General features: G+C 39.2%; 3 protein-coding genes across 5 annotated transcripts; all 3 read right to left on the minus strand.

The window, feature by feature from the left end:
- Positions 1-1,313: 1,313 nt before the first annotated feature.
- LOC132433497 (natural killer cells antigen CD94-like) lies at positions 1,314-26,372 on the minus strand. Of its 2 annotated transcripts, none has more exons than XM_060024295.1 (10): positions 25,788-26,372; positions 11,004-11,134; positions 10,495-10,614; positions 8,317-8,415; positions 7,178-7,297; positions 5,990-6,061; positions 5,696-5,847; positions 4,056-4,162; positions 1,549-1,705; positions 1,314-1,453 (listed from the first exon to the last, which is right to left on the minus strand). In XM_060024295.1, exons 2-9 carry the CDS (start codon positions 11,035-11,037, stop codon positions 1,564-1,566), a joined length of 846 nt encoding a protein of 281 aa, XP_059880278.1. In that variant the 5' UTR covers positions 11,038-11,134; positions 25,788-26,372; the 3' UTR covers positions 1,314-1,453; positions 1,549-1,563. The 2 variants fall into 2 exon arrangements, with proteins under 2 accessions (XP_059880278.1, XP_059880279.1); XM_060024296.1 differs by lacking the exon at positions 25,788-26,372 and adding an exon at positions 19,870-19,902.
- Positions 26,373-29,082: 2,710 nt separating this feature from the next.
- On the minus strand, positions 29,083-36,412 carry MAGOHB (mago homolog B, exon junction complex subunit). 2 transcript variants are annotated; one of them, XM_060024297.1, is made up of 5 exons: positions 36,265-36,412; positions 34,030-34,088; positions 33,245-33,355; positions 30,886-30,968; positions 29,083-29,439 (listed from the first exon to the last, which is right to left on the minus strand). In XM_060024297.1, the coding sequence occupies exons 1-5, from the start codon at positions 36,356-36,358 to the stop codon at positions 29,340-29,342; spliced, it is 447 nt and encodes a 148-aa protein (XP_059880280.1). In that variant the 5' UTR covers positions 36,359-36,412; the 3' UTR covers positions 29,083-29,339. The 2 variants fall into 2 exon arrangements, with proteins under 2 accessions (XP_059880280.1, XP_059880281.1); XM_060024298.1 differs by lacking the exon at positions 36,265-36,412 and adding an exon at positions 35,657-35,946.
- A 4,810-nt stretch (positions 36,413-41,222) lies between these two features.
- STYK1 (serine/threonine/tyrosine kinase 1) lies at positions 41,223-60,098 on the minus strand. The gene is made up of 9 exons (XM_060026100.1): positions 60,035-60,098; positions 59,490-59,624; positions 56,485-56,751; positions 55,582-55,763; positions 53,750-53,833; positions 48,929-49,137; positions 47,104-47,144; positions 46,344-46,440; positions 41,223-44,179 (listed from the first exon to the last, which is right to left on the minus strand). The coding sequence occupies exons 1-9, from the start codon at positions 60,096-60,098 to the stop codon at positions 43,975-43,977; spliced, it is 1,284 nt and encodes a 427-aa protein (XP_059882083.1). The 3' UTR covers positions 41,223-43,974.
- Positions 60,099-72,089: the final 11,991 nt, after the last annotated feature.

Raw genomic sequence — 72,089 nt, forward strand, 5'->3', positions numbered from 1 at the left:
CTCCTGGGCATATACCTGGAGAAAACCATAATTCAAAAAGATATATGCACCCCAGTGTTCATTTTAGCACTATTTACAATAGTCAGGACACGGAAGCAACCTAAATGTCCATCAACAGATGAATGGATAAAGAAGATGTGGTACATATGTATATATGTGTTACATATATACAATGGAATATTACTCAGCCATAAAAAAGAACAAAATAATGCCATTTGCAGCAACATGGATGGACCTAGCAATTGTCATACTGAGTGAAGAAAAACAGTATCATATGATATCACTTATATGCGGAATCTAAAAAAGAAAGGGTACAAATGAACTTATTTACAAAACAGAAGTAGAGTCATGGATGTAGAAAACAAACTTATGGTTACCAGGGGACAAGGTGGGGGTTGGAGGAGGAATAAATTGAGAGATTGGGATTGACATATACACACTACTACTATATATAAAATAGATAACTAATAAGAACCTGCTGTATAGCAAAGTGAGAACTACTCAGTACTCTGTAATGGGTAAAGAATCAAAAAAAAAAAAAAAGTGGATATATGTATATGTATAACTGATTCACTTTACTGTACACCTGAAACTAACACAACATTGTAAATCAACTATATGCTAATAAAAATTTTTTTAAATGACCCTCACTTACTTTAGGTTAAAGGAATTTTGACAAATCTATTTTCTAAAAATAGAAAGCAAAACAAAGAGCTAAATATTAAACAATTATTAAATATAAAAGAATTAAATATTAAAGATTTTAAAAAATATTAAAATTTTTTTAAAAATTAAATGTTTAAATATTAATTTAAATATTAAAGAATTAAATACAAATATTCAGTAGAATAAGTAGCTTTTTAAATATATTAATCTCTGATAAATCTTATTCCTATGTACAGAAATTTCAAGTTTGTAAAGTATAATTCTTTGGTTCTATAATGGAACGTTAATTAAGACAACTTACTTTTAAAACACATCACTTTCAACCAGAAAGAAAAGGGAGAAAAGAAATTAAAGATGTGAGTGAAATTGATATATTGAAAATCTGCTAGGAAGACTTCTGCAAGCAACTTGAGAAATAGATGACTACGTCAATTTGTTTTAATTAATTTTTTTAAATTTCTGCTTTTTGTTATTACTGATATTTCTTTGCATTTTTTACATTCTTTGTATATTATGTGGTAAACCATTTATCATTTATATTTCCCACTGTATTTGTTCTAAACGCTTATTTCCACAGGTCACAATTGTAAATGAGTAGATTTTGAAATATAAAAAAAAGACTCCCAAAGACTAAGTATTTATGACAAATGATGTGTTTTTTAATTCATTTATATAACTCTCAGAAAATCAAACAGGTTCTGAGTTTCTAAGTTTTCTGTGCTTCTCTGTTTTTTCTCCTTTAACTCTAGACTCTGGCTTCTTCTATCATGAAGTCATTTATCAGTTTCTGTCACAAAAAAAAAGAGTTATGAATAACATGAAGTGCCAATAGAAGAAAGGCAGGCAGGTCTTGAATATGGAATGTTATTGAGATGTGCAAACCTCATCAGTTTTTTTTTAACTTTCTTCTGAGTGTTTAGCACAGACAGGCTTCTCACACACACATGAAGAGGACATAGTGCAGGTATCCATGCCAACAGTGTTCACATTTGCATACACACAATTCCCCTGGAAATCCGTACTTGGCTTTGGTAGACTCCTGAGAAATTTAGAAAACACAAGTCACTGGCCACTCACTGTGTTCAAATTAAGTAGCATTACTTAAGAACGTGTTATGTGAAACCGATTATACCTGGCGCTGTAGGGAACTCAAGGGAGTAAAGGCACTCTCCCTCTTTGCAAAGAACTCATACATGTATATATACAAAAAGAGATAGACATTAAGTCATAAATAAGCTTCACAAAATGTGATAGTTGTTTACGAGTATTTATAAGTGGGAAAAGGTACACCTGTATAGAGAAGAAGAGAATGGTCCAGCTGGAAAATTATGGCAATAGCAGGAAAGACAGGACATATGATCTGGGGTACATAATTAAGTTTAAGTACAGATTAGCATGATAGAAACCACATGCATGTACAGCTACCATTGGAGGAGGGATATTTACTTATAAATACATTAGATATAAAAGCTAGCCAAAATTAGTAATGAAATTTAGAATATATATGTATATGTATATATGTGTGTGTGAGTGAGTGTGTGTGTGTGTTTATCCTTAAATAACCTGGATTTGAACTACGCAGTTCTACCTATATGCGGATTTTTTCAACGGTAAATACTACAGTACTACAGGTTGGTTTAACTGTGGTTGGTTTAACATGTAGTTTTGGAACTGCCTATAGAAGGGTAGACTATAAGTTCTAAGCAGATTTTCCACTACATGGAGGAGTTAGTGCCCCTAACACCCTTGCATTATTCGTGGGTTAACTGTATATGTAATATTTCAGGACACTTGCCTCTGCTCTGATAATGTTCATTTTACTTTAATTCACATTTTACTTTAATTTACCACTGATATAAATGCCAGAGGGTAGATGTTATCAAATATGCTGATTGAATTTAGTCCTTTACTAAAGGTCTAGATTATAAAGAGCATTTTAGATCCATGTTAACAAGACTATTTTTCATCAACTCTAGAGCAAAGCTGGTTGTTCAGTACTATCTTAAAAAAAAAAAAAAAGGCAAAGCTTATTTCGTGATTTATTAAATGCATAGTACATTTCTTTTAAAAATGCCAAAGGAACTAGAAAAAAAATTCTGAACTGTGTTGGGCATATTAAATCGCCAAAATATTTCATATGTTATTTCATTCATTCATTCAACATACCTACTGAATGTTCTATGTTCCAAACATTGTACAAGGTTTGAAGCAGAGGAAAACTTTCAATTTACAAAATTCCAGTAATTAAAATGATCAACAATAAAGTTAGAATAGACTAACAATTTGATGCAATAGTGCAGGCAAGGCTGGGAAAATATTCAAGAATATTTACACATAAAATATTTACACAAACTATGAAATACTTAAGGGACATGTAAAAAGGCTAAAATTATTTAAATATTAAATTTTAGCATATGATAAATGACATTAAAATCAGTGATGAAAGTAAAATGAATCATTTAAACAATACTGACAATTGATTACTTAATTGAAATACATAGAGAGACATATAATTATATCTACATTTGAACATACATGTTTCAGCTTTCTACCTTATGTCTTAAAATAAATTTCAAATGAACAAAGACAATCTCATTATACTTCAATGTTAACCATTTGTTCATATAATAAAAGCAAATAAACTTAAAAGGACAAATTATTAAAGGAAAACACTGGTAAGATATGTGTGCAAGAGAAGTCACAAACTTAATATATAAGGAATCATACCAAGAAATAAAAGGTAAATATTATAAAATGGTCAAAAGTATTATTAGAAGTTATAAGAAAAACAGCCTCACTAAACATAAGAATAATATAACCTAAAGGAACAAAATAAAAATAATCAGCTATCAAAATTATCAAACTTTAAAATATTATCTAAGATTGGCACACAGTGATGAAACAGCTTGAAAATATTTTTTCTGCCATAGCTGTCTAATGCAGTGTTTCTGAATAGCAATAGAAAAATATGTACTTAAAACCAAAAAAAAAATCCCAAATTATTTGGCTGAGGAAAGACAATTTTATCTATACTTCTTCCCAATAAAAATACCAGAGAGGTCCCCATATTCATACTAATGATATTCTTCCCCACATTATATTTCTTATCTGAAATTGTAATCATTCAGCTCATCTAATAATAAGGGTATATTTACACTAATTATGAAATATCTAAGTGACTTTATGATTTACAAAATTGCTGACAGTATAGTATGAAATAAAAACAAGAAATAAAGAGGTCTAAATTCAATCCCTCTTTGAGAAGAGAAATGATCTTCTCTATTTCCTCAAGCTCTTTAGGCCAAAGGATCTTCTCTATTTCCTCAAGCTCCTTAGGCCAAAGACATTGAAAAAGGAGTAAGGAATTGGATTTTATACCAGAAACTTACAGGCCAGGAGAAGGAAGGGAGCCATCCTCCCACTTCCATTGATTGTCCTCTTCATTATAAGACAGGCCAAGCCAAGTGTGATTTGCTGCAAGTAACTTCATGATGTACTACATGGAACCAAAATACACAAAGGTGTTAATACTAAGAGTGCGTTAGAGATAAAAATATAGAACTTGTGTCTAAAGAATCATAAAAATAAAAATAATGCAGTCTATATATGCCCACTGATAAATAAAACATTAAAAAATATTTCAGTTCTTCAGTGTCTGTGCATTTCTTAAACCAGGAATTAAACACCAAGAAGAAAAAAAAAAAAAGACAGAGCTAATAGAAAATTTTATTTTATTTTTTTTAGCTTAGTTCCAGTAATGATAAAGGTTTTTATTTCCCCAGTGTATTTTAGAAATATTTAAGTTGTAAAAAGAAAGGGCACAGCATTAACTGTATTGTAATTTCATCCGATTTTTTACACTTACCTATATTTTTTAAGTCTATTACACAAATGCATGCACTTGGTTTTAGAAGTCAAATGATGCTAAATATTGATATATACAAAATAGTAGTCATTTCCTCCCTCAATGAATGCCATTCTCCAGAGGCAATTAACTGTTCCTAACTCTTTATTAGTTCTATGACTTCCTATTTTATGAAGGCAGAATTTTTAGTCTCATGCCCTATCTTCTCACCTCCTGTATCCTTTTGATATAGTTATTTCACAGTTTTTACTAGGTAAAATTTACCATACTTTTACTAGGTAAATATTATTTTTTTCTGAACCGAATAGTAAGCGATGATTATAATAGAAAATTTTATATTTAAGAAGACACCACACCAAGATATGAATTACTTTCTTATTTTATCATTTATTTAATGTTGTGCCTATTCTTAGAGCTTGAGATATATCATTGAACAAAAATGAGAAAGATCCCTGCTTCTGGGGGATGTGGGCCAGATAGAAGTAAAAAACATAGGTGTAAATGATATGATACGTAAGAAGGTGACAAGTGCTATAAAAAGTTAAAGCAGGGTAAGAATGCCTAAAAGCACAGAGGAGGGTCTGGCGGTGGGGTGGGCACTGGTACACAGGTTGCAATTTTTTTTTTTTTTTTTTTTTTTTTAGTACACGGGCCTCTCACTGTTGTGGCCTCTCCCGTTGCGGAGCACAGGCTCCAGACGCGCAGGCTCAGCGGCCATGGCTCACGGGTCTAGCCGCTCCGCGGCATGTGGGATCTTCCCGGACCGGGGCACGAACCTGTGTCCCCTGCATCGGCAGGCGGACTCTCAACCACTGCGCCACCAGGGAAGCCCGACACAGGTTGCAATTTTAAGTAAGGTTGCCGGGGCAGGTCTCATTAAGAAGGTGACAACTGAATAAATAGTTGAAGGACATGAAGTAGTTCGCCGTGGTTGCATCTGAGAGAAGAGTTCTGCATGCAAACACAGTGTTTCTGCAGTGAATGCATGCATGGTGTGTTAGGAAAGAAAGGTGTGTTGATGTGGAGCACGCCAGGGAAAGATGAGTGGAAAACGAAGCAGGAGAATGCCCCTTACCCTGGTATCAGAGCTGCAGGTGAGCCCTTCCTTCTCCTGGTGGCTACTATACATTTATCCCAGAAGTAAAGAATGAACTACAATCTCACCATCAATCTACTCCTTTCTGTCTTTAAAAATGTAGCATTCAAAGAGATGCAAAGATCCGGACACTCTAACCAAGAAACAATTTGCACAGTTTGGTGGTAGCAGTGGTCTCTGTATTGTACCCAGTGACTCAGAGAAGGTCCACACCTGTCTCCTAGGAAAGAAAATATTTACAACTCAGAGCCCACAGAACCTCACAAACAAGGCCTCATGTCTTCACACATTCTCCCACTTCAAAGAATGAGGCTGTTATTAAAAATTACTATGTACTCGGAATTTTCTCACTTCCAAATTACCTTGTTCCACATTTAGTTCTTGTAGAGCCTCAGTGATATACTCATTCTGTTTTTGGAGCTGCTGTAAGATTTCTATATAAGACAACAAGACTTAACATTAGATAGGAATACACATGTCATCTGATTTTTTACTGTGCAAGAGTCATAATAATAATAATGATCAAGTGGCAAAACGTACAAATAATTTTAGTCCAATTCCCTTCCCTATTTAATTAGCTTCATCTCTGGCTGAAGTAATCAGCTGCTTAGAAACCATCCTTTTAAAATGCACAACTTAGTTATTATAGTCAGCAATACTGTATTATAAGCACAAAGTTGCTAAGAGATTAAAACTTAATTGTCAACACAAAAAGGAAATGATAGTTATGTAACATGATAAAGGTGTTAGCTAACACTATTGTAGTAATCATACTGCAATATATAAATGTATCAAACACACATGTTGTACCCCTCCAAATTACACAAGGTTATACGTCAATCATATCTCAGTAAAAAAAAAAAAAAACCCAGTTTTTTAACATGACGAATCACTAATGGACTTTCAGATGGTTCATTTAATTTTTCACTATAGGTTCAATACCTCAAGGGAAAAAAAAAAACCCCTACCATTTTAATGCAAGACCTTTGTAAAATATTTATTTATCACAACAGACTATTTTTATATTATAATTTAATTAGCATAAAAGCAGCTTCATGATTGCTCTATTATTGTAAGTGCCTCTCCTTAGGAGGCACTCAGAAACTATGAAAACACCACTGCTTTTCAGATATTTGAGTTCTTCCATTTTCATGCTCCCTCAACATCTTGCACATCTACTGCACACCTTGAAACTTTGGTTTATTTTTGGTCTATATATTTTCTCTAAGCCTCCCAAGGGCAGGGTTCATATTGTATTTATCCTTGATCACCAGCCAAGTGGCTGGCATCTGGTGTGCACTGAATAAATGTGAATGATTAACTGAATGAACGAATTAATTAATTAATACAAGAGGCTATATTTGGTAAATGTGAGACACTCAGTTTCAGAATATCCATGAAGAACTAAGAGGCAAGAAGCCATCAAAACCACCATGCTGCTCTATTAGCTCCCATTGCATTATGCAACCAACCATTTTATGGCTGCAACAAGAAAAACAATCTAGCATTCTAAACTATCTAAAGATAGTTTGTTCTAGATCTAACATTACCTTTATTTTGCTCAAGAGCTTTTAGGACCTGAAGAAGGTTTTCCTCTTTGTTTTGCAAAGACTCAGTCTGTTGGATAAGGCTCTTCATCTTGCTCTCTGATTCCTGAACACTTTGAAAGTCTGGAACAAGAATTCCAGATGAGTATAAAACACATGCTCAGTTATGAAACAGTAGGGTATTAGATTGTGAAGCTTAATTTCTATAGTAGATCTTTAATAAAGTTCCCCATAAATGTTTTCAAAAACTGCAAAAAGATATTTGGCTAAGTATGTTTTCATTTATCCACTATTATTTCTAAAGTCTATGCCTAAATCTAAAATATCATCCTAATTCCTTATAAGATTAAGTGTGTGTTTATATGAACAGGACAGTGGATCAACTGAATTAAAATAGATGACAACAGCAAAAACCAAGTCTCAAATGAATCTTTTGGCATCATGCCTTGATGTAATATGTAGAATTTCACTTCCTAATCAAATTTTAGAATTCTGAATTTCAAGCTAACTTTATCAATGAGAAACTACTATTTTTTTCCATATTCATAAGTCTTTATTATCTTTAAATAACCTTGGCTGCAAACATTTACAGACCAGAAATATTTACTGAAAATATCTGTAACTTCTTTCTAGCTTTTTTTTTTTTACATCTTTATCGGAGTATAATTGCTTTACAATGGAGAAACTACTATTTTAAAATAACCAGTTGTGAACAATTTTAATAATAATCCAAACATTCTGTTGATCTAATTTAGGATGCTGCAGGAATGGGCAGTTTGAACAAACTGAAAAATTCCTTTTTATTTTCAACATAAAAACAGTTACAAATTCATCGAGCTTAATATATAGTAACTTCTAACTTTCAAATTACTGATAATAATCATTACACTCAGTAAATTCTGCAGTAATTTCAACAATATAGCTTCCCTGGAAAAAAAAAAAACGTGGTTACTGAGAACTCACAAGGTTAAATTCATTCATATAGTAAAAAGTTGTGATACTTTCATGTCATTTTTTCCTGTTCTCCATTCAGTATGGCAATAAAACATTTACCAAAAACTATTCTCTGGGAATGGTTTAATGAAATATGATCATCTGACAAATAGTCTATTATTTCTTTTCTCCCAATAGGTCAGACTTACAGTGATAACCAAAGAATCCACACAACATCAAGAGCAGCAGGCTGAACACTCCCAGGATCACAGGGGTTATTCCACATAGAGAGAAGGAAAAACGAGAGGCTAAGAAACAGAGTGAGGGAAATCAGAGGTAATGTAAACTCCTGCTATTTGAAAGACTAATATCATTATTTTCCTTTTATTATTGTTAAAATGCCCACATTTTCTGAAAAATAATGCCCAGTGTGTGAATTACTATGAACTATTAGGCTGAATGACAGGGGGAAAAAACTATTTTGGAGGATGTGCAGAAAAGAATTAAAGTAGCAGACCTGACTTGTTATCCTGAAAGGCCCGCTTACAAGGCTGGCCTTGGCTGGCATCTGGAAAGCTACATTTCAGTAGGGTTTCCACAACCATTAATTGATAGGCACGGCTTACCATGTCTCCACTGTTTGTGCAAACAATATAGCTTGTGCTGAACCGTTGCTTTCCTTCAGGAAGTCTGTAATTTTGTTACATGCCAGCTGGAAGCTGCCTGTGTGATTAACCCCCAGTAAATACCCTGAACATTGATTCTCTAATGAGTTTCCCTGGTTGGCAACATGTGACACATAGTCCCAACTTGTTGCTGGGGAATTCGTGGGACCTGTGTGACTCTACTGGGAGAGCACCCTTGCAAGCCTGAGCTTGGTCTCCCCAACACTTCACTCCATGTGCCTTTTCCATTTGCTGATGATGCTTGTTAGCCATTCATTGTCGTAAATCTCAGCTAGGAGTACAACTGTATAGAGTCCTGCGAGTTCTCCTAGTGAGACATTAAACCTGAGTGTGTCTTTGGGGACTTCCAGCACAGGTGAAAATTTTACATACAGGCATTATTAAATATCCTTAAACCAGACACAAAATTTCAGTTCAGATTACATTATCCTCATTAATATGATCAGATGGAGAAATGCTTAACAATTTTAAATCTGTGTTATTATTAAGATAGAACTCTTTATTTGAACTTGATGTAGTAGTATGTTCCTTTCATAAAGAATTACAGTAAATCTTAGCGAATGTTTTAAAGGGATGATATTTGGTTTTAGGTCAAACAACATCTATAATGTATTCAATTTCACAAAAATAATATGCTACATCCCCACATTCTAGAAACTAAACTTTCAGAGATCATTGTTAATAGTCTTTTATTGGTAAGTTTATTTCCCTCCAAAATAAATGTATAAACTCCAGTGTAAAAAAGATATTTCTTTATATTTTGGAAGAATTGTATTTCTGAAACAAGGTTAAAAAATTGCTGTCAAGAGAATGGTTATATTCATGACTAATACCCAAATCATTTCTTTAACTTTCTGAATCATATAACTTGGTGGTTATCAACCAGAGGAAAGTTTGTTCCCCAGGGGACATTAATAAATATCTGGAGAAATTCTTGGCGTCATAACTGACAGGCGGGTGGTACTGACGTCTAGTGCATGGATGCCAAGAATGGTGCTAAACATCCTACAATCACTAAACAGTGTCCCACAGCAAAGAGTTACCTAGCCCAAAATGTCATTAGTGCCGAGCTTGGAAAACCCTGTTCTATTAAAACATGTTAAGTTTAATTATGATCAAAAGGAGGCATCATGTAATAGGGTTCTACCTTTCTTTGTTTTTTTTACAAATTTTCTGAGTTTTAAACCTTGAACAAGCTTAAGTCCCTCAGTTTCATGTAAGAAAACAAATCTAAATTTGGACCAATGGCTTCTTTCATCTTTAACTATGCTCTTTAATATATGAAAATTTCAAACCTGTCAGAAAATACACTTCCGTTTTACTTCTATATATGTTTTTTGTTGTTGTTGTTGTTTGCGGTACGCGGGCCTCTCACTGTTGCGGTCTCTCCTGTTGCGGAGCACAGGCTCCAGACGCGCAGGCTCAGCTGCCATGGCTCACGGGCCCAGCCGCTCCGCGGCACGTGGGATCCTCCCGGACCGGGGCACAAACCCGCATCCCCTGAATCGGCAGGCGGACTCTCAACCACTGCGCCACCAGGGAAGCCCTCTATATATGTTTTGAAAATGTTTTAATCTTTGTATTTTCTCTAAATTTTAAAATTTCCGAATAGTAACAAATAGAGAAACATAAAATGGAAGATGTATCTAAAGATAACAAAAAGAGACCGTAAATGAATAAAATCTGGTATATCTACTTTACCATCCACATTGGTGTGCTCAGGAATCGGGCGCCATTCATCCTCAGGTGGAGGAGGAGGAGGAAGGGCAAGAGGCTCTTCCACATCCACAATAGGGATTGTCTCTGTCTGCTCTGTGTTTTCTTTTAGCATAGAAAATATATAATTACTTTATAACCTTGTAAAGCAAGTGAGATTAGAACTTAAGAGATTCATTACCATTTTCAAAGATCACTGGAAATACAAATATAGTAGTAGTAAAATCAAAGATACTCAAAACACATTTCCACTGGACAGCCCATCCAGCTTTCCTAAAAGTATTTAAATTGGTTGATTACACTTTGGATCAAGTCAGGAAACAGATAATTATTTCTTTTAAATATATTTAAAGGCACTCTTTCAGGTATATGTGGGAAATATTAAAAATACAATGCCCCTAGTATAATCATAACCAGCACTTATGACAAACAAAAACAACAAAACTTTTATTTCCATTGAAATGGCACAGGACATTTAGATTTTAAAAAAATACCTGGAGGTTGATCACAGTCTGAAGCAGTTGACATTGTGGAGACTTTTGGATGATTTCTTTATCCCAAAGGTGAAGGAGAGCTTACAAAGTTGTTGGCGGATGAATGAAGAGATATTTCTTCCACTATCCTCCTACAGTTGATGACAAGTCCAGACCTCTCAGGTGGTACAGCTACTTACAGTTGTATGAAACTAACTCAATTTGGTAAAAACCACAGAGGAAATATGAATCTCTAACTGGATATTTTCTAATAGGTATACAAAAATAAAATCACGTCTACTTAACTAAACTATGTACAACAAGCCTTTAAATACCATCTGGTTTGTACAGGTAATAGTCCATCACTCCAGAAATAAATTAGGAAAAGCCACTGTCATAAATAATATAACTGAGTAGTCTAGAGTGAAAATTTTTATGAGAACTGAGTATGCAGTAAAGGAGACACAGGTATATGGAAACTAAGGTTCTAGACAACCAGAGGAATTTTTAAAAGGAATAATGCTGTAAATAACATATCTGTTCATCAAAGGTGGATTTAAATGACTGCTTATATAAAAAGGCATTTGAAGAGAGAAATCACATCATAAAACCTATATGTCCAGATAGTGACAGTTTGGCTTAAGGTTTTTTGGTACTACCTCCACCCTGACTTTGTTTCAGAGGAAAAACAAATTCTATTCATATAAATATGGTTGGGTAGCCACCGACAATCTACCTTTTGCTCTTTACTGCTCAAGTGAAAAAAGTTCAATATTTGTAGTGGGAATAAATAGATATTGTACACAAACAAAAATAGACCTAAGACTCTTATCAGGGCTATAACCTCATAGAAACTAATGTATGTGTGAGTCAGGCGAAACCACACAAGATGCCTCAGATACAGGCAGTGGTTATAAGTTTCCCACGGTCCTATGTCCAGTTCAGATCAAAAGGTCTTACAGATAATCCTAAAAATATATCACATTTTATCTTTTAATGTATGAAATACAAGGTTGGTTGACCAAGAAGAATATTATAACATTCCTGTTCATTCAAAGATCTCAGTAGGGGCTTCCCTGGTCGCGCAGTGGTTGAGAGTCCGCCTGCCGATTCAGGGGACACGGGTTCGTGCCCCGGTCCAGGAAGATCCCACATGCTGCAGAGTGGCTGGGCCCGTGAGCCATGGCCGCTGAGCCTGTGTGTCCGGAGCCTGTGCTCCACAACGGGAGAGGCCACAACAGTGAGAGCCCCGCATACCACACACAAAAAAAAGATCTCAGTAAACCAAGGGTAGAGATAGAAGAGATTTTATAAAAAATATTCTACACCGATTGTCCGCCTATATTGTAATTCATTTTTATTTTGTTTACTTTCTGACTCTAAATTGAAAAATCTGGTGTCACCTTCAAGATGGCGGAGGAGTAAGAGGTGGAGATCAACTTCCTCCCCACAAATACATCAGAAATACATCTACATGTGGAACAACTCCTACAGAACACCTACTGAATGCTGGCAGAAAACCTCAGACTTCCCAAAAGCCGTGTGGCTGACAGGGTCTTGGTGCTCCGGCCGGGTGTCAGGCCTGAGGTGGGAGAGGCGAGTTCAGGACATTGGTCCACCAGAGACCTCCCAGCTCCACATAATATCAATCAGCAAGAGCTCTTCCAGAGATCTCCATCTCAACACTAACACCCAGCTCCACTCAACAACCAGCAAGCTACAGTGCTGGGCACCCTGTGCCAAACAACTAACAAGACAGGAACACAACGCCACCCATTAGCAGAGAGGAGGCCTAAAATCATAATAAGGCCACAGACACCCCAAAACACACCACTGGACGCAGTCCTGCCCACCAGAAAGACAAGATCCAGCCTCATCCACCAGACCACAGGCACTAGTCCCCTCCACCAGGAAGCCTGCACAACCCACTGAACCAACCTTAGCCACTGGGGGCAAACACCAAAAGCAACGGGAACTACTAACCTGCAGCCTGCAAAAAGGAGATTCCAAACTCAGTAAGTTAAGCAAAATGAGAAGACAGAGAAACACACAGCAGATGAAGGAGCAAGGTAAAAGCCCACCAGACTAAACAAATGAAGAGGAAATAGGCAGTCTACCTGAAAAAGAATTCAGAGTAATGCTAGCAAAGATGATCCAAAATCTTGGAAATAGAATGGAGAAAATACAAGAAACGTTTAACAAGAACCTAGAAGAAATAAAGAGCAAACAAACAATGATGAAAGACACAATAAATGAAATTAAAAATTCTCTTGAAGGAATCAATAGCAGAATAACTGAGGCAGAAGAATGGATAAGTGATCTGGAAGATAAAATAGTGGAAATAACTACTAAAGAGCAGAATACACAAAAAAGAATGAAAAGAATTGAGGACAGTCTCAGAGACCTCTGGAACAACATTAAACGCACCAACATTTGAATTATAGGGGTCCCAGAAGAAGAAGAGAAAAAGAAAGGGACTTAGAAAATATTTGAAACGATTATATTTGAAAACTTCCCTAATATGGGAAAGGAAATAGTCAATCAAGTCCAGGAAGAGCAGAGAGTCCCATACAGGATAAATCCAAGGAAAAACACTCAAGACACATATTAATCAAACTATCAAAAATTAAATACCAAGAAAAAAATATTAAAAGTAGCAAGGGAAAAACAACAAACAACATACAAGGGAATACCCATAAGGTTAACAGCTGATCTTTCGGCAGAAACTCTGCGAGCCAGAAGGGAGTGGCAAGACATATTTAAAGTGATGAAAGGGAAACACCTACAAGCAAGAAGGTAATTTGTAAGGTGAAGCATAATCGTACTAAAGACTAAGAGAGCTATTTTGAATATGAAAGATTAAAGAATTAGTGAACTATTTAGAAATAATGGGGCATATATGTTTCATGATGAAAATAATTATTACATTATATCATTGGTTAAAAAAGAAAAATTGCTGTAAAGAGGTATAATATTGTAAAGAAAAATGATAAAGAAGTAGATCAGTGAACTGCCTTTTTGTTTAAGTGCAGAAAGTTAGTGATTAGGAAGAAATGGAAATGTTTGATGGACTTCCAAATGTGAGAAGTTAAGGCCTAAGCAAATGTTTTCAAGTTCTAATATTCCAATTACAGTGGTGTTGAGTGTTGAGCTTACCAGATGGTTGTTTCAGATGAAGTCTCTAGCAGTTTGAGAGAGCAAGACAAGAATAAGAAGGGACTATAACAAAGCCAGAATGAACATATAGCCAGAACATAAATAATATTCCTCTTTCTCAGGCTACATAGGGTTATTTTTTTATTACACTCATTCTGTTTGAAAATTTCCGTAACAACTTGTTTTTACATCAAAATAGGTTTTTCTTTTGTCATCATTTCTCCATACTAGAACTCAATGTAAAACTCTTGCAAATGTACCAGTCTAAAATGGGTTTTTTTGAAGGAATGAAATCCACAATTGAAATATATTTCTTTATTGTGTTTTTTACCATTATTGAATGGTGAAAACAGATAGAGCTATCAATCCTTTTCTACTGAGTTGAAACATATATATTCCAACTGCACTGTCACCGTTTATCCATTACACCATTGGAAATGCCACTTTAGACCACTAAGGGGGAAGCCAATATATTTCTACTCTTTATAATTAGAGTACAGACTGAAGGAGAAGGGAACCAAAAACCTCAAAACCTGAAGTTTATATAGAGAGAGTATATTTAGAGAATATAGAGTATACTTGTATTGGAATGAATTGAAAAAAACAGACTGTAAAACGTATATGTTCTGAAAAAAATGTTTCAAAGAATAAAGCAATTGAATTTAGATATATTTTAAAGGAACCAGGGATTGACTAGCTATTCATCTAATAAAACTTAACATCTGAAAACTTTATTTTTCAAAATCTCCTTCAGATAACTGGGGAGAATAATGAACTATTGGTACTCATGTATTAATATTTCCACTTAGCTAACACTAGCATAGTTTAGAAGATGGATTTAAATATCCCATTACATACAGTTTCTATTTAGAGCCCAAGCGAGTGTCTAATTTATATAGGGATTATATTTAGAATCATAGTATTTGGTGGTGGTCATAGTGGTGATGGTGGCCTTTTTGGTGCTCTTTTTCTTTTTTAAGTTCAGTGTTGAATTCTGTGCAAAATGGGCATGGCCCTTTAAATTATATTGCCCATTCATCTCCCTTGCTTAAAAACTGCCTTTCTCCGTAGACGATGCAAATTGTGAAGCCTGAAGTACAAATATGAACTGCTTTCTCACATGTTCATGAAGAGCTGGCAAATACTGAAGCTTCTTTGATAACAAGAGCCAATAACATATAGAGCCCAGAAGAGTCGTCTTGAGCTACAGCTCACACAACTGTGCCATTCGCCCACTGGGGTTCACCTCTTCCATTGGGACCAGATTCCAGCAGAAACTACCACACTGACACAGGTATCACCAACTATATCTATAGCTGTCGCTCTCAGCTTATCTCATCGTTACTAGTGCGTATACGGAGCACAAAGAATAGAGATTTTAAAAAGTAATCCAGTAAATTTAATCTTGTAGAAAAAGAACTAACCCATTCAGGTTTAAAACTCACTTTACAAGGTAAATTACCTCAGATTTTTTCATGGTTTACCATTGAATATAACTGATAGCACTGTTAGAAAATATTTCAGGATATCTCTCAGATTAACTGAGTTAATAAAGCAAATGGTCACATCGATGAAGCCAGGATATGAATAATAAAATAATTATTTAATCAGTAATTAATTGTTCTTGTCTGTATAATAGTGTGTTTCTCTATTTCACATCCAAAGCTAGAATTTTCTTATTTATGTGATATAGCTTCCATATTCATGAGATATTACAAACTTGGTAAAGACTTTTTAAAGGCATTATAAACCTATTTCTGCACAATCATGTTTTCTTATGAGAAGTTATCTTGTGGGAAACTATTAAATGTTATAAGTGAATATTATGAACACACGAAGGCCTATATATTTTCATCAGTATAAAAGACAACAACAGGGCATAATTCTCTGAGGAAATAAAATATATAAAAAGTGTTTTATTTGATGATACGCTGGCAAACTAGTGAACATAAGAATTTTAAAACTTTTTGTGTTATCAGAATTCTATTCTATATAAATTGCTTTGATTATAAAAATGATATTTGAAATACTTGAAATAAATTAACTTTTCAAAAAATTTGCAAGTAAAGTTAATATTTCAAGGAGAATTGGTTGCTTTTAGCCTATGCCTTCAAATATTATGGGCACAATGCTACACACCCCACAAGAGTACAACTAAACTAATTTGCATCCCAATTGTAGGTCTTTCATTTTTAACAACTTGTTGGAAGAGATTCTTCAGGAGATCACGGAAAGTAAACTATCTTTAATCATAAAAAAAAGAGTGAAGATAAATAGAAAAAAAATCAGGAGAACTCCTGAAAGAGAAATTTTAGAATAACCTACTATGTAACACTAGTTATCTTTACAATACAAAATGACTAATAAAAATTATCTTTTTATTTTTCTGGATAGGGACAGTTTTTTTTTTTTTTTTTTTTTTGGGACAGTTTTTAAGTGTAGTATAAACATTTCATAGATCATAGCACTGTTACCCTTTTAAAGTTAAATACCACATTTGGAGAACTCCAGGTAACAGGTGAAATGACATCTAAAGAGATGCTGGTAACTGATAATTTTAGGAATGGGAAAGAAAATAATCTGAGGCAAAAATCTTTCTTGGAAGAAAATTGCAGAAGTAAAATCATGCATCAGTATTTAAATGGTATGAAATAGTGATTTCAATAATACACAGAGAACTCGGAAAGACAGAACCTGAAAACTTAGTTTCAAAAAAACCTGTTGATGTCTGCATCTTAGAATTGTATCTCAAAAATGTTTAGAGATGAATGAAAAACACCCAGGATATGCAGAGTTGAAACACATCCCTTCCAAGAAGCAGATGCAGAAAGTGAGTATTTTTTTCTCCCAGTCCCTACTGAACTCTGATATTATTTTCTTTTCCTTGTTAAATAATTTTTCTAAAGAATGTCATTATAATTTAGCATATGGCACATTATGTCTCACTCTTTTTCAAGATTTTGTTACTTAAAAGATTTACCTGATGGACTTCACATGGTAAGAAGAAAACAAGTATATAGATCTCCTCGATTTGGAAAAAATCCTATTCTGTCAACTCCCTTCACACATACTGATAACTTACATGCTTTCCAAGAAACAGTGTGACTATGGCGTGGTAACCACGTCTCTCTTTTAATCTCCAGAGACAAAAGAGCAGCTAATTTACGCAGAAGCAAAAATATGCGCTACAAAGTCCAATCGGACAAAGATAACAAGAACTGAATCACCTGAAGGAAAAGGTAAACTTTATGTAGAGGACCTAGCTTACCTGTCCTCCAATTGCTCAGCTTACCACGGCCTCAAATAACTAAGTTAGCCTGCCCAGTTTCATGAGGTTGCTTAAACTATATCTTATAATCTAAACCAAAAAAATGGTATTGAAAGTGAAATGTCCATATTTAGTATATTCCAGATGATTAATGTAGTTTGGGTGCTATATACATAAATTCATAACTGAGCAAATCAAGCAGGAAAATTACTACTTTTCAATTTGGAAACAATTGTGAATCTCCTGATGTCTATATCCACTCATTTTATGAAGTTTCAAGAAACAATATTTGATTAACATTATTTGATACATGTTTGGAATTATAATTTCTTCTACTGTTGAAGAACTGTAGTGAGGCTCCAATGAGAAAATGATGGATATATATGCAAGCATATGATATTTACGGGATAATAAATATCTTCTGATTATGGGTCAATAAAATTGACTATACAGATATGTTTTACTTATTTATTTATTTATTTATGGCTGTGTTGGGTCTTCGTTTCTGTGTGAGAGCTTTCTCTAGTTGTGGTAAGTGGGGGCCACTCTTCATCGCGGTGCGCGGGCCTCTCACTATCGCGGCCTCTCTTGTTGCGCAGCACAGGCTCCAGACGCGCAGGCTCAGTAGCTGTGGCTCACGGGCCCAGTTGCTCCGCGGCATGTGGGATCTTTCCAGACCAGGGCTCGAACCCATGTCCGCTGCATCGGCAGGCAGATTCTCAACCACTGCGCCACCAGGGAAGCCCCAGATACGTTTTATTTAGAAGTATGTTTGCATCTCAAAAACCAAGTCCTCATATCTAGTATTCACTTTGTATTCATAAATCATGGAGATGAATCAGAGGATTATTTTGGTAAAGATAGAATAAGTGACTTCCCTCAGAGGTATATAGTAGCAGAATAGGGAGTAGAACCCTGGCATCTAACTCTCAGTCCGTTGGTGTTTCAAATTGTCCAGTATCCCTTTCGATTTATGATTTCAAGTTTGAAGACATTCAAGAGTTAGGGTCTTGAATTTACGGAACGTCCCCCTCTAAGCCCTGTAACTCAGTCTTTCCCCTGCTGGTCTCCTCAGCCTCTTTGTTTTCTGTCCGGGCAGGTCTTCAGTTCCATTTGCCTGCTTTCCCACTCTAGTGATTCTTGGAATCTTCTGTTTCTTTCTCCTTTTAACAACAGGAGTCTTGTGATTCACGGGTAAGTGGAAAAAGATCTGTGACCTGAACCAAATGTCTCCTCCCTTAAGAATTAACATTGCGCGGGCTCTCTCCAGTTGCAGCAAGCAGGAACCATTCCTCCTTGTGGTGCGCGGGCTTCTCACTGCGGTGGCCTCTCTCTTTGCAGAGCACGGGCTCCAGGCGACCAGGCTTCAGGAGTCGTGGCTCACAGGCTCCAGAGCGTAGGCCCAGCAGCTGTGGCGCATACGCCCAGTTGCTCTGCGGAATGTGGGATCCTCCTGGACCAGGGCTCGAACCTGTGTCCCCTGCATTGGCAGGCGGATTCTCAACCACTGCGCCACCTGGGAAGCCCCTGCAATGTTTTCTTGAGATTCTAGTCTGTCCTTTACTTTTAAAATCCTCATGAGGGAATTCCCTGGCGGTCCAGTGGTTAGGACTCCACGTTTCCACTGCTGGGGGCCCAGGTTCCATCCCCGGTCGGGGAACTAAGATCCAGCAAGCCTTTCGGTCTGGCCAAAAAAAAAAAAAAAGTCCTCATGAATTTCTCTTGACCAAATTTGAATGAAAACATTCTATTGGGACTTCCCTGGTGGCGCAGTGGTTGAGAGTCCACCTGCCGATGCAGGGGACACGGGTTCATGCCCCGGTCCGGGAAGATTCCACATGCCGCGGAGCGGCTGGGCCCGTAAGCCATGGCCGCTGAGCCTGCGCGTCCAGAGCCTGTGCTCCACAACGGGAGAGGCCACAACAGTGAGAGGCCCACGTACCGCAAAAAAAAAAAAAAAAAAAAAAAAGAATCCGCCTGCCAATGCAGGGAACACGGGTTCGAGCCCTGGTCTGGGAAGATCCCACATGCTGTGGAGCAACTAAGCCCGTGTGCCACAACTACTGAGCCTGCACTCTAGAGCCCACGAGCCACAACTACTGAAGCCCACGTGCCTAGAGCCCGTGCTCTGCAACAAGAGAAGCCACCACAATGAGAAGCCCTCGCACTGCAACGAAGAGTAGCCCCTGCTCACTGCAACTAGAGAAAGCCTGCGCACAGCAACGAAGACCCAACATAGCCAAAAATAAATAAATTTATTAAAAAAAAAATTCTATTACCTTCTCAAATTTAAAAGAATTAATTTCTCCATTCTCACAAAATTAAAAACAAAAAAGATATTAAAGACCATTATGGTTTCATATTACTGAGAACCTAGAATATAGATAGGAACTTTTTATTTCTAATGTCAGAAGTTTGACAATTCATCAGAGATGGGTGAATCTAGTTGCTTCAAACATCTACCTTTTCCGTCAGTCTTGCCAGGCTTTGGGTACTACCAGGCCTTGATCTATTTTGTGACTCCGAAGGTGACCGAAGAAATCTCAGGATGGAATAAGTCCCTTCTTGATCACTCATCTCTAAAGTAAAAAGAGGTGAGGTATGTGTTTTGCATTAAAACTTTGTAACAGAAAGATTTTTATCCAAAGAAAAATTAAAAGGTTAGTCTATAGCAACACACCAGGATTAAGATGTATGTGTGTGTCTGTGGACGTGTGTTTATTAACTCCTTCAAGTGCCTAAAGCATGTAGACTGAGACTGATTTATATAAGAAATGAAAACCTTTCAGTATTTTTGCTAAAGTCATTTGTACTCCTAGTAACTACAGCCATGATTATTAGAAAATAAGGAAAGAATTTTTTTAAATTTACCAATAGATTAGATAGGCTGGGTCCTATTCAGTTCAGCTCAAAATGTTCAACGTATATATATACACATGTTAGACAAAGTGATACCATCCCAAATTACTGAGACACTTTTAAAACTATTAATTCAAAAAACAAAAATTCTACTTTTGGGGATTCTGAAAAAATATAAATATCTTGGCTTAAAACATATATATATATATATATATGTATACATATATACATATATATGTGTATTCAGGACTACATATCAGTAGTAAAAAGTTCTTACAAGGGGGCCTCCCTGGTGGCGAGGTGGTTGAGAGTCCGCCTGCCGATGCAGGGGACGCGGGTTCATGCCCCGGTCCGGGAAGATCCCACATGCCACGGAGCGGCTGGGCCCGTGAGCCATGGCCATTGAGCCTGCGTGTCCGGAGCCTGTGCTCCGCAACGGGAGAGGCCACAACAGTGAGAGGCCCGCGTATCACAAAAAATAAGAAATAAAATCAATGTATAGTTTTTATCCATATAGATTATACCATAATGTATTTAGGCAATCCCATACTGCTGGACATTTAGGTTGTTTCCATTTTTTTGTGAATATTAAAAAAAATTTGTCCTGTACTTTCAAATATTTCCTTAGGAAAAAAATTTTTAACAAGAAATTATTGGGCCAAGGGATATATACATTAAAGAACTTTGATACATATTACCAAATGCCCTCCAGAAAAGTTGTTTCCATTTATACAACACTAGTGTGAAAGTGTTCACATTTGATATTTTTAAGAAATACTGGTGAATTATTCTTCTACTTGAGTTTCATCCACGAATCTTACCTCACGTGAAGACCTATAATCTTCCAGTGAAAAGAAATTCATTTCTATAAGTCTGTTTCTATGAGCCAGACCCTGTGGGGGAAGAGGAGTGAGGTAGGAAACATAAGGTGAAATTGATTATGCAGAGACAAACCCAGCCCTATTTCACCAGGTTCTAACCACATTCCTTGCTTATTCTTTTCTTCCCTTACCAACCTCCAGCCACAACTAACCATCACCCTTTAGAAGGCATCCCCATTCTTCACCTACCACATCTCCTCCAACTACTTTACAAACACAGTCTACGGAATGTTCTGACCACTAGGACCCCCCCACCACTAGGTTATGCTGCCTGTTGTCTGGCTGTCAGCTGACCCACTCCTATCCTCCGATGCAATTCTTAATCTCAGAATCACCATTGAGTCTGCCACTTGTCATCATGGGCAGGCAGTCAGCTGAATTACCTCCCAGAGACTAACTTAATTCAATCACACAAAGTTTCATGAGTGGAGTCTGGACACTTCAGGAACACTGACTGCTGTGCATTTTCTTCTCTCTTTACCGTCATCCTGGATTGACTTTGTCAATCTCAAAACAGAAAGATCCCGAGCCCTCAATCCCAATGCCAGAAAGGAACGAACGAAGTCTGCTGAGAGAACGTAGGGAGTAGGGGTGGGAGAAATAGTAATGGTTGTCAAAAGGTGGCAGAGAGAGATGCCATCATTTGCTGGAGGACTGCTGTGTGTATAACCATATTGAAACCTCCCAGCGCTGACAGCTACTTACTATCATCCCCCTCTTACAAATGAAGAAACTGATGTTAAGAAGGTAATTGACTTACCAAAGACCACATTATTGCTAATTCTTGACCCATGTTTAAAATCAGGCCAGATTGAATACATAGAGCACAGATGGGCGTTGGATTCAGAAGAGCCTGGATTTTCAACTAATCTCTTGCCACCAAGCATGAATTCTGGAACCGGGCAGATCTGGCTTGAAATACCAGCCCTCACTTCTACGTGTGACTTGAGGCAAGTCACTTCACTTTTTTAAACCTCAGATTCGACGAAAGTAAAATAATGCTTTTGCTTCCCAAGATTGTAGGGTATATAAAGCGCTAACCAGACCTAATGCTAACGTTCATTAAACGTTAAATACTATTATTTGAAGTCCAAGATTCAAATCCTTTCTAGCTGTAAAAATTTGAACTCGTCACTCCAAATCTTCAAGCCTGTTTCTTCACACGTTCAATAAGAATATCACTCACTTTACGTATCTGGAAGAATTCAATTAGATTAGCACTACAGGTAGGATTTCTTAGACTTCAAAAATAAGTAAGTATTCATTTTTTTCTCTTTCTTCGAGGGGTCTATAAATAGTGAAAGAGCCAGGACTGCAATACAGAAATGCTGACACACTGAGCCAGGAGTGCAGATGCTTAGAAGGAAGCGGGGCTGGGCGGGGGGACCGGGGGGTGAAGGCGGTGCATATTAACACAATGTAGGAGCTGGGAGACATGGCAGCATCCCACTGCCTCTATAGAAAAAGGCATTCCACGACCTCAGATCTGGTTATTTTATGTCTTACCACCCCATGGAGATATTGGTCATGTTGAGCTTTTTTTCTCTTTTGTTTTACATGCCCATAGCTGGTAAGAGGGTGGATAGCTCTCATGATGGAGGCTGAGACGAGGGCAGAACATATTTTCACACTTACATAGTCATCTGTTTCCTCTGTATAAACTCCATACCATGAGAACATCGGTCCCATTCGTTATTCTAACTGTAGCACATAGAAGAGATATGAGGCCTACATGTGCCCTTGATGAACAAGGTGGTTAAAGGTAAGAACTGACTACAAAATCTAGATTTTTCATAGTTTCGTAGAGAGACATCATGAGATTAATAATGGGAAAGCCAAACTGTGTAGCTGCTCCCTCTAAGCTCCAGTTTCTTTTTATTACGAAGCTCTGATTTCTGGGAAAGGCAAATCCCTTCTTAAATAAGAACTCAAACCAGCATCAGAAGATAACAGCAGTAACTTGAGACAGGACTAACTGAAACTCCTATAGCATTGCCATTTGGTCAAAGAAGCACAAAATGGAAGCACTAAACTTCATCTACCACACCCACTCCTTAAGAAAACAGAAAGATGAATAGTCTGAAGATGTTCTGAATGTTCCTGTACATTGTCTTCCGAATTCACTTTTGTGCAAAACACAGGTAACACATACACAACATGAATGCATAAAGCACCCACTTACTTCCTAGCTGCTTAAAGGCGTTCTGCATTTAGGAAACCACACCTTTTACCCGTCCCTTCCTGCTGATATTAACTTCGTCAGCTAGAGGCTTAGCACACAGCTCCTAGTCACACCTTCAAACCTCAATGGCTTATCATTTCACAGCAGCAGGCTGTTCTTCCTGTCCCAGCCTGAAGTGAAGGCTTCAAGAACTACCACCAGATCCCAGGGGAAGATGGTCTTTCTCTCTCTTATCGGGAGGAGTAACCTCACCTGGCCAGGTTCCCCCCTCCATGGCTATTTGTCCTAATGCCTAACCTTTATGCCACTGAGCCATATGAAATTTCCTGGCTCTTACAGTAAAAACTCAAAAGAACACGTTTGAGATTTCCCGTTTCCCTAATTAGCTACTTTGTCCTTCTTCTTTTTTTTTTTTAAAGAAGATTTTGGGGGTAGGAGTTTATTAATTTATTTTTTTGCTATGTTGGGTCTTCGTTTCTGAGAGAGGGGTTTCTCTAGTTGTGGCAAGCGGGGGCCACTCTTCATCGCGGTGCGCGGGCCTCTCACTATCGCGGCCTCTCTTGTTGCAGAGCACAGGCTCCAGACGCGCAAGCTCAGTAGTTGTGGTTCACGGGCCTAGTTGCTCCGCGGCATGTGGGATCCTCCCAGACCAGGGCTCGAACCCGTGTTCCCTGCATTAGCAGGCAGATTCTCAACCACTGCGCCACCAGGGAAGCCCTGTCCTCCTTCTCTTGACGATAAAATCTATTCTAATGGTCTAGAGAATTTCTCTATTGTCCCAGCTGGTCTCCAGCAGCCAATCAAACAGGAAGCATCCTTCCACCAACTTCTAACTAAATGAGAACACCTGAGGAAATAAGAAAGCATGAAAAAATAATGGCAAAAAAAAACAAATAAAAGGATTTTGGATAACTATTCAGACTCTGTGCCACTAAGGGATAAAGCCTGTTCACAGGTCGAAAGGGAAAATAGTTCTGTGAAGTACTGCCATAATGAAGAATTTCAGTTCTTCAGTGTTCTTGCCACTGTATCACACGGTTTGGACTCTAAGCTCATCCTCAAATCATTCATTTACCTTTGTTATTTTTATTAATTTTTTTGGATTTTCAATCTAGCTCATTGCCATATAATGCTAGGAAACCAATTATTAAAATAATCAAAAAACTTAAGGTCCACACAAAAACCTGAACACACATGTTTATAGCAGCTTTATTTAGGATGGCCAAAACTTGGAAGCAACTAAGATGTCCTTCAGTAGGTGAATGGATAAACAAACTGTGGTACATCTAGACAATGGAATAATATTCAGCCTTAAAAAGAAATGAGCTATCAAGGCATGAAAAGACATGGAGGAACCTTAAATGTGTATTACTGAGTGAAAGAAGGCAGTCTGAAAAGGCTACAGACTGTATGATTCCAACTATATGACTTTATGGAAAAGGCAAAACTATGGAGCCAGTAAATAGATTAGAAGTTGCCAGCTGTTGAGGATAGAGAGAAACGAATAGACAGAGGATTTTAAGGGTAGTGAAAATACACTCTATGACACCATAATAATGGATACATCATTATACATTTTTTCCAAACCTATAGAATGTACACGGCCAAGAGTGAAACCTAATAATGTAGGTTCATCAGTTGTAACGAATGTACCACTCTGGTGGGAGATGTTGATAATGGGGGAAGCTATGCATGTGGCGGGGGGGCAGGGAATATACAGGAAATCTCTGTACTTCCCTCTCAATTTTGCTGTGAACCTAAAACTGCTCTAAAAAAAGTTTTTTTAAAAAAAATCATATGGATCAGTCGTTGAACTTGCAGCACAACCCATGTTCACACGTCTCACACATTTCAAATGAAAACAAAGTAGTCTAACAATAGGATATATAAAATAATCTCATGTATATTCATTATTATTATTTTTTTTTTTTTTTTTGCGGTATGCCGGCCTCTCACTGTTGTGGGCTCTCCCGTTGCGGAGCACAGGCTCCAGACGCGCAGGCTCAGCGGCCATGGCTCACGGGCCCAGCCGCTCCGCGGCATGTGTGATCCTCCCGGACCGGGGCACGAACCCGTGTCCCCTGCATCGGCAGGCGGACTCTCAACCACTGCGCCACCAGGGAAGCCCCTATATTCATATTTTAAATGCCCACATGAATAGATTCAGCCTGGTATCAATGAAATATCTACTTGTACTTTTAACAGTAAGAAGAGGCACAAAACCTGGTTTTTTCTTTCATATAAGGCACTTTTTTTTTTTTTAAATCTCTGCCTCATATGTTACTACGGCTAAGAGGAAACATTAAAGATTATTTAGCACAACCCTTTACTTCAAAGACCAGAGGTTTAAACATTTGACATTAAGCAGCTCTTTCCACCATGCCCCGCTACCCTTGACCCTTAGAAAAAGTTCCAGATTTAGCGTTGGTTTCATGGCAGAGATACCACCATTTACCCACCTGGTAGTCCTCCCCTGAAGGTCAAATTCCACCAGAGGCTGGTCAGCTTTCAGCTTTCCATGGGTTATGTCCCTCAAAGGCTTTCTTGACCTCAAGCGAAGTTAAGATGGTGTTACTAGGGCAATACTACAGATTTCCACTCCCCAATTTATAATCTTAAATATCTATTTCTCTATCTACAATGATTATTGGGGCACAGTAGGAATAGGCACATGTAGGCACAATAAGAAAAGAGAAACATAATAATGCATAGTTTGTGTTACATTCATGTAAAAGAGGGGCATGGGGGAAACTGGGTGGGGGGCGTATGGGAATTCTTTGTGCTACCTTTTCAATTTTTTGTAAATCTATAATTTAAAAAATAAAGTATATTTTGTAAACAAATATATATAAATAAAATAGAACGGTACAGCCTGGCAGATCACCCCGATTCTCACCCATCCTCTTTGCTGTGCTGTATTGGTTGCTTTGATTGAGGAACTCAGACTATACACAGAACTTAGGATCACAGTTGGGCCACATCCAAAAGACACATCCTTATCCAATGTGTTCGAATATACAACTCTGTGGTATGAATATGTGCATTTGAAAAATTCATGGTAATGAAAGGTATCCATAGTGACAGAAATGAATCTCTTACACCTCAGACTAAGTTACAAAGACAAATAATCTGAAGGCAGTAAATATAAAAGACAATAAAATGCTGAAAAAATGTTTACAAAGCACCTACTACATAGAAAAGACTGTCTTAGATGCTGGGTAGTGACACTCCATCCCATGAAGGGGCAAATAAAGGGATGAGGCACAAAGTCAACACTTGAAAAGTAAATTTAGGGCTTCCCTGGTGATGCAGTGGTTAAGAATCCACCTGCCAATGAAGGGGACATGGGTTCGAGCCCTGGTCTGGGAAGATCCCACATGCCGCGGAGCAACTAAGCCCGTGCGCCACAACTACTGAGCCTGCGCTCTAGAGCCCATGAGCCACAACTACTGAGCCTGCGTGCCACAACTACTGAAGCCCAAAAGCCACAACTACTGAAGCCCACGTGCCTAGAGCCCGTGCTCCACAAGAAAAGCCACCGCAATGAGAAGCCCTCACACCGCAACGAAGAGTAGCTCCCGCTCACAGCAACTAGAGAAAGCCCGTGCACAGCAACAAAGACCCAACTCAGCCAAAAATAAATAAATTTATTAAAAAAGAAAAAGAAATGTATTTAAAGAGGTCTCTTTATTATGGGGGGAGTGAGAGGTGGAGACATGTATCTCCTGACCTGCGTGCTATAAAAATCCTGTTTCACATAAAACTAGTGCTGTACAAAATTTCATTTTTAATGCTCGTTTTCCACCAGCCACTTACAATCAAGCAAGAGCCAGTTCAAAAATGACAAGAATATCAGAGAAAATATAAAATATTTCTCCTAATGACCTATTCTCCAATCTTGGTTTGAATATGAGAACCTTAGTAGATAGTGAAGATAGACCATAAGTAAATCAGCACTAGGGGGAAGTTAAGAATGAGGACGGAGTTAACATATCAAAACCTTTCTAACCCAAGGACTATTTCTCCCCAGTCTTGCTCAGTCTTGAGTGGATTGCCTTATTCAATAGGAGCCACAGAATTATTTTGAGGAGCAACCAAAATCGTGGGCCCACAGTTTTCTCCTTGAGGTTGACATCTAGCTTAAGAGAATTATAACATAGTTTTATAGTACACATCCATCAAGGTCTACAGCTTGAACAGAAATGCTTATTTTCATATAAGAGACCTCAAGGGGGTGACAGCAGTCTTGCACAGTGGCAATCTGGAGATCAGGTGACTTTCCATGGCAAACCCGAAGAGGATGGCCACGCATTTTAATGCAATGCAAAGGACCAGAAGCACTCCAAGGTAAACAAGCTTCCAAGCCATGCTCTAGAGCTACACTGTCCAAAGGGTAGCCACAAACCTCATCTGGCTATCTAAATTTAATAAAAATTAAATAGCACTTTAAAAAAGTCTATTGGGGACTTCCCTGGTGGCACGGTGGTTAAGAATCCGCCTGCCAGTGCAGGGGACAGGGGTTCGAGCCCTGGTCCGGGAAGATCTCACATGCCATGGAGCAACTAGGCCCATGTGCCACAACTCCTGAGCCTGCACTCCAGAGCCCGTGAGCCACAACAAAGAGTAGCCCCCGCTCACCGCAACTAGAGAAAGCTCGCATGCAGCAAAGACCCAAGGCAGCCAAAAATAATAAATAAATAAATTTATAAAAAAATAAAAATAAGTTTATTGACACCAATTATACTAGTTATTCCACCCGTAAGTGAGAAATCAACGATATGACTTATAATAGACTTATTACAGTAAATGAAAAATGTTAATTATAGAATCTAGATTGGCATATGGGTGTTCATTTTACAATTCTTTCAGGTTTTCTACGTTTGAAATTTTTCATAATAAAATGGTGGAAAATATTTTTAAACAGGACTATAAATTCAGTTATATTAGCCACATCTCAAGTACTCAGTAGCCACATGTAGTATCCAGTGGCTACCCTATTGGACTGCTCAGATACAGAACATCTCTATTATCGCACAGTTTACTGGCCATAGCTGCTCAGGAGCCCCGGTGAGCCTTCAGACACCAATTCTTCCACCCTAAGGTCCCTGGGCAAAGCGGATGATGACTAACAGGACTGCATACTTTTAGAGTGAAGGTTCAGATGGAAAAGTAACAGAATATCAGGGCATTAGCTACTAACAGGAGAAGTAATCAGGTCTATCAGAAAGAAGTTGAAGGGAACTGAGAAATATGACTGGGATGTGTTCATTAGGAGTTAGGATATAAATACACACACACACATATATACATAAGTCTAAATTTTAAATAATTTTTAGAGCTGAGAACTCATTTACTTCCCACAGATATACAAAATATATACATTGTGAAATAATGGAAACAGGGGCATAATAAAAGATGTGCCTAATTTGGGGTACTGACTTTACCTTCGTAACCTTGAGGAAATCACAGCTTATACAAAAACATTTAAATGTGAATGACCCCTGAGGGGTTTGTGAGAAATGTAAAAAATCCAAAACCTTCTACAAACAACTTCTATAAGCACCAAAAAATTAAATCCCATCAGGTATGGTAGAAACAAGGGAAGATCTACAATTGCCTTTAAATGGATGGGAATCTGGCTACATATTTCTGTGTGAAAGACCCTCTGCCATAGAATGCACCTACTAGAACAATTTTTATCTTTAAAATGAATCAGAGATACAGCCTCCTGAAGGAAAAAATGCACTCTCCATCCAGGCTTTGATATGTTTTATTGGAGCAAAATTTCAATAAAGGTGGCTTTTATTTACAGAATTTAATGTGTGTGGGGACTGTCCAAGCCACTTGGACCCAGGTGAAGATAATCATTAAGCCTGTTTATGTATTCTCTTATTTTCAATTTGCATACAAAAAAAGCTTGCTTCACATTCAGAAAAACCCCAATATCATAAATGGCAAACCCTCCCTCACCCATCCCTTAATTAAATATAAACACAGTTTCAAAAAACAATTTAGATTGGTTTAATCTTGAAATGTAATCCAATAAGACTAAAAACTAAACATTTCAGGTCCTGTACCAAATAGTAAAATACTCGAAGGCCTTCAGGATCCCTAAAATTTAAAAAGATAAAAGTTACTTTTTTCTTCCTAAAATGAAACAACATAATAGTACAAATTAATTCCTAAAACAAAACAAAGACCAAAAACCTAAAACAATTACATTAAAGGAATTTTGAAGAGAAAGAAAGCATTTTCTGATAACTAAAATGGATAACCTGAACAATTCCCATCTCTACCTTTTCTGTAATAAAAAAATACATAAATTTCTTCATCAGTATTCATTTCATATTTAAAGTGTTTATTTCCTTATAAAAAATAACATTATGCATCACAAAAATGTTTAAGGCAAATAAAATTATAAAGATAGAAAAAAGAAACTCAATACTATATAATGTCATTCCTCATGGAATAATTATAAATATTTTGGTATTTCTCTAATATTTTTCATAATTAAAATCATTTACTGTGGCCTTTTAAACATTACTTTTTCCATTACATTAAAAAAAAGTCACAAATAATTTTTAATTAATTTAGCAAATCTCTCCTTGTTAGCATTTGGATTTTTTTTCCCAATTATCACTAAGGTTTTAATGAACATCTTTATGAATAATAAAGTTTTTTCATTATTTCAGAGTATTTCCCAGGATAGATGAATGCTCAGAAATGAAATCAGTTGGACAAAGATAAATGAAAAATATTAACAGCTTTTGATGCATATTATCAAATTGCTTTCCAAAAAACACTGTAACAATTTACAATCCCAGTAGGATACAAATGCCACATCCTCACCAACTATGGGAAAACAGATGTGATAGTTTAAAAGTATCTCGCCAGTCTTCATATATGAACATAGCCTTTTGTATCCAGTAGTTATGCATTAATTCCTTTCTCCTTTCCTCTATAGATTATAAAGCACCTATTGTGTGCCAGGCATTGCACTAACTTTGAGATACGGCAAGGTTCTCAGGGAGCTTACACTGAAACCAGTTAAGCAAACAAATAAATTATTACAATTTAGGGGGATAGGAAAAAGACACTATAAGAACATTTTGAGGGGAAAGAGTGGAAAGAAATAATTGGAGGCAGAGAGATTTTTCAGACAATGGTTATGTGGTACCGCACTTACAGAGCTTGGGAAGACACAGGTAGCTAAAGCCATACTTAAGCTATACTGGGGCTTTTCCCATTTCTTTCAAGTATTAAATCCAAGGAGGAGAATGATGTTACATGGGACTAATAAGGCTGATAAATCCAATAAGGATTTCTTTTAAATTTTGTGATGCTGTGTCCAGATTAAGATTATTTTTGGCAATCAGTAAAATACACCACTAACTTCTTTGATAACAAGTCTTCACTACTATAAAAATGAGGATTACATATACATAATGAACTGATACAGGTTGCAATTAAAATAATCTTACCAAACTGGCTATGGTTCTAAAATGAGCCCCTCTAATAAATTATGTCAATTTAGTCAAAATGCTTTAACATACTCACTTTGACTGATTGACATCAATAAGAGAACCTATTTTTGATGTGGTAAAAGAAATGTGTTCATCTCCAATTACAATTTCAAGCTCCTGAAAAAAATAAAACAGAGAAATGTAGTTAATATAAAAATCCATCTCACAAGATATATGTATTCTTGCTACCAAGAAGTCCCAATTTTAGCTGCAAGTTTTCTAGCCATCATAGAGGAGGGAAAAAAAAACCAAAAACGAAACGACATGGTAGCTATAAACTATGTAAAATAAAAAAAAAAAATCTCATCAGCTCCTCAGGTGTCCCCAATATTAGGATGAATCAAGAATTGCTTTCCAGGGACTTCTCTGGTGGCACAGTGGTTAAGAATCCACCTGCCAATGCAGCGGACACAGGTTCGAGCCCTGGTCCGGGAAGATCCCACATGCCGTGGAGCAACTAAGCCCACGCACCACAACTACTGGAGCCCGCGCACCCAGAGCCCGTGCTCCGCAACAAGAGAGGCCACAGCAATGTGAAGCCCGTGAACCACAATGAAAAGTAGCCCCTGCTCGCCGCAACTAGAGAAAGCCCATGCACAGCAACGAAGACCCAGCGCAGCCATAAATAAATAAATAGAAATAAATGCAGATGTTAAAAAAAGAGAGAAATAACCCAAAAAAAGAGAAAAAAAAAGAATTGCTTTCCAGAGATCTCAAAAAGATGATGCTATCAAATGAATGATATACTTACGAGTGACAGAGAAATGTTTCTTATGTGAGTAAAACTAGTAATATGGGTATAAGCCTATTTTTAATATAATAAATACAAACACATTTACCCTTTCTACCAGGCTCTACAAATAAACTGCATATTAATAACAGTACTACTTAGTACCCACTATGTGTCAGGCCTGGTGCTAGGGACTTTACATTCTCTGTAATCCCTAAAATTGGACTAATAAAGCCTACCCTTCTAGGTCAGCTTTATTTGCCTAATTTTACAAATGTGAAATCCAAGACTCATAAAACAGAGGAAAAAAACTGTTGATGTAGAACCACTAGTAAGTGATGGTACTAATATTTGATTCATACTCTTTAGACTTCACAAAACAATTAAAATTAAGAACTAGTAAAACAAATATAACATAATATAGATATTTCTAGTGTGCCAAAATTAAGTATAAATTTTTCTCCATATTTTATCTGCAAATCTAAAATGAAAAAGTAAGAGGCTATGTCTGTAGTGATTTTTCAGTTTAAATTAACAGATGACCTTAAAGACACTCCTAGCTGTGTATTTGAGCAGAAAATCTAATTATGTACAGTTTATGGCACACACAAAATGGAGAATTAAATAAGACTCTCAAACAATCGTAAAATCTTTGACTTAAAGATCCAACAGACAATTTCTGGAGCATGAGTAATCCTCCCCACTAACCAAAACACATGAACACATCAAGTGGGTAGATGAAAACACTGTTCTCTCCCTGAGTCTAAAGAGATAATAAAAGGTTTGTTGCTATTTTTAATGCAAACGTATATATGTATAAAACAAACAGATCTAAATTTACTTCTTAAAAGTGTTTGCAGTGCATAAAATAAATACTGTTAACTATTACCTTTGCTTTCCTAAATAATATTTCTTTAAAGAGAAGTGTTAAGTTACTGCTACAGAGAGTCAGCATCTATTAGATTTCGCCACATTTTCTTCTAGTCAAAGAAGTTGTTATACAGTATAATCCTCGGGAATATACAAAAGCGAAATTAAATGTTTCTTCCTCCTGGGGTCATATCTCATTTCTCCAACAGGTGAAAGACCCAATTCAGAAATCAAACTGGCTTTCTACAGAGTGAAATTAGGCCTTCAGAGCTCTTCAGCAGCCCATCGATTTTTCTGAAGGGAATATGAGAGGCAAAGGCAACGGTCAGTTGGAACAAAGAAACCAATCAAATCACTCTCTGGGGCATAAAGATGCAAGTAAGAACTTTCAAAGTTATAAATCTGGCGAAAGTGAATTTTATGTAGTCAATGAGAATTCTAATTCTCAAAGTTAACAAACACTTGTGTTTTTTCCTACCTATTTTTATTTCCTAATAAAAGTAATTAACCAATAATACCAATCATTCATAACACTGTGAAACATCTTAACTTTAGCTGGGGTGGCTGCAAAGAAGACTGTTCAGTAAGATGTCTAAAGTGACTCCTTTACTACTAGGCGGTAGCACAGAAAATGACGCAAAGTGAAATAAAATTATAAAGTATTTACCAGGTGCCTACTAAATGGAAAACCCAAGACTCAATGAGGAGCTATTCTAAATAAACAAGGAGAAACATAATAATTATATTAACAATTTTTAGTATTTATGCATTTAAAGAATTATTAAATACAAACCTGCCGGCCAACCCTGTCAGGGGGAGGCCACAAAGCATCATCTTCTTTTGTAATTTCACTGTCATCAATAATTCTCTTCAGTTCTTCCATTACACTCTTGTGTACATAAGCCTGAAAACAAGTTATAAAAATTTCAGTGTCTATTTCTCAACACAACTCAGAAGGCAATAATAAAACAGAGTTACAAACCCTGAGTATTCAAATAGAATATTAAAGAAAAATTTAATTCTGATTCTAAAAGTACAACATGGGAAAGAATCATTCTTATGATTTTTCTTCACTCTCTTGCCCTTTCCTTTAAAACATATTTTTCCCTCTTCTCAACACCAGCCTCATCTTAAAACCTTGTATTCTGCCTTTGTAACACAGGACTCAAGTACCTCTGAGTGGTCAACACAAAATCTATGAGGTGAACAGTGACAAATACAAATACACAGCACAGTTAGTGCTTTGAACTTTTTCTTATACCTAACTTTCGAGACTTTCATTTAAAATTCATACCGTGTTTAAAACATAATTATCAATTAGTTTTAAATAATGAATAGAGTAAAAAGACAAAGTTAATTATAAAATGAATTAAATGATACACTTGAATGTGGGACTACAACTTAATATATTCAGATTGCTTCTTTTGTTGTTATCGATGCTACAATTAGAAGCCTTTTTCAATCTATACATCGGCTTCTTCTTTACAGCCTTAGATGTACTTTAAATATGTAAATAAAAACATAGACATGAGGGAAACAGGTTTAATATAAAAAATTACACATCTGTAAAAAACTTACCTCCTTTCTGATCATGACATCATTTTTATAATTGCTGTTGTTAGCATATCTAAGTTTTCCTGTGGGAAGTGGAAAAAAATTCAATCTATAACAGCAAAAACTGCTAAAATATAAAGAAATGACATCGTAAGCAATTTTGAAGGTAAAAATCATTTTATACTACTACTTTTATTAATATTTCCTCCCTCCTGGCATAAGATCAATGCTGAACATGTATTTGCTGTTAAGTTGGCTGAAGTTGAAGCCAGTCAACTTTTTAAACTCCATGCCTTCAATACAATTCCATATAATGGGAAGGTTATTTTCAAGGCCCATTTTTCTTAAGCTATGTCATGATCTAGACAGGGAATCTAAAAAAGGAACTAACACTTCTTCTAAAGTTTACATTACATGTCTTATTGGTGCTGAGTTACCCAGAACATTTAATCTAATCTGTAAAACAACCCTAAAAAGTATGTTTTATTCTCTCACATATTCATAGTTGAGAAAACAGAGTTAAGTAACTTGCCCGGGGTCACACAAGATTTAGACCTAGATCTACCTTCTTCCACTACACATACTTTCCCCACTACTCCAAAATGTTCTTTTAATTATTTTCCTTCAAATTAATGTATTATGGCAATGATACTGTTTTAGAATTGTAATTAAGAAGCACACAAACTATAACTTCTGAATAAAAATTGACCAGTTTGTTACCTGATCTACAATTAATTTTGATGAATTCCCTAATGTCTGCTTCTCCTCATGGCTGGTCAGTTGCCCAGATACAGATGTATTGTGATAATGTGACCCTGATCCTCTAAAATGACAGGTTATCCTAATGAGGAGAAGCCCTTAGGAATCACTGTCTTTGGAACTCATCATTACTTATGGGAAGGTTGTGGAATGGTGTGGTGGCAGATGAGAACCAGTGTTCTGGAATGAAATTTCCCTGATAATCTTAAACTACTTAATTTATGTGACTGGCTAAAAGTGATACCGACAAGATACAAGTTGTTCACAGGCAAAGGCCCTGAAAACAGTATCACACAAAGAAAGAACAGATGGAGAATTCAGGTAAACTTGGCTCCTTAGCTAAATTTAGAAAAGACTTGGGGAGAACCAGAGAGGGTAAGGTGATTAAGGTTTCTAAATAATTGCAGAGCCGAAGTTACCCTGACTTCTACAGGAAATGTGCGATGTTCCTCCCCTTTCCTAATATGTCATCCTCCCCTAATTTTTCTTTCATGCCTTCACAGAACTTTGTCCAAAGCATGAACGACAGCACTTAATATCTATACTGCCTTACGGTTAGTTTCATGTCTATGTCACCCACCAAGGTATAACTCCTTGAAGGGAAGTAAAGAGTCTTATGCGTTACTGTCCCTTCAATTTTTGTTTTTACATGTTGCCCAGCACATAATATGCATTCAAAAAAGAAAAGTCTATGCAGTGCGACTGTCGCTGTTACAATAAGAATTCAATATATAGTACAACAATCTAAAGAGAATCAGAGCTGTCCAAAGACAGAATTTGCTGCACTTTTCTTGGGCAGCAGGCAGTTTCACCTCATACGGCTCTCAGCAGTCTGACTCTTTTTTTCCCCTCAGAGACCAAGAAAAAAATCTCCTCTCGTTTCAAGACTCACCTCAACTGTCACCTTCTCTAAAAAGACTGCCGACTCTTTCATGTAGAACTAACCACGCCCCTTCTTTATAGTCTTAATGCATCCTATAGGGAACACTGTATTTAGGCACCCCAAACACGTCATTACACTCATTTTTCTACACGTGGGGCTCCCCGCTTCAGAGCAGGCCTCATTCGTTTTTCTCGACATTTTGCCTTCCATACAGCGCCTGAATGAATAAAAAAGATGAATGGGCAGTCCGAAATTTACTGTTCACCGGAAGATTTTAAGCATCCATGCCTCCGCCGCGTGGTGGAGATGTTCTCACAAACGTTCAGGTATTAGGCAGATAAACTAGAGAGCCTTTAAGGTCCCTTCCGGTGAACTGATGCTAGGATTCTGAACTTTACTATCTGGCAGGATCGGCTTTTCTTTTAACTGACACCAATTTACTCTTTTATTCACAAAGCCAGTGTACGCTTCCTATTTTCCTTAAGCTCCTCGGCCCTACTGCACACTCGCGAGCCCGCGGAGGCGCGCCCACCCACCCCAACTCCTCCGCGGCCTCTCCACGTCGCTTCCCCCTGCTCAGCACCGCGCTTCGTTGCCGCGGCCGCTTTTCTGCTCACCGTCCGGCCGAAACTCAAATTCCAGAAACTCGTGTCCAAACTTGCCCTTGTGCCCTACATAGTAGCGCAGGTAGAAATCGCTGGCCATAGCCATCCTTGTCGCCGAAAAGCCCGCCGAAGGCCCAGCCAACCTGCCGCCGGACGCCTGGCAGTGACGTCAGTCGCCCAGGATAAACGCGTCACTGCGGCATTTCCGCCTCCTGCGACCCCCCCCCCCCCCCCCCGAGGAAAGCGGGAGGGCGGAGACTCGAGTGAGAGACCTGGAGGCGCGCGGGGAAGGGGCGGGCGGCAATGACCTGAACTTTACTAGGTTGGAAGCGTATTATTTTCAAAATTCAGTAGATCATATTCTATTAGGAAAGCACAGAAGTGTGAAAATATGAAAGCATTTGTTACGGGCTTGGAGCTAAAGTTTCGCAGTCGCTCTGACTTGTCGGGTCTCTGATTCTCGCGGCATCCGTGAGGTGGGTGTGGCCTTATTCCCCTGATTCGTGGAGTGAGTAAAGAGAAATCCCAGAATCAGAATGGCACCTCGGGAATACAAACCCTTCTCCTGCTAGATTCCTAACACGGGCCTTTCCCCTTCGGACAATGATGGCTAGTTATCCGACACCTAGAAGCCAGTAGTAGAGACAAAGTAAAAAGAATTCATCAGACAGGAGGTCTGAAATTTTGAAAGGCACGTTGAAACTGAAAAATCTCTGGCAGTCATGATATAAAAGAATTCCTTTTAATAATAAAACTTATTCAGTAAGGGTTACTCTCTGGTGGCCTCTGGAGTTTTGGCACCTTGACTTAAGATCAAATGGTTCAGCCCGCGTTTCTTACCAGATAGAATTACATGGGGAAAGGGAAGGAGTGCTCATCTAGGATAGATTTTGAAGGATGGGGAAAGGCAAGGTGAGCTTTACACAAAGCCTATTGTTCAGATATTATTCATTACCTTTCTTTTACCAACACACAGAATAATCCTGCCTGTTGGATGATTTTAACCTTCAGTGGGATTTGGTAGAAAGAGTGGCAGTCAGAAGACCTGGGATTCGTTCCCATCACGTATCTCTACCTAACCGTGGTTAAGACGCTATCTCTAAGCCTGTTTATTCGTCAGCCAAACGAATAGACTACAATAAACTTTGTCAAGCTCAAAGAATTGTTGAAAAGATCAGATGAGATAATGCATGTCAAATAAGATTTAGAATTTATAAAACATTATATAATGAGTTATAACGGGCATTTCCTACATGCCAGAAATTGTTGGGCACTGGTAATTAAAAAAGAGCCCTTTGCACTTGTAGTCTAGGAAACAAACATGTAGACACATGCCCAAGGAAGCAAATGCTATAAGGAAAAAAAAAATCTTTTTAATGCTGGTAATACAGCAGAGGACACAAGTCACTTTACTGGGGAAGTTGAAGAAAGGGGAAGTACCAGGGAAGGCTTGTGACAAGATGTGCTATTTGAGTTGGACCTTGTTGGGTAAATTCAGTATATGTTCAGAGGGATGGAAAAGCAAATAGCCTGAGCAAAGGTGCAGTCGTGTTACAATGCATGCCTTGGGAAAGCCAAGCATTTCAGTATAATTAGAACACAAAGTTCACGGAAGTAGAATAACCAGAAAAGCAGACTGGGCAGGTTATGTTGAGTCTGTATTAGCAATTGTATAACTGTCAATATAGAAAACTATATTAACCATTGTATAAATGTTAATATAGAAAAATTATTCAGTTCCAATATAGGCTGCCATTATGGAAAATATACAAGAAACATAAAGCACCATCCCTCATCACTAGGGTGATGAACCATTCCAGTCTGCCCAGGACCAAGGAGTTTCCTAGGATGTGGGACTTTCCATCTTAAAACCTGGAACTTCCCAGGCAAACTGGGATACGTCAGTCACTGTACTTACCACAAAAATAATCCACAGAAACTTGATCATAATATTCCATAATATCTCTGAAAATATAGGCAGTAATCCATTTGTTTTTTGTAGGGAGCCTCATGCAATCTTTGGATTTCCTAATGCATTTCCTTCCCATTTTTGGCAAATGTGCCAAGTGTTCACGCTTACCTAGGTAGAGCTACAGGTACCAGGTCTGTGACTGTGTAAATAGAGCTTATGGAATGCACAGGGTTAAGATTTTTATCTGTAACCAGTTACTGTCTTTATCCCCTAAAAAGACATCTGAGCTCAAGACTAATCCTCTCTAACCCTGTTTTTAAGATGAAATGTGAAAATATACTTACTCAATCCTTCCTATAATTAACAAAAAAAGAAAAAAAAAAAAAGCCAAACTGTAGGTCTCTTGTGTCACCGTAAAGATTGGAAAGTGATAAAGCATTTGTGTATTGTGGTCTTCTTGGATGTTATACACCAGAGCTATGGAAACTTTCTGAATGGCTATTGAGCACTTGAAATGTGGCTGGTGAGACTGAGGAACTGAATTTTTATTTTTAAATATTATTTAATTTGTGTGAACTTAATATTTAAATAGCCAGACATGTCTAGTGGCTATCATTTTGGACAATAAAGTTATATAAGAACCATTTTATATGCTTTTACATGGGCTGGAAACAGAGAAAATATTTTTGGAACATTGAGAAATCTCAATCTCAATGGCTGTAGGCTTCAAATTAGGACCTACTTACTGGTAACAGCATAGTTTATTTATAAAAATAAATGTTTGGGCTGCTTAAATGAAGCCAAATGAAGAACTATTTCTGCCTTTGCTAATGCAGTCTCTCTGTGGTTAGCTTCAAAAACCCTTGTGAAGTAATTAAGAAATAAACATTTCATTTTCCAACTCCAGCTGAAATGAAGGCTTAATGATTTAATCAAATACACGTTATTCATTGATAAAATAATGATTTCCCATTGAAGTTTTTAAGTTTATTGCTTTCAACTTCATGATGACGAATCAAGTCAGAGATGATTATTTCTTCTAAGTGTTAATTTCATCTTTTAAATATTCTGATGTTTCCTATGTCTAAAATTCTCTCTTCCTTTGATCTCTCATGTCTGCTCTGTCCTCACACCTCTTTTGCCTTTTGCCCCACTATTTAAAATTATCGAATCATTCCTACTTACAATTTCCAGAAATATGTTCTGATTTTCTTGTGATAATTAGAGAAGATAGTTTTGTTTTGTTTTTTAATTTTTATTTATTTATTTATTTGGCTGCATTGGGTCTTCGTTGCTGTACGCAGGCTTTCTCTAGGTGCGGCGAGCAGGGGCTACTCTTCGTTGCAGTGAGCGGGCTTCTCATTGTGGTGACTTCTCTTGTTGCAGAGCACAGGCTCTAGGCGCACGGGCTTCAGTTGTCGTGGCACGTAGGCTCAGTAGTTGGGGCTCGCGGGCTTTAGAGCACAGCCTCAGTAGTTGTGGCGCACAGGCTTAGTTGTTCCGCGGCATGTGGGATCTTCCCAGACCAGGGCTCGAACCCGTGTCCCCTGCACTGGCAGGCGGATTCTTAACCACTGCGCCACCAGGCAAGCCCAAAGATAGTTGTTGTTTTCATTTGTTTTCTTTATCAGTAGCTTTTGAATAGTTTTGATTTTGTATTTACAGACAAAAACTGTTAGGGCTAGCTCATTACATTAAATGGATCAGAGTAGTAAATCAAGAATATTATATGGTCTAAAAAATTATTCTAAGGTAATTGAAATGTTTTTAAATGTCAGAATGACTATGGTCTATTTCAGTCTTCATTCCATCCACCCACCTTTCTGTCTTCCCTTCTGTAGCAGACTTCTCTGTTTTAACTATATATGTCTTTTAAACCAGTGGTCCCCAACCTTTTTGGCACCAGGGACCGGTTTTGTGGAAGACAGCTTTTGCACGGATGCGGGGTTAGGGGATGGTCAGGCGGTAATGCGAGCAGTGCGGAGCGAGGGGGAGCGGCAGATGAAGCTTCGCTGGCTCACCTCCTGCTGTGCGGCCTGGTTCTTAACAGGAACCGCCCCCCCCCCCCCCCGCAGGGGTTGGGGACCGCTGTTTTAAACCACTCAGTGGAGTTACTTTTTTTAATGAGAAAACCACCATCATGCAGAAACACCAAAACTTCCACACCATTGTTTCTCAAATATGTTCATATATGGTGAGTGAGCACTTGAAGCTATTGCTAGATTATTACGACATGATGTATTCAATTCATCGAGCATATGACAATATTATATGCTTCTAACACATAGCATGACCACTAATTCTTATTTCCAATACAAGTAAAACCAGTCTGCTAAATTAAGCATAATAGGTGATTCTCCCAGTCTTCTACTGTATTTGATACACATTTATTTGTTTAAATGAGTCATGGTAGAGCAAATATTTAACAACAGTTGTTACAGCAAGGTTAAGATTTAGAAGATTCTATTCACTAACTTTTTCTTTAGCATGGTGAAAAATATTATTATTCAATTTTAATAGAAAATACCTAAAACTAGTGTTGTGCACGAACATGATTTGAGAACTACTGGTTCAGACTATTCTAAGTTGAATTACATTGTCAAGTTTCAATGAGACGTGGTTTCCAGGTGGGCATTTGCTCAGTTCCTAGCTATTTTGCAATTTTTTTTTAACCATAAAGCATAAATTGGAAAAGCAAGACTGGGAGAGGAGGGAATCAAAACAATAAAACCCTAACCTGGATTCAACTTGATTAAATGGTAAATATTTTCATTCTTTTTTCCATTCATTAGCTTGGGAATACCTGGTATGGCTGATAAGTCAAAGATGCCAGAAATATAATTCTCCTTTGGAAAAAGCCTGGCCAAGTGAGGGAAAGACCCAGTTTCCTCTGAATAAACAATTACTGTATCCAATGTTCCAGACCTATATCCAGAAAAACAAAGTTTAAAATGGCAATTGTCTGCTTCTTTGCCTCCTACCAAAACAAACATTAACATACAATGTGAGACAACTAGCAAAATATTTTAGAAATAAGATTTATTTCAAGCAACTATACTCCAATAAAATTTAAAAATATTTCTTTATTTTACCAATTTTAATTTATATTGCATTTATTTTATACTGTGTATATTTTACATCTATATATAAATTATATAATTTTAGTAGGGTTGAGTGCTCAAAATATTTTTCCTAATAAAGATATGTAATTAAAAAAATGAGGGGCACCAATTTACTACCAAATAAGTGACTTGAAGGCTTGAGTCATTCAGGATTTGTCTTTATTTCTTCCATAGAAGCTAACTTTGAGCTTTGTGTGTGGTATACAATGAATAACTATTTGTAGAATTAATATTTTTTTCCTCTTACATATTTTAAAAGCTGCTCTTTTCCATTGAGTCTATTTTTGTACATGGTGGGGATTTTGAGACGTATTCCCTCTTGGATCATCTGATCTATTCCCAGACTGTTGGTAGAATTGATTTTTATTATTCCTAATTTACCCCTGATGGATGAGTGTCGAGTGCTACTTTGAATATCATTGGTAAAGGTGAATTCATTATTTCCCTTGCAAAAAAAGAAAAAATACAGCGTGAAAGAGCAATGCTCAGTTTCATCATGCACCACTCTCCTCCCACTTCACTATACCTCCCTCCCACTAGCCTCCTTGCAGTTCCTCAAACTGAGTTTTTTCTTGCCTCAGAGTTTTCACATACATAATCCTTCAACTGGAACTCTCTTCTCCTCACTGTCAGGCTTACTCACCCATCCCTAAGGTCTCAGTCTAAATGCCATTTTTTCAGGGAGGTCCCCATTTTATACTCCCTTCTACTACCCTACTTTTTCTTCACAGCACTTATCACAGTTGTAATTAACAAATACCCACATAAATGTGTATATAGTATCTCTTGCTTTCTAGACTGTAAGCCAAAGCTCTCCATTTCTTTTTATCCAACACCTAGCACAGTGTCTGGCACAGTTGTCCTTAACACTCTATTCTTTGAAAATAGTTGAATAAATAAATAAATATTTTGTAAATTTGACTTAAATGAACAGCTGAGAACAATGAGATCCCATAGGACTTCATCATTTTGTGCTGAGCCATTCTTCCTCCCTTCTCTCTATTGCTGCTTACCACGCATTTAAATTCTGTCTAGTCATTGTGGTATTCCTAGAGGTGCAAGAATCATTATTCAGTTGGGCGACTCATCATGACTCCATCAGGATTCTAACTTCTGCAAGTTTTTCAACTGCCAGTCATTTTCCTATAGCAGCCTTGGATGTCCCTTCTAGAGCATCCAAGGTATTGTTTAAAATCACAGACCACGTGTTCAACTGAACTGTCATTATCATGATATTTCCAGTATTTTGAACTAGTAGGAGATGCCTGTCATCATCCACACGCTCACACAAAAATTACGACTTCCTCATTTTAGTCAAGTGGTATTTGGACCATCCCATCATCTTTAAGCATGTCCTCCCTTGCAGTGTGACTGACAGACCGAGGTTCTCTTCTTGGCCACCGTAGGTGTTAAATGAAAAAGATATGAAAGATTCTAGGCTAGTAAGGATGAGAGTAAGGAAATTAACATTTATTGAGCACATAGTATGTGCCAGATACGGTACAAATATATCCTCTCATTCAATCCTCATGACAACCCTGTGAGGTAGGTAGTATCCCCTTTTCACGCATGAGGAATCCCTTTTCTGACAACCTAGATTGCCTCTTGAATTTTTCTGTTGTCATTAGCTTTCATTTATCTACTGTTATTCTCCCTCTTGGAGAGATTTTGGCAACTGTATAACCTGAAAAGCCTACTTTCACTCAATAAATATGAATTTAATGAAATAAGTTTCACAGTAGATCACTGGATGATTGAAAATGGGAACCTATCATCCTTCCATCTCAGGTTACATCCTTTTCTAGCCCTTTTAAAGACGTCCTTGCCTACTAAGCACTTTTGCTTGACTTCCATATTTCCCATTTATTAAATACACAGTGTATTCATCATCGAACCAATTGACCCTCTGGGCTCAGTCTCCCTAGTCTCATAGGGGCCAGGAAGCCAGACTGTTGAAAAGTACATGTTGAATGTTCTTAATCATGAAATGACCCCGCCAGCTTCTAGTTAAAATAGTACCAACAGGGTTCACCTACCTCAGAATTAGATCAAAGGGGACCATACTCCCCCTAAGGTGTATATGGTCTATATACACCTTAGGGGGAGCTCAGAAGTCTTCCTTAATGGTTCTCCTTCAGCCCTGCATGAACGGACCAGGAATGAAGTCCTGTGTGTCCTTCCTCCCCCTTCTCTCTGAAGGATGACCTTGGTCCTCATCTATACTCCTGAGCAAGTAGAACCTTCAATTTTCTTCTCATCAACTCCTTTATCAGCTTTCTCTTCCCTCATTTGATTCCAATTTTCTGGACCTTATAATAGTCTAGATAAAAGCATGTTTCAAAGGAAACCAGCCTGTGGTGGGAGGGACGAGCTTATCTGTGCCATGCTGCGACGAACACTGCAGACTTGTAAAACCTCCCTTGCATTGACACGGTCCATCCCATCTACCCTGCATCTTCAGGACTGGGATAACAGAAATGAAACTGTACTTCTCAGTCTCGAGGGTATATGCTGTGTGCAGCCTCATCTAGCATCATTTCAAGTTTCTGGGGAAATGTGGAGGGGAAGATGCAGGATCCATGTCCCATTCCTCCCTTTATGTCCCACTAGAAAGTCTTGTCTCTGTTCTTGGAGGAATTGGTTCCAAGAGTATATGATCTCCCAAAAATGTGTGCTGCCCCAGGATCTTCAAAGGATGCTATAGCTATAGGAGAGACTCTCCACGCTGACGCCTGCCACAGCTGCGTACAATTCAGGCACCACCAATTCTGGTACTTGCAACACAGCCTTGTCATTGGCAGTTCGAGCGGCAGTTTCTAGGCGTGAGTGTAGCTCTCTAAGTGAGGGGCGGCTGTCCTCACTCCAACGCCAGCAGGACTTCATGAGACCGTACCTGAAAGGAAAACAAGAGAAACAAGAGAAACTGTCTCATCTCCTAACAAACCTTAACAAAAGAAACCTATGAGTCTTTAACCTACTTCTCACTGCTGTGTCCCACATGCTTCCCAGAGAATACTGTTCCTTCTCATCCTCCTAATGCTAAGTCTCTTAATATCATCTTCTCAACAGGACCCTTTTTATAAAAGGAATGAGTAAATATTTCTTAAACTACAATCAGTATGACAGAACAGGTTTTTTTTCCATTAGATTACCAAAAACTCTTAAGTGTTTTCATCTTACATGTTATTAATCTGCATCATTCCAAACCATTGCTATAACTTATCTACCAGTATGAGCTACATCACAGCAAGGAAAATAAGAAGGTATGGAATAATACGATTCATACTCATTTCAGATAATGTAATTAGATGGTTCCTTCCTTTAATCCAGGTCATTTCCCCTCTTTATTACTTAGCTTCTCTAGGAAATTGCCTTAATCGAGATAGAAGTACTTACCACCTTTAATCTGTCTTTGCTTCAATCCAGTTTCTAGAGAATTTACAACATAGCCTGTTTTCAAACACTCTTCATCAAGTCTCATTCCTGAACCTACAGTGATTTACCACTGCTCACCATATAAAGTCAACATACCACCCCCTAGCTTCTTAACATATAGTTCTTGCCTAACTGAAGCCCTCTCCTCCTGACAAGTCAGTGTCTTGCTATGCCCTAGATGTGGTTAGTAACACCCAACTCTGTCTTTGCTCATGCTCTGCCCAATTCCTTGAATATCCTTTCCTACAGATTTAAGTCTCAATTCCTTTCCTTATAAACCTCAGCATGCACTGTGTTTCCCACACTCTTTAATGTTGTACGATGAGACTTTGTAGAAGATGCTATTTTAATAATACTGCTAATGTTTTACCAAGAACTTACTTATTATAAAGGGCATGGTAGGGGAACTTAACATGCATTATTTCATTGTAGCCTCACAATAATTTTGAGGTAGGATTATCATTATACCTATTTTAAAATAAGTACACAACGCACAGTAAAGTAGTAGGACTAGGACTGAACGTGTGTCTTTCTGACTCTGTGAGATGAATCTGAGCTTTTAACCATTCTACTTATTGCCTCAAATTTTATGTTGATTTTCATGTTGTTTCTGACATCCTTCTTCAAGACCAGGTACTTTATCAGTTAAATGTCTCTCCCCAGTATCAAGGACAGCCTTTTATACACATAAAGCCTATGAGAAATATTTGTCAACAACTCCATTCTAGTATACCCAGCCAGTATCACTATACTGTGTGTATGTGTGTGTATAGACACATAAAAATATATGTCAACAGTTATGATATTTAACAGTTTTAACATGCTTGATGCTGTAACTGTTTAACGTTGGGAAACCCAGGTGCTGGAAATTTACCCTTTCAGTGCTGAAAAATTTACAAAATAGCAACAACTTTAATAGAAATGTATATTAATATATTAACTCCTGTCTTCTTAAAAATAATTTAACCTTTTCTTATGTTCTATAACAACCTTTTTTTGTACTTTATTGGTTATAAAATTCTGAATGTAATTTTGAATTTTTCCATTTTCTGCCTCTACGTTAGTTCACCAACTGTCCCTTTCTGCTGACAATTTGATCTCCTCCTCCTCCTGCCTCATTTCTTCTCACCCCCACTTTTGGTTGGCTTCCAACATGCTTAGAACTGGGAAAACAGATAATCAATATGTTTTTAAGTTAAATATTAAATAGGAACCAGTGAGTAACTGTAGTGCAATGGATTTTATGACAACCATATTAGAACTGAAGCCAGTAGTCTCTAACTGAGACTGACATTTAAATAGATAAAACACTACTGTATTTGCATTGGATTTGGTCTATTTTAAAAGCTTCCAGAAGAACTAAGCTTTAACAATGTTAGCAAACTTAAATTCCTAACATAGTACTCAGTGGTTGCCTCAATATTTTGTGTGTGTGTATGTATACACACATACATATGATATACATATACGTGTACATCGTATATGTGAGCAGATGTGTTTTACTGCAGAGGTTTGGTTTAGGGTTGTACATTAGCACACAAAGGACAGCTGAGGGTCATCTGAGCCACTTTGAAAGGAGCACGACTGATGAAGAGCAAAAAAAGATTTTAAAAACCGTTTACATGGTGTGTGTGCAGCTACTGGGTCTCTTCATGATTTTCCTTCTTTGGAGATGCTGTAGGATGCTGGTAGGAGGAATTTCAGGATATGGAGGTGCCCCTGTTGGTAGGGAAAGAATGAGAGTAGTAAGAGAACTTAAGGGTCCTCAGAATATAAAGTATAACTAACACTACTCTCCATCCACCTGGGCTAATTACCTGCAAAAGTATAGCCAAAGAAAAACTAATAGATATAATTGCTCCCTGGTGATCAAGTAAGGATATAGCTTAGAGAATTTTGGGAAAAAAGAGATGGGGGTGGGTACTGATAACTTAGCAGAACGTTGAGTGTTTAGGAAAGTAACAAAATAAAGCAAAGTGAGACACAAGATAATCTGCCCTCTACTTCCCAAACATGAGAAGGTGCTATAGTTTCTCCATCAAGTGGATTAATAAATCTAAAGACAATATTTTTGTTTATGCAAAAGATCATCCTTGGAATCATCCTTGGATTTTAAAACCTCCCATGGAATTGGTAAAGTGTTGAGGGAAAGAAAGAGAAAGAGAGCAAAAGGAAGTTAAAAACAGAAGAGGGAAGGAGAGAGAGAGGGAGGGAATCAAGACATTACAAGACTATCTCAAAAATCAGGATTCTATGTCAACTCAGTTCAACCTTCAGAGATTGTACCGAAACCCCTTCTCATAGCAAATGTCATCCACCACCCAAATAAACATCCTTGTATATTTTTGTATAGGTGCACACTACTTTGGGGATCCTCCTTACCTAGAGTCACCATCTCGTAGAGCAGTATCCCAAAAGACCAGCTGTAAAAGAAACAAGGCCATGGATTTAATTTCTATTTCTGCCTTTCGTAAAGACAGCTCACTTAAGTACCAGAGGCCTTCAGTAAGAACCCCATTACAAAGGCAATGAAAGGGAATCAAGGGTGACTGATACAATAAGCAATGAGGTAGTGCCTGCCATTAGAAAGCATTTCTGTCCAATCCCCTTAGAATCGAATCTATTTAAGTACTGAATTTATGTCTCCTTTTTTCTATATTACACATTAATAGATATTTACCATTATTTGCTAAATTGTGAGTGTTTGTGCAAACATGCAAACATATTCACCCAAACATACAGAAATTCCCCTCTGCATCTTTTTCATCCTTTCCATTTCTCCCTGCTGAAATTCTAGCCTTTATTCTTAGCTCAAGGCCAAGCAAGTTTTATCATTTATCTACTATTTCCTCAGTAGATCTAATTGCCCAAACCTAGGAAAAATATTAACATAACAAGTTTTATACATAATTGGAGTAGGCATTTGCCTAAGCAATATGATTCAAGAGATGTGTATTTCACTATTCTATAATATCATCATTAAATGAGCAATATTTCCCAGTTAAGCCCTCAAAGCTCCCAGACCTCTATTTAAAAGGAGATGTCAGCGAAACAGCAATGAAATAAAAAAGCAGTCTTCTGGGGACTTCCCTGGAGGGCCAGTGGTTAAGACGCTGCACTTCCATTGCAGGGGGGCATGGGTTCTATCCCTGGTCAGGGAACTAAGCTCCCACATGCCGCGCGGCACAGCCAAAAAATAAATAAATAAAATTAAAAAGCAGTCTTTTAATTGACTGACCATATCAACTGATGTTCTAAATTTCCCCCGCAACTCATAACATTCATGGCTAGTAAGATACTCTATATTATGTTTATGTGCTCCTCCGAGCAGTTGAGTTATATGGCTACCAAAAGTCAATCGCAGTTCTTTACAATCCTGTTTATGCCAATCCTACATGTAACTGTAATTATGTAAGCAATTAAATATTACGTAAGCTGATTAAATATACATGCCCAAAGCATTAGCTCCCTGAAAACTAGATTGAATGCTCTGAAAATATTCTGTAAAACCAAGCTGCTAAAAAGAAAGTGTTGTCACATTGCGTGGGTGAGACAACTGTAGAAAACTGGGAAAAATTAACACTAAGTGTCTGTAGTCAAACTGCGTCACAAGCGTTTTCAAGTTTCCCACTCTATTTAGAGTCATCCCAAACGGAAACTCAAAAGTAATTCATTATGGATGCTACTTATACAAGAAACACAACACGTAACTTCATTTAGCACAGCAGGTCTATCCCCTTGGCCCTCCTCCAAAAGACTGATAATTAAATATCTATTTATATGTTTTAAGTTAAAATAAATTGAGTATACACACACATAGGTACTTATTTTAATAAGTCCTAGTTTAACTAAACTTTTGAATAAGCGGACCTACCTCTTTCAGATAAAACTAGATAAACAGATAAAACTCCATCAGATTAAGTCCTCAGATACTAGCATGAATAATCTATTCATTTTTTTCTGTCCTAATTAAGGTTTCTAATCTAACACAGAGGGAATACTTCAAAAGGCACTAAAAAGGATTGCAGGCAGATGCCAAGTATGAGCTCTGCCACATAACATGCATTTTTGCTTGAGAGTCTGACTTCTCAGTAGACATTTTATGTGGAGACATAATTGACAATAGACCCAGTCATATTCATGAGCTGGAGGACACCTGGGTCGAGAAAGGAAGAAATCCATGGGGCAGGGCAGGAACAAACCATACATGTCTCCTTTGATGCCAGCTGGTCTCAGCAGAAGCCGTTCTGGGGCGAGCCACTTGAGAGGTACGATGCGAGTAGACGAGATGGCCCCTCGGGAGTGGACTTCATAAGCCAGGCCCAGTCCGCAGAGCTTAGCAGTGAGATCACACTGGATCAGGATATTCCTGGCTGCCACATCCCCATGGAACAGATGCTTATCCTGGAGAAATTCCTGTCAACATGAGATCAAAGATGGATCAGCTCTCTGAGGTCATGGCTCAGGTCACAGATAAAGAGAAACAAATCCTTGAAAAGAAAAGTATATTTTCTACTCTGAACAAGCCTCATTAATAATGACATATCGCTTCCAAGTATTTATTAATTTTTTAATTAATTTTTATTTATTTATTTTTGGCTGTGTTGGATCTTTGTTGCTACACGCGGACTTTCTCTAGTTGCAGCGAGCAGGGGCTTATTGTGGTGGCTTCTTTTGTTGCAGAGCACGGGATCTAGGCATGCGGGCTTCAGTAGTTGTGGCACGCGGGCTCAGTAGTTGTGGCTCTTGCGGCATGCGGGCTTAGTTGCTCCACAGCATGTGGGATCTTCCTGGACCAGGGATGGAACCTGTGTCCCCTGCATTGGCAGGCAGATTCCTAACCACTGCGCCACCAGGGAAGTCCGGCTTCCAAGTATTTATAATGAATCAGACATGTTTGCATTGTGTTTAAGATTAGCAAACTGATACCAATACTTCATTCCTTTTTTAAAAAAAATTAAAAGACTTTTTTTTTTAAAGAGTTGTTTTAGGTTGACAGCAAAATTGAGTGGAAAATCCAGAGCACTCCCACATCCCTTCCCTCCCACTTCATAGTTTCCTCTATTATTAACAACTAGCATCAGTGTGATACATTTGTTACAACTGATGAACTGATGCTGATACACTATTTTCAACTGAAGTCCAGAGTTTACTTCAGGGTTCACTTTTCGCATTGTTCATTCTCTGGGGTTTGACAAATGATTTACACATTTTGGATACGTTGATATACCCTTATATTTTTGAAGATACATGTATTAGTAAACACACTAGCTTTGCTTTAAAACAAACAAACAAAGCTTAGCAAACAGCAAATAATCCAAATAACATTTGTACTGGTTTGGAAATTATAATCTCCTACTCTGACCCTGACCCTGGCCTGATTTTCCTCTCAGATAGGACCCAGCTAGACAAGGGGAAGGAGAGTAGGTTTCAAGTTTCTAGCAGCAGTCTCCCAAACAAGGTAATATATACATAGCAAAATTGAGTGTCATAATAATAAATTTATATACAGTTTTACATCATCTCATTTTGTCCCTAAAATAACTAGATGAGGTGAGTTAGGGAAGTAACTTTCAGATAAATCTAAATGATTATATAAGGTCACACTGGTACTAAGTGGTAGTGACCAGAACCCAGTATTCTAATTCATAGGAAGTACTACAAATTCTACTAATACTTTTCAGGCCAGGCTGCAAATCAGAATTGCCTGAGAGATTTATAAATTCATAAGGTTTTCTCTCCGGATTTACTTAACCAAAATCTAGGAAGAGGGACCTGATAACCTATCTTTTTAAGAAGTATCAAAATGATTATAGCACAGCCAAGAAGACATTTGAGAACCACTGCACCTGAATGACACTGATGTGTTGAAATCATTTCCCCCAACATCACGGTGTTCAAGGCATACAGAGATGCTGAAAAACTATACATGACTGAAGCGCTAGAGACTGAGGTCTATGATTACTAAACAAGAATGGTGTGAAAAAATAAAAGGTGAAGGTGGTAATTTCCAGTCATTGATGGTGAAGCAAACAGTGACTAGCAGGGATTTTTTGGTTTTTTGGTTTTTTGTCTCAGGTGAGGTCTCAGAACAAAGATATTATACTCTAATGAGAAGAACTGAAGAATGTACTGATCTTGAGGTTGTTAAAAGTTAGAAAAAATAGTATGATATTGCCTTATAACTGGTAACCTTGGGCTCTCAGGAATGCTCCAGTGTGATCACTGCATCTCTATGGGGCACCCCTGCAATTATGGTTCAGAATACAAGGTAAGCTCTGTCCTGATACCCTAACTTTTTATTGAAGTATAGTTGATTTACAGTGTTGTGTTAGTTTCAGATGTACAGCAAAGTGATTCAGATATATATGTATATATATATATGTATATATATATATACACATATACATATATATATATTCTTTTTCAGATTCTTTTCCATTATAGGTTATTACAAGATATTGAATATAGTTCCCTGTGGTATACAGTAGGTCCTTGTTGTTTATCTGTTTTATATATGGTGTGTATCTGTTAATCCCAAGCTCCTCACTTATCCCTCCTCTCCCCTTTCCCCTCTGGTAATCATAAGTTTGTTTTCAATGCTGTGAGTCTATTTCTGTTTTTTAAATAGTTCATTTGTCCTGATACCCTAACTTTTCTTTTTTTTTTTTTTTTTGCGGTACGCAGACCTCTCACTGCTGTGGCCTCTCCCGTTGCCGAGCACAGGCTCCAGACGCGCAGGCTCAGCAGCCATGGCTCACGGGCCCAGCCGCTCCGCGGCATGTGGGATCCTCCCGGACCGGGGCACGAACCCGTGTCCCCTGCATCGGCAGGCGGACTCTCAACCACTGCACCACCAGGGAAGCCCCTGATACCCTAACTTTATCAAGGAAATATACCAACTAGGCCATCCAAACACCATAGTTAACATTTATTTGTATGATGTGCTCTCTCCCTCGCTCCATGAGAACTTCAACTAACTTTTTCTCACTTCATCACCTCTTTTTTCCTAAGCTTTCTCTGATTCCTTTTATATCTCTTGTATATTTCATACCTCAAGGTAGCAAGATATATCAAATACTAAAATAGTAGCTTCACAGAGCCCTGATTTTCCGTAACTAATTTTAAACACAATTATCTAAATAATTTCATAGGAATAGTCACCTAAATTTCCTGAGTAATTCTGGTAAAGGTAACTTTTTTTTTTTCTTAAACCTTGAGTTCTTTCTCTTCCCTGTTTATTTAGGTTAGTTTAAAATAAAGAAATGCTCTCACCTCTGCCCCTTCTTTTTTATTCCTCCTTTTCCACTTGTTCCTTGTTCTTTTTAAAGTATCTGTAACTCCTATCACCTTCAGTATCGAAGCAAATCTACAACCTAACATGTTCTGAACTAGTATTTCTTGTTTTACAGGTATAAATTATAAGCTTCCTTCTGGTTCTGTAGCCTTTCACCCATTCAGTTTCTATTCCCATTTCTTCTCCCAACTTGCTTCCCCTTTCCCCTTTTACATCTGTTATGTTAACATTAGTATATATCTGGAAGTATGTGGACATACGGCTCTTGGCCCTGGTTTTTTACCCTTAAGACTGAGAAACCTTTTAAAACCCTTCCTGTTCCTTCTTTTTTTAAAAAAAAAAAATAATAAATTTATTTCTTTTTGGCTGCGTTGGGTCTTCATTGTTGCACCTGGGCTTTCTCTAGTTGCTGCAAGCAGGGGCTACTCTTCATTGTGATGCACAGGCCTCTCATCGCGGTGGTGTCTCCTGTTGGGGAGCGCAGGCTCGAGGCGCACGGGCTTCAGTAGTTGTGGCATGCAGGCTCAGTAGATGTGGCTCATGGGCTCTAGAGCACAGGCTCAGTAATTGTGGCACACGGGCTTAGTTGCTCCGTGGCATGTGGGATCTTCCCAGGGCTCGAACCTGTGTCCCTTGCATTGGCAAGCGGATTCCCAACCACTGCGCCACCAGGGAAGCCCCCTGTTCCTTCAGAAAACCCTAAATTGGGACTTCCCTGGTGGCACAGTGGTTGAGACCCTGTGCTCCCAATGCAGGGGGCCTGGGTTTGATCCCTAGTCCGGGAACTAGATCCCACATGCATGCTGCAACTAAGAGTTCGCATGCCACAACTAAGGAGCTGCAACTAAGGAGCCCGCCTGCTGCAATGAAGAAGCCCAGGGCTTCCCTGGTGGCGCAGTGGTTGAGAATCTGCCTGCTAATGCAGGGGACATGGGTTCGAGCCCTGGTCTGGGAGGATCCCACATGCCATGGAGCAACTAGGCCCGTGAGCCACAACTACTGAGCCTGCGCGTCTGGAGCCTGTGCTCTGCAACAAGAAAGGCCGCGATAGTGAGAGGCCCCTGCACCACGATGAAGAGTGGCCCCCACTTGCCACAACTAGAGAAAACCCTCGCACAGAAACGAAGACGCAACACAGCAAAAATAAATTAATAAACTCCTACCCCCAACATCTTCTTTAAAAAAACGCAACTAAGGACTTCCCTGGTGGCACAGTGGTTGAGAGTTCGCCTGCCGATTCAGGGGACACCGGTTCGTGCCCCGGTCCGGGAAGATCCCACATGCCGCGGAGCGGCTGGGCCCGCGGGCCATGGCCGCTGAGCCTGCGCGTCCGGAGCCTGTGCTCCGCAACGGGAGAGGCCACAACAGTGAGAGGCCCGCATAACGCAAAAAAAAAAAAAAAAAAAACGCAACTAAGAAGCCAGTGAGCTACAACTAAGGAGCCCCCCGCCACAACTAAGACCCGATGCAACCAAATAAATAAATATTAAAAAAACACTTTAAACTGACTACTTTCTTCCTAGAATTACCAATCCTGAATTATATTATCTAAATAATTTCATGAAAGAATTGAAAACAATTTATTGGTGCTTGAGTTTCCGTCCCCTAACTTCCATCTGATTTCCTTTATAATATATACCCCATTTGAGAGCATAACTGAGAAATATGACATTAAATACCAAGCTAACAAGAAAAATCACTGCCATCTGTTGTCATTTCTCCAAGCCTTACCACAGCCAAAAGGACCTGCTTCCCTATGTGATATATTTGTTTTTCTGTGAGGTCATACGGAAGGCCATCCATGGTCATCACATCCTAAATAGATAGAGAAAAAAGCAGTATATCAAAATGACATGAACAGATCTGAAAGAAAAGCTAGGGGCAGAGATATTCTTAAATGCAGTTATCAAAGCTAAGGAAAATACACAAAAATATAAGGACTATAAGATTCAAGGACAGATGATATGAGAGATTCTCAGATATGCAGAGAAGTACCATGATTTATTGGACCAGAAAAACAGTAAAGAATGTAGGTGAATAGCAGAATGAAGAACAGAATAGCAGGTAAGAAAGACAAGTATATATAAGACTATCCATTGGATAAAGCAGCAATCTTCCTAGGGCAGAACATGTGTGTGTGTGTGTGTGTGTGTGTGTGAGAGAGAGAGAGAGAGAGAGAGATTAATTAAGCACATTAACTCAACACATCTTGACTGAATGCCTACTATGTGCCAGATTCCATCTTAGGACCTCAGAATACAAAAGTGAGCAAAATAAATATGTCTACGCCTTCTGGAGCTTATACTGTGGCAAACACATGTGAATCAAAATAAAATAATCACACATAAATACATGGTTACATATCTATAAGTGCCATGAAAGAAATGTAAAAGAGATCATATGATGGTGGAGGAAAGAGAGCTCATTCAGTTGGAGAAGCAAGGAAAGCTCTTGACGAGATCCGAAGAGTGAGTGGCCATTGACCCTACAAAGAAGGGAAAGGGAGAGAAGTCTGGTGTAATGAGAAAAGCACGTGAAAACAATCTGAAATAGAGAGGCATGCAGTCTGAAAAATAAAAAGAAACAAGTGAGGTTAGGGCACAGACCAAGTGACAGATGGATAACCTCTTAAAAAGTTTAAAATCTCATGATGTGCACATTGTCCTATTTGCATCACTGGGTGGAAGAAGTCAACAAGGTCTCTTTTTCATACACATTTAGTAATACAATGATCAGCCTACCTAGGAGGCTTGATTAATATTGAACTTTGTTCAGCAGCAAGTGACGAGCTAACTAGGAAAACATGGAGCACTTCAAAAAGAGGAGTAGATAGAGAAGTGGTGAAATTGGAAGGAATAGGACTTGCACTTTAGCCTGGAAATTTCTGAACATTTAAATTTTTCAAAATATGAATTGGAGATATACAAACTTGCAGGCTGAAATTCTCCTTAACTCAGCCTCGGCACACTAGGGTGATGTTACAGAATGGAAAATATACTTGACACTAACAACAAAATTATTACTAACAGTAGTTAGGTTGTTATGCAATTATCATTAAAACAGCTACCATTTTGAGTGCTTAATATGTTCCAATAACTATGTTTTTACAGACATAATTTCCTTGAATTTTAATAAGTATTTATTATTACTCCCACTTTACAGATTCCGAAAACTCAGACTCAGAGAGGTGATTTGCCCAAAGTCACATAGCTTGTAGGAGATGGAGCCCAAAGTCCATTCTCTAAATCTGCACTGCCCAATATGGTAGCCATTACCCACATATGCCTATTTAAACATACATTATTTAAAATTAAATAAATTTGAAAATTCAGTTTCTTAATCATATCAGCCTCATTTCAAGGGTTCTGTAGCCACATGTGATTAGTGGCTACCATATTGGACAGAGCAGATATTCCATCATCACTAAAAATTCTATTGGTTGGTGATAATCACTCTGTTATGCTATTATAATGTCTCTCTCATTTGTCAGGCTAATTGACATGTGAACAGCTAATAAGCCAGGTCATGCCTTTCCTTCCCAACACCTCTACCCTACCACTTACCCGGCGACAGGTCCAGAGAAAGCTGAGCAGGTCCCCCTGGGCCACATCCTCCAACACCATATAGAGCGGCAGCCCTTCTGTGCAGCAGCCTTCCAGCTGTACCAGGTTCTTGTGCTTCCCCAGGTACTGATAGAACTGGATTTGCCCTAAGAACTCCTGCACCTCTTGGAGCCCAGCTGGTTCTGTGGAGGACAGAAGAACCATGGGGAGTGAGCAGTCAGAGTATCACCAATAAAATGGGGGTTCAAGTCAGGAAGCAACCTCAGATGATAAATTTCAAGGCTCCAAAGGGGAGTGAGTGTAGACAAAAGGTAAAAAGAAAGAGAATCAATTAGAAGATGATCTTCAATGTCACTGATCTTTTGTCAAAGGTAACATAGAACCGTAGGTCTTTAGAACTGGTGGGCTTTCCTCTGCCTAATAGACAAGTGTTCTGTTCACATTAAAATATTATCACACATTAACATATTACCACTTCTAGACCTTTGGATTAATATTCTTGCTAATCCTATCCTTGTTCTGTTTTATGTATCCATCATTACTGGTCCATATCAATGAGTATCAGCAAAAAGAAGAAAAATGCAGTAACTAGAAAAGATATCAAAACAGTGAAGAAAAATGAAGAAGCCACCACAAAATCCTCATTCAAGTAATATCTAATATGGAAAAATCAGTTTTAACAGCCTTGATAGGCAAGGTTGAGCTAGGGAAAGACTCAAAGAAGAACCTTTCTGTTTCAGAGTTTTTACTTTCTATTCCCTTCTTATTCTGTGCCCAATTGTGACCACAACTATCTGTTGATTAACATCTTAATGTCTGCAAAGCCTGTTAGCATTCACTGTTGAGGGCTCACAGTAAAAACAAGTTAAAAGAGAAAAGGAAGTCCAACACTTCTCCTTTTACCTTTTAAAGCCTTGAGGACAACACTCTTGGGCTCATCAGGGTCCCCAGTATACATCTTGGTTCGGTAGATGGTCCCAAAACTACCATTGTGGATTTGCTCCAGAACTTCAGAGAGGTGCTCCCGGGGCACCTGCAGCTTAGCCAGGGCATGTGTGGAAGTTCGTAGAAGGCTTTCCACCGATGTCTCCTTAAGTGGTACAAACACACTTCCTTCAGGTCTTGCTGCTTCCCAGCTTAGGCCCCTAGATGCAGGCACGTGGGCAACACCTAAAACAAAGAGGTGGTACCAACAAGCTTTTTCCTAGCCTAGGGACTCCAAGAAAGCAGAACCTGGAAAAAACCATCAAGGAGTCCCTTCAGCAATTTTCTCTCTGGCCAATGTGAGGATACCTTCTGATGCTTCCCTATGAACCAGCATCAATACAAACCTTGTAGAATTTATGTAATAATCCCATTACTTCTAAGACAACTGGAGATGGACCTCTGAAAATGGGTAACGACATTTCATTTCAGTCTTCCTCAGGATTACAGGTCAGTATGAGTATAGTATGAAGACAATTAAGGAAGTTACTGAATGGGTATTCAAACCACAGACACCTAAATGTGGTGGTAACTGCCAGTGGAGACTATCATTGAAGTCAATCAAACAGCTTCCCAAGGTGGAGGGTAGGTATGGGTAACTACTCAACTCTGAGCGAAAGTTATTCCTCCCTCAAGTTGTCCCCAAAATCAAATTATTCCATATTTCCAAGAGTCTCAGTCAAAAAATTCTTTTGGTACTTTCCCCCTTTCTAAACCAGCTTTTCTCCATTAGAGAAGAGAGATTCACTCTTTTTATTAAGTCTTTATTCATTCATGAATTCATCCATTGATTCAACAAATATCACCTCCTCTGTGCCAGGCACTGTTCTAGGTGATAGGAAGAGGCAAAGTCCAGATTCTCATGAAGATTACCATCTAGTGGTAGGAGAGAGGAAGCAGATAATAATATACTAGGTAAGGAGCGTTATGGAGGAAAAGAGGGGAAGAAGGAGCATCAGTTATGCAATTTTATGTTTGAAGGTCAGGAAAGGTCTTTCTGAGAAGATGACTTTTGAGAAATAGAAGCAATTTGAGAGCAAACCATACTGGTATCAGGAAGAAGTGCAGAGGTTGAGGAAGGAGCATTTTTGACATATTTGAGGAAGAGTAATGAAATCAGTGCCCCTGGAACCAAGGGGAAAACTGGAGGGTTACAGGAGATGAGGCCAGAGAGGGCCCAGATCATGTAAGACCATTAAAAGAAATTTGTCTTGTACTTCCCTGGGGGCACAGTGGCTAAGAATCCGCCTGCCCATGCAGGGCACACAGGTTCGAGCCCTGGTCCAAGAAGATCCCATATGCCGCGGAGCAACTAACCCCGTGCGCCACAACTACTGAGCCTGTGCTATAGAGCCCACAAGCCACAACTACTGAAGCCCGTGCGCCTAGAGCCCATGCTCCGCAACAAGAGAAGCCACCGCAATGAGAAGTCCACGCACCGCAACGAAGAGTAGCCCCAGCTCACCACAACTAGAGAAAGCCTGCGTGCAGCAACAAAGACCCAACACAGCCCCAAAAATTAATTAATTATTTTAAAAAAGAATTTTGTCTTTTTGCATTCTAAGTTGAGAAGCAACTGGGGGTTTCATGCAGAGAATTGACAGGACTGACTTATGCCTTAAAAGAATCATTCTGCTGCTCTGGGACAATAGAGCATAAAAGGATAGAGGCAGAAGCGGGGAAACCACTTAAGAGTGTATTACAATTATCTATGAGAGGTGAGGGTGGCTTGAGTCTATTTTGAAGACATAGTTAACAGGATTTGCTAATGGACTAGAGACGGAGTGTGACAGAAAGAGGGGTCAAGGACATCTTCAAGATTTTAGACTGAACATATAGGGAGCTGGGCTTGCCATTTACTAAGATAGGGAGGGCTGTTGGGAGAGGACATTGTGAGGGAATTTCAGGACCTTTGTTTTACACACATTACGTATTAGATGTGTACTAGGTCCAAACTGCAAAGTAGGTGGTTTAGTATAAAAATCTGAGTTCAAGGGGACTATAGTCAGAATTGAGAAAATAATTGAATCCATAAGACTGAAAATGAGATCAGTTACGAAGTGACTGTAGATTTAAAAGGAAAGAAAAAACTTTTTCAAGAAGGAGGAAGTGCAAAATAGTGTCAAATGCTTTTGACAGGTCAAGTAGGATGAAGACCCAACAGAGTTGACACTGGTGATCTTGGAAAGAGTTCTTTTGGTGGATTGCGGGGAGGGGTGGGGGAAGCCTTGTTTTAGTTTGTTCAGAAGAGAACATGACAAGTAGAAGTAGTGAGAGTGAGTTTAGACAAGTTCTTTGAGAAGTTTTTTGTAAGAGTGAATTATAAGAGACTTGGGATACAGTTTAGAGAAGGATTAGGGGTCAGCCACTGTAGAGTTTCATTTACTGTCGGGATATTTTTTTCCTTCTTTTTTCTCTGAGTTTCCTGTATGAGCTGATTCTCTTCCATTATATGCTCAGTGGTACCCCAGAATAGCACATTATCACCTCCTACCTAATGCTTCAAGGACTATTATGAAGGCTACTCCTTTACATCCTAAATTCCAGAAGCACAGGGTAGGGCTGTAATGCATTGTAGAGTAAAATGTCATCCTTCCAAGCTGGTTACAAAGCTCTGGGCTTTACCCAAGCCTTGCTCCCCAGTCCTTAGACAATCACATGGCCAAAGATTTGATAGTGCCATAGGACGAAGAAGACAGAAACAGGTTACAGGAGGCCTCTCTTGCCTACTCGTCTTTCAGCTAACAAGCATACATTACATTTCCTTGAGAAGAGCTCACCTCCCTCTCAACTACACAGGAGGGGACCCATACCCACTATCTCATTGCAGGGTCCTCTAGACTTGGGCTCATTGAGGCTTGTGCCTCATTTTCTACAATCTCCATCTTCCCCGAGCCACTGCCCAGCCCCGGTTTGAACTTTACCTCGTAGTCCAGGAGACTGCTGTTGCTCTCTTTGTTCTCTGATGAAAAGCCACAGGATGACCCCAAGGAGAATGAGGAAGATCCCAACCAGAAGGGTTGGGATGATGATGATTTCATACTGCTGCTCCTGGACAACTAGGTAGGAAATCAAGGAAGTAGAGAAGAGATTGAAGAAGCAGCCTAACCTGACTTCCCCTACCCATCAGTCTTCAGCTCACCCCACACGATCATCTCTTCCTGCTGATCCCTCTACCACAATCGGGATCAACTCCCTGCTCTGAAATCCCAGTGTCCCTGTCTCTTAGCCCATGAAGTATGCTGTGCGCCTCGTCTCTCACTTTTCCTACTGAGTTGGAGAATGCAGCACATCTGGATCTATGATTGCCACTCTCCCCCCTCCGCCCAAAGCCACTAGTGCCAATTCAGTTCTCACCATTGCTTCATTTCTATTAGAAATCAAATGATCTTCCTTCCAGAATCTATTCAGATCTTAATCTCCATCATCCTAAACTCAGAGGGCAGATCTCTATATCATCTGTACTTACTACACAACTTGTCACTGAGACTGCATTCCAACAGCATCCGCGTCATGCGCCTCTCATCTCCCATTGCCACACAGCAGTCCAGTTCAGCGCTTGACCCCCAGAGGATGCAAAGAGCACTAGAGAATAATCCCCAAGGATTGAGTTGTTCTGAAAAACTAAAATAAAATGGAGCACACAGAGAATTTTAAAACACTTCTGCAAATAACTAGTTATTAAGTACACAGGTGCCTGGAACGCTCCAAGCCACAAATTCATCTCTATCCAGCTATCTGACATTCAAACTGGAAGAACGTTTTTTGTTTTTTTTTTTTTTTTGCGGTACGCGGGCCTCTCACTGTTGTGGCCTCTCCCGTTGCGGAGCACAGGCTCCGGACGCACAGGCTCAGCGGCCATGGCTCACGGGCCCAGCCGCTCCGCGGCATGTGGGATCCTCCCGGACCGGGGCATGAACCCGTGCCTCCTGCATTGGCAGGCGGACTCTCAACCACTGCGCCACCAGGGAAGCCCAAGATCTATCTCTCTTACAGTCCTTAAGAAGGTCTAATTTTCTTTTTCTGTGTATCCCCTAATTTTTAAACAAAACACTTAATTTCATTTTTATACAAAACTAATTCAGACAATGAATCCATAGTTGGCAGATTTCAAGAGAGAAGAGTTATGCATTTGCTTTCCTTCTCTGAAACATCCCTCTACCGCATTCTCGCTACCAGTGAGCAGATAGCAGTTATCAATAAAACTATTTAATTCTGCAACTCTCAGAGCTTTCCCTGCCCATCATATACAGATAGACACAGACACTCATTCTTACCAATATGTGGATGAAAGCAAGCGTCAGGACTAAGCCATCTTCTCTTCCTCTCTTTTTATTTTAACAAAAAAGAAATATGTTCATATACTCCAAAAATAAAAATATAAAATGGTATACCATGAAAATCTTTTCCCCACCCCATCCTTCTCCATCTGTCCAGTTCCCAATTCTCCTCCAAGTAAACTATAGTTGTGAGTTTCTTGCTTACCTGACCAGAGATTCTTTACATGATTATATTCTATATCATCAGCATATATTTCTATAGAATTCTATATAATCAGCTTATATTTCTATAGAATTCTATATAATCATCATATATTTCCAAAAACCCAATTCTTTCTTTCTGAAGAGAACTGGTGGTCACCACACTTCCATATATATAAAAACTTTATTTTGCCCTTGGTTAACTTGATTCCATGGCCAGCAAAGCCAACTTCTTTAATTCTGATTGATCTGAAACAAATATGGTGATTTTCCACTGCCTAGGTAACTGAATATGTGATCTAGTTCTGTAGTGATTTAATAACAAGGTAAATTTTAGAAAAGCATAATTGTAGCTTATATGATATTATACTATATTGTACACATGTGACATTAGCCATATTATGGTCCCGTCTGTTACATTACATGTTGTGTTTTATTATTAATACTAATAACCACTAATACCTTATTGAGGCAGAGTGTCTCAGTGCCAGAAACACATATGTAAAGAAACCTCCCAGCCAGCTGTCTTCTTTTCACTATTCCTGGAGTTGCATGAGTTTGTCTGAGGGGATGAGAGTTAAACAATCCCCTTACAGCTCAGAAGAGATACAGGTGTGTGGCTGGTTGACAGAAATCTAAGTAAACAGAGGAGTAGCCAGGAGAAGGAACATCACAGAGAGAAAGTGAAATTCTTATCTGTGGGCTTGCACATAGGGAGGGATCTATGAAGGCAATGAATGGTAAGATAGTAAAGTCCATCTCATCGAGTTTGCAAGCCAAAAAGGCAAGGTGAAAGTTCCCACAATTCCACAAGACTGCACAAAAGGGAAAACACTCATAAAAGGGCAAGAAACGGAGAGCCTTGAGAGGGCGGAGCGAAGAAGGTCCTAAAAATAAAACATTAGCTCAGCCGGGAGAATTCAAACATAATTTGCAAATGTCATTCTGATTCTTATTTTCCTTTCCTCTTACTTCCTTTTCGGTGCCTTATCAGATGTAATTATTTTCGTTCAGAGAGCAGCCAGTTAAACGAGTTTGGCTCTCTGGGGAGTCGGTTCTGGGAGCATAATCTCTCTTACCGCAGTACAAGAGGAGAAAAGGGTCAGGCAGCAGCCGGCTCCAACTCGCGAGCTCCGCCCAGAAACCAAACTACACATGTGCTGACGCACACTTGAGCACGAAACGTAAAGCCCTGTGCACGTGTCCCCGCGTAGAGCTGCTCAGGTGGCCACCCACGATGACAGCACATGGCCAAACGTACCTGTGGCCAAGGCCCCAAGTCCATGCCTATACCCTTTCACCTGGGTATCACACTTACTACAGAGCACCCACCTTGGGATACAACGTGACCTTCTATTGCACTTCCTGAGCAAGGTTCTCACCACGAGTTGTAATTGTGCTTAGACAGTTTATAGAGACTGGGCTTAACAACACGTAGCGGCCCAACGAAACTGGATGCTGAAGCAAGGAAATAAACCTATAATGTGGCGAGGCCCACTCAATAAATTGCTTTCCAGATGTTTGTATAATAAGCCCTTTCCGAAGATTACGCTTTGGCTAGAGGCATCTATAATATACCAAATGAATGTAGAATTTTTAGGGAATACGCGCCAGGTATACCCCTATATCCATGAACGCCTACAGAGGAAACTTACCACACAGAGCCCGCCAAAGCACTTAGGTCACAAAGTTCTTATAATCACTTGTAAGAACAATATTTCTCTCCACATCATTTTTCTCTCTGCAATTAGTTGAATACGAACATTCAATTACCACATGACTTGGCTGCCCATTCTGTGTCAAGCTAAGAAAAGCCATGGCTAGATGAAAAAACCTTCTGGGATGGCCGTTCTTATGCATTTGATTCTAACCCATCTGATTATTAGAAGAATGTATCTGACCAACATTTCTGTACAATAATGACCAATACTCTGTCCCCTTCAACTATATCTCACTGGGTTAAAAGAAAAAAATATGTTCGCTACTGCTTCGTCTCTTAATTGGAGTGTAAAGTCCTTAAGTATGTAAAACACAACCCTATATGCCTTATCCTTTCATGCCATTGTTTCTCAAATTATTTTTAAAGGCTCCCCTCCCACCCGAGACCCCTGCTCTAGGGCTCAGGTAGATGTTCACAGCACCTGTCTGAACAATTGTGGCCCGTGGGTTATGTGGGAAAAGTCTACCTCCCTATGGTCGTTAAGCAGGTCTAATTTTCTCTGTGTCTCACTTATTTTCTAAACAAAACATTTAATTTCATTTTTATACAAAGCTAATTCAGACAGTGAATAAAGAGTTGGCAGATTTCAAGTTCTCTCTTTAGTGCCATGTATTACTACACGCAGGGCATTGGAATCAAGGGTCGAGTGAGGTTGTGAAATTGTTAATTCTGATAACTATATTTGACAGTGGAAAATATGTACATAGCTTGCCTAAAGTTTACACATACGTATGGTGCCAAATCTCTCAGGCAGGGCTCTAATTAAAACAATATTATTGCCTCATTTGTGGTTATCCTTCCTTATTTTTTCTCTTTTCATTTGCTCCTGACTCTGTTAGCATATTAAAAGATTTAGTTCCGGGCTTCCCTGGTGGCTCAGTGGTTGAGAGTCTGCCTGCCAATGCAGGCAACGCGGGTTCGTGCCCCGGTCTAGGAGGATCCCGCATGACGCGGAGCGGCTGGGCCCGTGGGCCATGGCCGCTGCATCTGCGCGTCCGGAGCCTGTGCTCCGCGGCGGGAGAGACTGCAGCAGTAAGAGGCCCACGTACTGCAAAGAAAAAAAAAAAAGATTTAGTTCCCCCGCCCCCCAAATCGAGAATCTAGAGGGACACAGAGCAGTATGAAGGAGATACAAACAGGAAGAGAATGAGAATAAAATGGGAAGCGAAATCCACCCCAAATTTTCTCAAGACTGCAGTCTAGAGACCATAGAAGTGAATGATCATGACCCAGCAATCCCACCCCTGGGCATATACCCTGAGAAAACCATAATTCAAAAAGAGTCATGTACCAAAATGTTCATTGCAGCTCTATTTACAATAGCCCGGAGATGGAAACAGCCTAAGTGTTCATCATCGGATGAATGGATAAAGAAGATGTGGCACATATATACAATGGAATATTACTCAGCCATAAAAAGAAACGAAATTGAGCTATTTGTAATGAGGTGGATAGACCTAAAGTCTGTCATACAGAGTGAAGTAAGTCAGAAAGAGAGAGACAAATACTGTATGCTAACACATATACATGGAATTTAAGGGAAAAAAATGTCATGAAGAACCTAGGGATAAGACAGGAATAAAGACACAGACCTACTAGAGAATGGACTTGAGGATATGGGGAGGGGGAAGGGTAAGCTGTAACAAAGCGAGAGAGAGGCATGGACATATATACACTACCAAACATAAGGTAGATAGCTAGTGGGAAGCAGCCGCATAGCACAGGGAGATCAGCTCGGTGCTTTGTGACCACCTAGAGGGGTGGGATAGGTAGGGTGGGAGGGAGATGCAAGAGGGAGGGGATATGGGGACATATGTATACGTATAGCTGATTCACTTTGTTATAAAGCAGAAACTAACACACCATTGTAAAGCAATTATACTCCAATAAAGATGTAAAAAAAAAAAAAGTGAATGATCACAACTGGAATTGAACTAAGTATTCATAGTAGCCCTCCAAATTCTTACACATATTTACAATGTAAGTACAATGCACACTGCATCTTTGCATCTGTTTTATTACACACAAAGAAAGACAGTTCTGTTTGCAATAATAACACAACTCTGATGAGTGACATTTCTGTTCAGTTAGCATAATAATGTCGTGGACATAAACAGCGATTTACTTGTGAGTGTCCAGAAGAAACTCTTCTTACCAAAATTCATCTACAGATAGAACTTTAAAAATTAGATGCAGGGACTTCCCTGGTGGTCCAGTGGTTAAGACTCCAAGCTTCCACTGCAGGGGGCAGGGGTTTCATCCCTGGTCCGGGAACTAAGATCGCGCATGTCACAGGTTGAGGCCAAAAAAAAAAAAAAAATTTAGATGCATTCTCCTGTACTCTGTCTGCCTGTGTGTTGTGAGAAATTCCTCGAAAGACTGTATCACACATGGTCCCATTCCCATAAGGTGTGATTAAATCTGTTATGCCTGCCTCACCCTCAATCTTACCACCTGCATCTCTGCACAAGTGGATCTGCCAGCCATATTATCTTCATACAGACAAAGTGCCCCGCTGCCTAGCTGGGCACTGCACTGGGTCAAGGGGGTTATTAGCTGTGGGCCATGGGGCAGAGCACACAAAGACCCAAAGTAAGGAAGATAAAATATGTGGAGGTGGCACCCCGAAACAGAGACCATCTGCCTCCTGGCTCTGTCACTCAGCCTTCCCTTCTCTTCCCCCATCATCCTTACGCCTGAGCTGTCTAGCCAAAAACTTCACTTAATGGAGTGACAATGTTAAGTTGGAAGCAAGATAGAAAAGAACTGCTCAGATCTAGAGGATTCCAGAATTACTTTCTGAAAACCGAGCTGTCCTTCCTGTTTTCAGATCCAATAAACATATATTGATGAGCTACAGTGTGCATGTATCATGCTAGGCTAGCCACTTTCACACACAGGAGGAAACTGAGGCTCAGAGAGATGAAGTTCTGAATTAGGGTTTTTAAAAAAACAAAAGGCAAGCAAATAAATGTCAGAGAAAGGTTTCATACCCCAGACTTTTTTCTTTCTTTTGGCCGTGCAGTTTGCGGGATCTTAATTTCCCGACCAGGGATTGAACCCGCACCCTCAGCAGTGAAAGCGCAGAGTCCTAACCACTGGAGCACCAGGTAATTTCCCATACCTCAGTCTTTTAACTACAAACCCAATGTTCTTTAAACTACTTCATTGGGACTTCCCTGGTGACGCAGTGGTTAAGAATCCACCTGCCAATGCAGGGGACACGGGTTCGAGCCCTGGTCCGGGAAGATCCCACATGCCGCAGAGCAACTAAGTTCATGAGCCACAACTACTGAGCCCGCGAGCCACAACTACTGAAGCCCGCGTGCCTAGAGCCCATTCAACAAGAGAAGCCACCGAAACGAGAAGTCCGTGCACCGCAATGAAGTGTAGCCTCCGCTCGCTGCAACTAGAGAAAGCCCGTGCGCAGCAATGAAAACCCAATGCAGCCCAATAAATAAATAATAAACTACTTCATTACGTGTATGTCCTTGCCATTCAAATGCACAAGACACATAGTGTCAAGAAGGAATTATGTCAGAATGCAAAACAATCATGGAAACCACAAGGCTGAAACTAAATTTCACCAACAAATAGACCATAAACTGGAAAGAACAGGTGAGTAGAATCTGTGCGTTCTCCGAGGTCACCTAGGGGCACGTCTGCATGTCTGTCTTCAAAATGCTTTCTGAATATGAGTGTCGAATCAGAAATGGTTTCCAGTACTCACCAGGTGATGGAATCCAGGATCATTTTCTTTGTCTGTTCATTTTCCTGGATCTGAGCCCAAGCCTATTTCTATCTTCCATTTTGGGGAAAAGGGCCTGGTTTCCAGCACTAGCGATCTTCCACTGTGAGCCCGGGGCTCAGGAAAGGGCCAGAACCCCCAGCAGACAGAGCACTGGCCTAATCATTAGAGTTGCCCTGCCGAGCGCCTCAGGCTCTACCTTTCTCCTGCAGTGCACTCGTGAGAGGACAAGTAGATGAAAGGGCTTGCTCTTTAAACCCAGAGAATCAGACTTGCACAGATAACTCACCTTATGCCCAGGGATATCTCCTGGTGCAGATAAGGCGGAGAGGAGAGGAGGTAGCCAGAGAGAACCCCTCGTCCTCCCGTACTTCTCAGATATGGAAGGATTGTGACTGGGCTGATCTGCACCCTCTTCCACCTTCCTAGAGACCTAAGGCTTGAAATGCACTTTGAACCATAAAAAGAGAGGCCCTGCCATGCTGCCTGGGAGTCCTGACCATGTTTAAACAAAATCTTTTGATGACAGGACAGAGCGTTATCAGCTCTTCTTGCTTATTTTTACCTGTCAGGAGTTTTTACCTCTTTGAGAATTCCTGAAATATACGTGATATGCAGTAGAGATGAGGAAGCCTAAATTGTATCTTGGCTTCTCCTGAAAAGCTTGCTCCGTAGGGGAGGACATGGAATGCAAGACACGCAGCCCCAGGACTCCTAGGCACGAGGTGCGGTGCTCACGTCACAGACAGCATCAGATTTTAAATATCACTACAGACATGAACACATTTTATGCCCTTTGAGGTGTTATACAAATTCGAGACATTTTGTTTTTATTATAAAGATCATTTTACTTATCACATTCCTGATTCCATAACCCTGCATCCACCACGTGCAAACCTCCAAAGTCCGGAAATAATATATATATAATTATATTCTCTCTTGCTGGCTATCTTCTCTTCCTGGGATTACTAACCAACAGCAATTTCCCAAGCCCATAATAAAGATTATTGATAGGAAGGAAAGGCCAATGGCTTTTTAGCTCCTTTGCTGCCTCCCAACATCAACTCCCTGCAAAGTGCTGTCCACTCCCTTATTCATTGATTGAATATCAGTGACACGCTGGGCACTGTGGGTTATTACAAACAAAAAAGGAAAGGCCAAGAACATACAATCACCACCTGCTCTGAAAACAGAGTTGCCTCTGATCCATTTATTTTCTCCTACCTGATGGACACACCAAAGATGCCTGTATGTGCTGCTTGGGGCTTGTTTCAAATACTTTGTTTTTACTGTTGTCAGTCACACTGCATTTCCAGGGACCAGTCCCCATCTTTGTGATTCACCCCACTTGGCTTTTCCTTCTAAGGGGGAGCTTCTGGTACTTTAAAAATCTTTTGACCGTTTCCATTTCCCCTATAAGTGAGGAGATCTATTTTGTTGTCCTGCCACGCCTCCAGCCTTTTCTAACACACAGCCCTCTGCAGAGAGGAGGGCAGAAAGAAGACAGTCTGATTAATTGCTGAACATGTCTACATTTAACTACTTTATCTTCTTATTAGAGAAAAACTGAAGATGTTTCTGTTCACTGGACAAACACCTTATACCACATCGAAAGAAATTATGCAATGAGAAAATGTGTATTTGTAGAGGTTGTGGAATATGTTTATAAGCTTGCCAATCAGGAAATGCTAATAGGACAAACAGTTCACAGTTTTAAAAAAAAAAAGAAAGAAGGAAGACAGTCTCCAAAAGATTGTGGGAAACACACACACACACACACACACACACACACAAGCACACTTTCCCGTTCTCTGATAAATGAGTCCCAGATGCAGGCAGGCAGAGAGACAGATAGGAGACTCCACAATCAGGAAATCAGCTCAGCTGCCGTTCACCTCAGTGCTTTGTCACACAGGGTGTGCCCTTGTAAGGGCTCTATACACAGAAGGTAATTCCAGATAAACAATAGCAAAGGCCTGGCAAGATGAAAAAGGCACCTGTGGGAACACATCACCACCTCATTCTGCACTGTCAGGAGCAAACAGTAGATTCCCCGCGTCAGGAGTGGGCCAGCGTGCTTCTGAGCTGAGCGGTCTGGAGTCCGGGAAAGTAGCATCAGCGCTGACCTGGTGCTAGGATTACAGAGCAGAGGTTTGAAGTTCTAGTTTTGGGTTGGTAGGTGATTCACTGAGCATATCACTTGACCTTGTCATCCCTTCTCTTCCTAATTTCGGGACCGAGACACCTGCTTCTCTCCTGAGGGTAGTAAAGAACTACAGAGAGCTGCAGGATATGAATGACACCAGAAAAGGGGCAGGCCAGCCAAGAAGCCCCCACAACCAGTAATCCCCCCTCGCCTCTCTCAAATTCTGAAGGCTCCCTTGGACCTGCATCTTCCTACCCACATCATGGCAGCCCCAGAACCTCGCAAGTTTTCATTCCTATCCCTCCCCTGCCTGTAATTTCCTTTGGGGGTAATAGTAAGAGAAGGAGCTCTGGAGTAGGGCTTCTATTTGAATCTCAGTTCTACTATTCACCATGACTGTGTATAAGTTATCCTAACTTTCTGAGCCTCTGTTTTTCCACCTGTAAAGTGGAGACAATAATATCTACCTTCCAAGGCTGTTGAAAATTATATGGGATAATTTACGTAAAATACCTGGTGTCGTGCCAGGTCCATTACAGGCAATCCATATACAGTATATTAGTGTCTCCCTTCTTCACCTGTTTTCCAGGTTGGGAGGTAGTCACACAGCTCTACCAATCAGGTAAGCATATATAACTACAAATAAAAAAACAAAACAAAAAAAACCCATTATCAAAATATTTATAATATTTGTGGATCTAAGTATATGTAGTCCTGTGTTTGAAGAGCAAGTTAAAGTAATCACAAATTAATGTAGGTTTTAAAAATCTGCATACAGGGACTTCCCTGGTGGTGAAGTGGATAAGGCTCCACGCTCCCAATGCAGGGCGCCCGGGTTCGATCCCTGCTCAGGGAATTAGATCCTACATGTACGCCTCAACTAAGAGTTCCCATGCCACAACTAAGGAGCCTGTGAGCCACAACTAAAGAGCCCACCTGCCGCAACTAAGACCCACTGCAACCAAATAAATAAATAAATATTTTTTAAAAATCTGCATACACCTACAAGGTGTGATTTGACAGCCTAAGTATTACACCTGCCAGGAGGTGTCTGAATTTAGCAATCATGTCGGGCTTCCCTGGTGGCACAGTGGTTACGAATCCGCCTGCCAATGCAGGGGACACAGGTTTGAGCCCTGGTCTGGGAAGATCCCACATGCTGCGGAGCAACTAAGCCCGTGCACCACAACTACTGAGCCTGCGCTCTAGAGCCCGCAAGCCACAACTACCGAAGCCTGCACGCCTAGAGCCCGTGCTCCACAACAAGAGAAGCTATTGCAGTGGGAAGCCCGCGCACCACAACCAGAGAAAGCCCACACACCGGACAGAAGAGTAGCCTCCACTCACCGCAACCAGAGAAAGCCAGTGTGCAGCAACAAAGACCCAACACAGACAAAAATAAATAAAATAAATAAATAAATAAATTTTTTAAAAAAGAAAAAACAATCATGTCGAGGAAGGGAGATTTAGACGTGGTGGATCAAAGAGCATAATGCTGTGAACAAAGGTACAAAAACAGGTAGAATGCTGTAATAAATAGTGATATAATTAATTAGTTAATTAACCTCTGTCTCTAAATTCCTCAACTCCTTCTAGCTGGTTCCATTGATACCACCTATCTGCTGGCTCAGTCTTCACCCAGGTCCTGAACCCATCTTGACAGAGGCAGTAAGGAGATCAACAGTGATCAGTAGTCTCAGTTCCCCTCTCCCCTTCCTCTCACCATCCTCCCCAGTTTGAGAGGACAAAACCTCGATCCATTTTCACAAGACATGTCTGGTTACCCGTGCTATGGATCCAAGCACTCTCAAATCTGGGGTCCCATCCTGAATCCATCCTCATGGGTGGATAGGATCTTACTGTCCTCTCTGCCTAAATCAATACTCCTTCATGAGATTAGAACTTTGCTCTATACTCTGGTTACTGAGGTTCTGCTACAAATGGGAAGACATCTCCCCCCAGGTAAACACCCCTGCTGGCCTAGAGCCTGAATCACAGCCATCACCCCATCCCTGCTCTATTTCATGTCTATCCACACACCCCAGGACCTCTTGCCCCTGTGCTCTGTTCACGCCACCAAAAACCCAAGTTGCTTATTCTTGCCTGCATTTGACTCTATAACGGAACTGTCCATCTTTACCTACCGTCTACCTCTGCAACCTAGTTAATCTCACATCTCTTGCTCAGACAATTGGTCGTAAAGCTGATGAAAATTACGAGAAAAAAGTCACCAATGGATAAAGGCAACATGGAGATCACTCTTGGCCATAGAAAGGGTAGTGTCAGGGCAGCAGCAGAGCCAGAGAGTGGTGTGGTTCAGGGAATAAATAGAAAGTGAGGATATGGAGAAAATGTGTTTAGGTAGCTTTTCTAAGATGTTTAGCTAAGAATGAGAAGATTAAGATAAGGAGTTCAGGGAGAGCTCTTTTTTTTTTTTTTTTTTTTTTTTTTTTTTGCGGTACGCGGGCCTCTCACTGTTGTGGCCTCTCCCGTTGCGGAGCACAGGCTCCGGACCTGCAGGCTTAGCGGCCATGGCTCACGGGCCCAGCCGCTCCGCGGCACGTGGGATCTTCCCGGACCGGGGCACGAACCCGCGTCCCCTGAATCAGCAGGCGGACTCTCAACCACTGCGCCACCAGGGAAGCCCCCAGGGAGATCTCTTATAGGTGGTTTGTTTGGAAACTTAGGGCTCCAGCAAGATGAGGGAGGGAACAAGCAACATCCCAGCATGAGGTAATCTTTTATTCTAAAAACAAAACAAATCAAACTTTGAGCCCGAGAGGCATGTTCTAAGCCTGAATATATGACAAAGCCTAACACACACATACACACACACACACACACCTACCCAGACACACTCACACACAATGACACTGAAAAATAGAGACAAAGATTAATAGAACATGTAAATATCCTATAAATAAAACATATATTTAGAAATTTAGTATAAAGAAGTCAGCATGAAAAAAACAAGCAGATTCTCAAACTTGGTCTGTACATTAGAATTTTTTGAGCTTCTAAGAAAATACTAGTACTATAGTGCTGGCGCTCACCATCCCCCAACCCTGGAAGAGATTATGATGATTATGAATCCAATAGATGATGCTTTCACCTATCAGCACTGAAAAAAGGAAGAGTGTCTCCATGTTTCCCAGGAGATACTAAACTCTACCTGATATTGAGAAGTGCTGAGATCGATTACGCATTATACGAATTACGCATAATATGCATATTACGGGTTACTCATTTGGCAAAAATACTTCAGATCCTCGCTTCATCCCTATGTAAAAATAAATTTTAGTTGGAAAAATGACTGTATGTTTTAAGAAACATAAAAAATAACAGTATGAGTTATATTGGATTGGCAAGGACTTGCTAAATTTTAAAGAAAAGATTCTTTCCAATAGAAAAAAAAGAGATCAACCAATG

The sequence above is a fragment of the Delphinus delphis genome, chromosome 11 (genome assembly GCF_949987515.2).
Source record: "Delphinus delphis chromosome 11, mDelDel1.2, whole genome shotgun sequence".
Taxonomy (NCBI): domain Eukaryota; kingdom Metazoa; phylum Chordata; class Mammalia; order Artiodactyla; family Delphinidae; genus Delphinus; species Delphinus delphis.

Coding starts and splice junctions, on each gene's coding strand:
- MAGOHB (XM_060024297.1), bottom strand. CDS start 36,358: ATGGCTATGGCCAGCGATTTCTACCTGCGCTACTATGTAGGGCACAAG. Junction 30,969..33,244: donor CTGACAGGGTTGGCCGGCAG/GTTTGTATTTAA, acceptor TATTTTTTTCAG/GAGCTTGAAATTGTAATTGG. Junction 29,440..30,885: donor ATTGATGTCAATCAGTCAAA/GTGAGTATGTTA, acceptor TTTAAATTTTAG/GGATCCTGAAGGCCTTCGAG.
- STYK1 (XM_060026100.1), bottom strand. CDS start 60,098: ATGGGAGATGAGAGGCGCATGACGCGGATGCTGTTGGAATGCAGTCTC. Junction 53,834..55,581: donor TTCTCTGGACCTGTCGCCGG/GTAAGTGGTAGG, acceptor CTATCTATTTAG/GATGTGATGACCATGGATGG. Junction 46,441..47,103: donor CTACGAGATGGTGACTCTAG/GTAAGGAGGATC, acceptor CCCTACCAACAG/GGGCACCTCCATATCCTGAA.
- LOC132433497 (XM_060024295.1), bottom strand. CDS start 11,037: ATGTCAACTGCTTCAGACTGTGATCAACCTCCAG. Junction 8,416..10,494: donor TGAGCACACCAATGTGGATG/GTAAAGTAGATA, acceptor TCTGTTTCTTAG/CCTCTCGTTTTTCCTTCTCT. Junction 5,848..5,989: donor AGAACTAAATGTGGAACAAG/GTAATTTGGAAG, acceptor TTTCTTTCCTAG/GAGACAGGTGTGGACCTTCT.